At 38.7% G+C, this 71,428-nt stretch overlaps 5 protein-coding genes and 1 non-coding gene across 11 annotated transcripts in view; 4 read left to right on the top strand and 2 right to left on the bottom strand.

Moving 5' to 3' along the window:
* LOC104222028 (exocyst complex component EXO70A1-like) overlaps positions 1 to 12,515 on the bottom strand; it is a 13,794-nt gene extending 1,279 nt beyond the window's left edge. The window contains exons 1-9 of the mRNA XM_070165538.1: positions 12,293 to 12,515; positions 12,017 to 12,112; positions 6,140 to 6,345; positions 2,624 to 2,857; positions 1,964 to 2,102; positions 1,667 to 1,879; positions 1,171 to 1,376; positions 339 to 536; positions 160 to 259 (exon numbers count right to left, since the gene is read on the bottom strand). Of these exons, the coding sequence (XP_070021639.1) occupies positions 160 to 259; positions 339 to 536; positions 1,171 to 1,376; positions 1,667 to 1,879; positions 1,964 to 2,102; positions 2,624 to 2,857; positions 6,140 to 6,345; positions 12,017 to 12,112; positions 12,293 to 12,454 (1,554 nt within the window). The 5' untranslated portion in view covers positions 12,455 to 12,515. The remainder of the gene's footprint in view (positions 1 to 159; positions 260 to 338; positions 537 to 1,170; positions 1,377 to 1,666; positions 1,880 to 1,963; positions 2,103 to 2,623; positions 2,858 to 6,139; positions 6,346 to 12,016; positions 12,113 to 12,292) is intronic.
* Positions 616 to 718, top strand: LOC138884509 (U6 spliceosomal RNA). Its single transcript, XR_011404690.1, has one exon. It is a non-coding gene; the product is annotated as a U6 spliceosomal RNA (small nuclear RNA).
* A 5,277-nt stretch (positions 12,516 to 17,792) lies between the features above and the next one.
* On the bottom strand, positions 17,793 to 18,227 carry LOC138883508 (uncharacterized). Its single transcript, XM_070164198.1, has one exon. It carries the CDS (start codon positions 18,225 to 18,227, stop codon positions 17,793 to 17,795), a length of 435 nt encoding a protein of 144 aa, XP_070020299.1.
* Positions 18,228 to 23,629: 5,402 nt separating this feature from the next.
* On the top strand, positions 23,630 to 24,325 carry LOC138883507 (uncharacterized). The gene is made up of 2 exons (XM_070164197.1): positions 23,630 to 24,125; positions 24,198 to 24,325. Exons 1-2 carry the CDS (start codon positions 23,630 to 23,632, stop codon positions 24,323 to 24,325), a joined length of 624 nt encoding a protein of 207 aa, XP_070020298.1.
* Positions 24,326 to 48,559: 24,234 nt separating this feature from the next.
* On the top strand, positions 48,560 to 50,549 carry LOC138883506 (uncharacterized). The gene is made up of 3 exons (XM_070164196.1): positions 48,560 to 48,818; positions 48,998 to 49,557; positions 50,043 to 50,549. Exons 1-3 carry the CDS (start codon positions 48,560 to 48,562, stop codon positions 50,547 to 50,549), a joined length of 1,326 nt encoding a protein of 441 aa, XP_070020297.1.
* A 5,233-nt stretch (positions 50,550 to 55,782) lies between these two features.
* Positions 55,783 to 64,575, top strand: LOC104238214 (coatomer subunit beta-1-like). Of its 6 annotated transcripts, none has more exons than XM_070163175.1 (7): positions 55,783 to 56,021; positions 56,755 to 56,845; positions 57,487 to 59,550; positions 60,255 to 60,764; positions 61,173 to 61,258; positions 62,262 to 62,504; positions 64,299 to 64,575. In XM_070163175.1, the coding sequence occupies exons 3-6, from the start codon at positions 57,505 to 57,507 to the stop codon at positions 62,464 to 62,466; spliced, it is 2,847 nt and encodes a 948-aa protein (XP_070019276.1). In that variant the 5' UTR covers positions 55,783 to 56,021; positions 56,755 to 56,845; positions 57,487 to 57,504; the 3' UTR covers positions 62,467 to 62,504; positions 64,299 to 64,575. The 6 variants fall into 6 exon arrangements, with proteins under 6 accessions (XP_070019276.1, XP_009790812.2, XP_009790813.2 ...); XM_070163177.1 differs by lacking the exons at positions 55,783 to 56,021; positions 56,755 to 56,845 and adding exons at positions 56,855 to 57,003; positions 57,100 to 57,190; XM_070163174.1 differs by lacking the exons at positions 55,783 to 56,021; positions 56,755 to 56,845 and adding exons at positions 56,917 to 57,003; positions 57,103 to 57,190.
* The last annotated feature ends 6,853 nt before the right edge of the window (positions 64,576 to 71,428 follow it).

The raw sequence follows: 71,428 nt of genomic DNA, 5'->3' as shown, positions 1-71,428 counted from the left end.
TGTCTATTTTAGCCTACTAATACCATTACAGGATATTATTTCACAGAAAAGGAGAACTGTAACCTCACAAGCCAAACACTCAGGAGAAAATCTTCCGAAACACCAAAAGAAAGAATTTTGAAAATCGTACTTGTAAAACCACAGAGGTAAAAAGCAAACCTTAGACCAAGAGATCCTCTTGTACTGATTTGCATGCTGCTGGACTACCCTTCTATGTATTTGCACCCAATCATCACCAAGCACATCCTTTGCTTCTGACCTGGACATCACAGAAGGGTTTTTCTAGATTTTTCTAATAAACTAAACAGCTTATTCTCACAATTAATGCTGTAACATACCTGCGAACAGATCTTACAATATAGTGAATATTATTCATCAGAAATAGTTGAGTCAAAGCAGGATCTTTGTATTGCTTAGATTTCCCGTCCAGGTTACTCTGAAGAGCTTGCAGTATCCGTGTGGTTATAACTCCCAACTGGTCCTTGGAATTACCATCATCGGCGTCTCCAAAAAGTTGCTTGAGAGTTGACTGATAGCTGTTCACAGTCAATACATAATATTGAGATACTGCAACACTGTAAACACAATTTGAACTGAAAGAACAAAAAAAAAAGTGTCCTTTCAGGGACATCTGATAAAATTGGAACGATACATAGATGATTACCATGACCCTTGCACAAGGATGACACGCACGAATAGGGGAAAAAAAAGTGAACGTAGAATTACATTTGATCAGATAAACTCATTTTTTCTAAGAAAGGGAAAGTGATGTAATACAAAGAGGAAGGAAAACGAAGATGGAACACAAGACCAGACAGAAAGCAGTGAAGATAAATTTTCAATATAAATTAACTATAGAAGATTGTTCATGAAATGTAATATTGTCATGCTTTAGAAGTGTCCTGGAAAGAACAAGTTCAGAAGGATATGAAGGCACAGAAGATTCATAAGAATAGAAAGTATAAGTAGCTAGTGTTAAAATTCTCTACAATGCACTCTTAAAACATACTTTTAAAAACTATTTAAAGAATGAGATATACAAATCACTTTGAAAATCGATATAATGAATGATCAGCAACAACTACCAGAGTGCAACATATAAAACATTCCTATCTCCCCGATAAAAAATTGGTTATACGGAAAGGATTGGAAAGCATTGTGAAGACTTACTCAAATAAGAATTTAACATAATTGATCACATAGCTAGTTAAAGGATGGACAGTTCCATCAAGAACAGAAGTTTTTGTGGCATCCTTCTCTACGGCTTCTTCAAAATCTACAAAGGTCTCCTGTGCTGTCTCAGCCAAACGATCAGTCAACACTTTAGCAGCTTCTCGCATTTCACTGCAATATTTGCTTCCAAAAACAATATCCATCTGTCACACCAAAAAAATCCCCCTTCCACGGGAAGAAGAACAAAGGGAAATGCCAAAATTAGTATTTTATGTTAAGATACTGATGTAGAAGTCTGCATTAGACCTATTAGTTCCAAAAGCTAGTAAATACATGGTAACTGATAGTTTCTTCAATTTTCCAACTGGTCTAGTCATCACAAGAGTGCTGCTAAGTTAGCAGCAGAAACAATAGGAAGTGTACGTTAAAAGATATGATATTCCAAAAGCAAAAGTAAGGAGACATAGAGATATGAGAGGTCATTTCATCATACCTCTGACTGAAGTTCTCTCATTATCTCATACATATCTAGAAGGACAAATAGCTTTTCAGGCGATCGTTTGCTTTTGGCAATGGCTTCTCCAAAGCTAAGCAGCACTGCAACACTATTTGCAGTAACCTCCGCGAAACATTGATCTCTAAGACTATCCTGACCTTCAAAAATTTGGTCAGAGACTTTCTTCTCTGCAGCAAATAAAAGTTTTACCTGTGTCAAAAGTGATGAATGTTAATAAAAGGGGAAACAGAAAGCAAAGAACAGATCAAAATTGGATGATGACATATGGCTTACGGATATCCGCATGAAGTGAATCCAGTTTCCTATTTTTGCCTCTAAGACTTCCCACTGCATTTTTTGTACATCCTCTTTACCAAGTCTTTCCACACCGAGTTTTCTAAGACTCTGTTCCACGACTGAAGAACGAATTTCCCTGGATACAAACAGGATGTATGGGAAATGAAATTGACATGAGACAGAATGATCCAGGAAGAAAAGCTCTTTTGTCAGTAAAAGATTGTCATAGAGAAATTGATCGAGAAAAAACTCGGAAGTTATCAGTTCGTGAGTTCTCTCTCAAATAAAAAGCCATGGTAATTATTGACAGTACTAGATCACTAGACTAGATAATAGATAGAGCAAAACTAAACAGCATTACATCATAAGATATATTACAAATCAGATATCGCTGATCGGTCCACTAACAAGAAATCTTGGCAATGTACAGATCAGGATACGGCTCCTTTTTATAATCCTATAAATCCACATCAATTGTATGGCTAATCATACAGTAATTCAACCGTATCTGGAAGCAGGCAGGTCTCATGGAACAAAGTTGGCATAATAGTTGCTTTTCAATTCCATAAGCTATTAAACAGATCTCGGTAATTACAATCAACTTCACACATCAAAGTACTTCCTGTAAACATCCTATATTTAGAGGAGATAACTCACTTGTAAATAGTATACAATTGCTGTTGATGGCCGGCTTGAATCATTTGCTGAGCCAACTCATGTAGCAAAGGCAGTATTCTAGGGGGAATGAGTGCTGGAGGGTGGTAAACCACTGTTTCTAAACTTCTTTGGTGCTCTTTCATTCCAGTACCATCACCTTTACTAGGTGATCCTGTAGATGGTCTCAGAGATTGGGGGAGGCAATCAAAAAGACGATCAGGTTCCACAGGTTTACTGCGAACGATACAAGTTAAACTCAAGTTAGTTAACATTAATACTTATCACATAAAAGTTAACTTGAGTTAGTGAACTTAAAAGGTAATTAAAAGAGTTCTAATTGTACATTGATCAAACAAGGGTATATGGTGATTACACAATATGTGCAGGGAGTTTACACAATATAATAGAGGGGGTAACATGGTGATTAAACTAGACATGGAGAAGGCCTATGATAAAATGTCCTGGAAGTTCATCTATGCAGTTCTTAGAAAATTTGGTTTTTCTGAAATCTGGATAGACATCATCAGTAGACTCTTATCAAATGTATGGTATTCAATCATTGTAAATGGAAGTAGGAATGGCTTTTTTACTTCATCTCAAGGCCTCAAACAGGGGGATCCATTGTCACCTTCCTTGTTCATCATTGGATCTGAGGTGTTGTCAAGACTTCTTAACAACCTTAACCACAATGAAAACTTTACTTCCTTCTCCATGAATGTAAATGGCCCTCAAATTAACCATCTGGCTTATGCAGATGATGTGATTATTTTCACCGGGGGAAATACTAAGTCCATCAAACTAGTGATGAAGCAGATCAAGACATATGAGAGGGCCTCAGGCCAAAAGGTGAATGCCGACAAAAGTTTTTTCATCACTGCTCCAAAAACTAGAGCTGGGAGAATTAACAGAATGAGGAAGAAAACGGGTTTTATGGATAAGCAATTCCCCTTTGCATATTTGGGATGTCCTATATATGTAGGAAGGAAGAAACTTTGTTACTTTTGATGATATAGTAGCAAAAGTAATGAGGAAGCTGGCTGGATGGCAAGGTAAGATGTTGTCATATGGGGGTAGCATTACTCTGATCAAGAATGTTCTGCAATCGTTACCAATTTATATCTTATCTGCCATGTCTCCTCCAAAAGGAACTCTAACACTCATCGAAAAACATTTCTCTGGATTCCTATGGGGAACAACAAGAGACAAGAACAATTATCACTGGTGTTCCTGGAAAAACTTGTGTGTACCGAAGGATGAGGGGGGAATTGGTGTCAGAACTATGGAAGAAATCAATAAAGTGTGCAGCATGAAGAGATGGTGGAGGTTTAGGACCAAACCATCTCTATGGGCAGATTTCACCAAAGCCAAATTTTGTATCAGGGCTCATCCCGTGACCAAAAAGTGGGCAGCCGGAAATTCTCACTCATGGAAAAGTCTATTACAAAGTAGAGCGAAAGCTGAAAATAACATTAGGTGGAAGGTTAATTCAGGAGAATGCAGTTTCTGGTGGGACAATTGGACCTATAGAGGAGCTCTGGCAGCAAGGTATCCAAGCAATGGTGGATCATCAAAACTCATGGTAAAAGAGTTCTTCAGTGGGGAGGATTGGAATTGGGAAAAACTAAGAAGACTTCTACCTGAAGAGGAGGTCATTCATATTACAAGCATTAAAATAGGGAGACTCTGAAGATGGAATGTTTTCGAACAAATCAGCTTGGCAATTGATTAGAATGCAGAAACCAAAGAATTCTTTCATCAACAAAATTTGGCATAAGAATGTCCCTTTCAAGATTTCCTTTTTGAGCTGGAGGTTAATTAAGAGAAGGCTACCATTTGATGATATCATTAGCAGATTTGGAAACCAGATGGTTTCTAAGTGTGCATGTTGCACTTCACCCAAATGTGAAACATTACAACATGTTTTCTTTGAAGGGGAAGCTGCAAATCATATCTGGAAGTACTTTGGTACATCACTTGGGGTGCAATTGCAAACTGATTCTATCAATGGGGTTCTCAAGCAGTGGCGGCAAAGGAAACCAAGTAATTTGGTGCATAAATTGATATTGCAAATTACTCCTATAACTATATGTTGGGAGTTGTGGAAAATGAGTACTGCTTGCAAGTATGGTAACAAAAAAAAGTTCCATCACAGGAATATGGAATACCAGGTAGTGTGGAACATTAAGGTTGTAAATAGAACCTTCCCAAACATACAACTACCCACCACATTGGCATCAAATTTGTGACATTGTGGAGAGGTTGAGACCAATTCCGATTTGGAAACAAGTTAGTGGTGCACACCAGAGACTGGTAGAATTAAGATAAACACAGATGGGAGCTACATTAAGGCAACTAGTAATGCTGGTATTGGAGGAATTGCGAGGGACGTAAATGGTAATTTTATTATGGCCTTCCCGATTCCAATAAGGTGTAACAGTAACAACTTTGCTGAAGCCATAGCTGCTAAGTTTGGAGTAGAGTGGTGTATCCAAAATGGTTACAGAAATATTGACTTGGAGATGGATTCGTTGTTGATTGTTGAGATGCTAAGAAAAAGGTCCACCAAGAACAATAAATTGAAGATGGTGATTGAAGAGATTGTACAGAATCTTGAATTAATCAATGTATATGTCATGCACTGTTTAAGGGAAGCTAACCAGGTAGCGGACTCCTTGGCAAAAATGGCCACTTCACAGAATGATGATATTGTCTACCTCTCCTATCATCAATTGCCCAATATTGCAAAAGGCCCTTTTCTACTAGATAAGTGGCAAATGCCTAGTATTAGGATTAGGTATGACAAAGCTAATTTTTTTGTTAGTTAAGTTGTATTAGAAAGAGAAGGGAGATGTCCATACGATCCCTTCTCTACATATTGTTGTGATGGTGCAATAGCAGTCTATCTTGTTGTACTCTGAGGTAAGGCATAGCCCCCCTCATTTTGTAACGCAGCAATATATCACAGCCCAGATTCATGCTGGGAAAGCTTTATTTAAAAAAAAATCAAACAAGGGTATGAAAATATTAGGAAATTCAAACCACAAAGTAAAATGTATGAAAAGATTACAGCAACAACCCAGTGAATCCCACAAGTGGGTTTTGGGGAGGGTTGTGTGTACACAGACCTTACCCCTACTCCTACCCTGGAAAGGTAGAGAAGCCGTTTCCGATAAATCCTCGGCTCAAGAAAGATGAAAAGAAACAGTACAAACAAGCAATATCAACAAAGAGGGCTAGAAAGATAGTAACAACCATCCCAGAGTCAGAAAATGGATGGAAGGAAACACTAGTAACAAGCTATAACAACAGCAAAATACTAAAAAATCGAAGCGAAAGATAATAGGAAAACACTAGCAATTTAAGACAAGAAAAACTACCAGACTAACCCTAAAACCATCGGTACGGAACAAAAATACACTCGCCTACTTACTAACCTTCTATCCTAAATATGAAAAGATTTCAGAAACAAAGAAAAACTGTATGCCAGAAAGAGGAATAAAACATTAAATTACAGACCTATATGAGGTTAGAAGCTGACGAAACTCTTCTTCTAGCTTAAGAACAGACTTTGCCAGTAAATTGGAAGCATGGTTAATCATGCCAATACTACTTTTAAGGCCTTTGGTACTGCTGAAAAATTTGACAATACTCCTTAGCTGATTAACTGCTTCCAGATAACTTTCCAAATCCTCATGTGGTCCTCTCAATATTTTAGCCTCTGTCTGTAAAGTAAAAAAGGGTCATATAAGCTTCAGTATCCATGTCAAGGATTATCCAGGTACACAAAAATTAACAAAAAAATTACTACTAAACAGATGGATTTGTTGCGGAAGCCAAATGTATATAGTGTGAATGAGTCACAATTACTATACCAAAAATTATGTCAGCCACCAAATAATAAATAAGACAATAAAGCAACAATAAAAGGAACACCAGAATTTACGAGGTTCGGCTAATTTTGCCTACTTCCTCGGACACAACCAATATTTTATTTCACTCCAAAAATAAAAGTGAAATAATACTAAAGAGAGAAGAAGATAAGAAGGCAAATGAGAGGTGTGTTTAAATCCTAAACATTAGGCCTTCTTTTATGGGGAGAAATTCTTCCCAAATTAAGTCTCCCACCGATGTGGGAGTTTGCCATTTTCAACAAATCTCCACCTTGGCAAAATTCCACATCTTCAATTTTCTCTCGGTAACAAATTTTGGTTGTGTCTTCATCTTCAATCTTCAGTGTTCAACAATGTTGATCACATCCAAACAATGTTGAAACTTGACCGCAGTCACCACTTTTGTCAGCATATCAGCAGGATTCTTTGTAGTATGAATTTTCTTCACTGTGACTCCACCTTCTTCTATGATTTCTCGTACGAAATGATACCGAACATCAATGTGTTTCGTCCTTGCATGATAAACTTGGTTCTTCGCTAATTGAATAGCACTTTGACTGTCACAAAAAATTGTGATACTTTTTTGTTCAACGCCAAGCTCTTTTAGCAACCCCTGAAGTCAAATTGCCTCTTTCACAGCCTCTGTAATAGCCATGTACTCTGCCTCTGTTGTAGACAAAGCAACTGTTGACTGCAAAGTAGACTTCCAACTAACTGGTGCCTTTGCAAAAGTAAACACATAACCAGTAGTTGATCTTCGTTTGTCCAGATCACCCGCAAAATCTGAGTCACAATATCCAACTACAGACTGATTGTCTTCCTGCTCAAAAACTAACCCGACATCTACAGTATTATGAATATACCGTAGAATCCACTTCACAGCTTGCCAATGCTCCTTCCCTGGATTGTGCATATATCTGCTAATAACTCCAACAGCTTGTGAAATGTCAGGCCTTGTGCAAACCATTGCATACATCAAGCTACCAACAACATTTGCGTATGGTACCTTTGACATATACTCTCGTTCAGCTTCATCCATTGGCGACATAGTAGTACTTAGCTTAAAATGGGAAGCAAGTGGAGTACTAACTGGCTTAGTCTTGTCATCTATGCCAAAACGCTGCAGTACTCTCTTCAAATATTCTTTTTGAGATAAACAGAGTTTCTTTGAACGTCTATCTCTTATTATCTCCATGCCAAGAATTTTCTTTGCCTCACCTAGATCCTTCATCTCGAACTCCTTCTTCAGTTGAATCTTCAACTTATCAATTTCTTCCGAATTCTTGGAAGCTATCAACATATCATCAACATATAGGAGAAGATATACAAAGGAACCATCTTTAAGCTTGCGCAAATACACACAATGATCGTATTTGCTTCTCTTGTACCCTTGCCGCAACATAAACTCGTCAAATCGCTTGTACCATTGTCTAGAAGATTGTTTCAATCCGTACAATGATTTTTCAAGTTTGCACACCATATTTTCTTTTCCAGCAACTTTGAATCCTTCTGGCTGAGTCATGTAGATTTCCTCCTCCAAGTTTCCATGTAAAAACGCAGTTTTTACATCCATCTGAACTAGTTCCAAATCCAATTGTGCTACCAAAGCCAACATAATTCTAATGGAGGAATGTTTTACAACTGGAGAAAACACTTCATTGTAATCAATTCCCTCCTTTTGAGCATATCCTTTGGCCACCAATCTTGCTTTGTAGCGAACATCTTCTTGGTTAGGAAATCCTTCTTTCTTTGCAAATACCCATTTGCACCCAATTGCTTTCTTTCCCTTCGGGAGATTGGCCAATCTCCATGTATGATTCTGATGGAGGGATTGTATTTCATCATTCATGGCAATCCTCTACTTATCTTCTTTTGAACTTTGGACTACGTCTTTATAAGTGGTAGGAACATCATCAGCTACAATTGAGGCGGCACAAGCAACCGTCTCTATAAGACGAACAGATTTTGTTATTGTCCTTTTTGGCCTGCTAGTTACAATTGATTCAAGTTGTTGTTGAGGTTCCTGAGTTGGAATCTCCCTCTCTAATAGCTCTTCTTCCAGAGGATAATCTTCATTTGTTTCCTCTTCTACTTCTTGTGTACAAGTTGTTGTTGGTTCCTGAGTTGGAATCTCCCTCTCTACTAGCTCTTCTTCCAGAGGATAATCTTCATTTGTTTCCTCCTCTACTTCTTGTGTAGGAAAAATAAATTTTCCCTCAAACTCCACCTGCTTAGAAGCACCCTTATTTTGTTTGGTATCTTCTGTTACCTTATTTATCATAGCAGATTCATCAAAGGTAACATCTCTGCTGAATATTACTTTCTTTGTCATAGCCCATAGGACACCATAAGCGATATCCTTTGACTCCAGAAGTAATCCCCATGAAAATAGCCTTCTTTGCCCTTGGATCCAATTTTGACTCTGTCATATGATAATATGCAATTGAGCCAAACACGTGCAAAGAGTCATAATCTACAGCAGGCTTTCCATACCATTTTTCAAATAGTGTCTTGCCATCAATAGCAGCAGATGGTAAGCGATTAATAAGGTGACATGCATATGTAACTGCCTCAGCCCAAAATTCTTTTCCCAAGCCAGCATTGGACAACATACATCGTACCTTCTCCAGCAAGGTCCGGTTCATACGTTCTGCCACTCCATTCTGTTGTGGTGTATGTCTGACAGTGAAGTGTCGGACGATGCCATCATTTTCACAGACCTTATTAAAATGATCATTTTTGTATTCACCTCCATTGTCTGTGCGAATACACTTGATCCTCCTGCCCTGTTTGATTCTCCACCATCATTTTCCATTTGAGAAAAATTCCCAACACTTCATCTTTGCTCTTCATTGTATACACCCACACTCTTCGGAAAAAATCATCAACAAAGTTTACAAAATAGTGTTTCCCACCCAATGAAGGTGTTTTGGAAGGACTCCAAACATCAGAGTGTACATAATCCAAAATACCTTTAGTATTATGGATCGCTGTACCAAATTTAACCCTTATCTGTTTCCCTTTGACACAATGCTCGCAAAACTCCAAGTTGCAAGCCTTTACTCCTTTTAACAATCCTTGATCTGATAAAGTTTTCAAGGATTTTCCTCCAGCATGTCCCAAGCGCATGTGCCATAGCCTGGTTGCTTCTGCCTCTTTTTCGTCACTGGATGTTACTGTCGCTGTCCCAATAACTATACCACCGCGATAACGGTACATGTTATTGTTCTTCTGATTGGCCTTCATTACCACTAGTGCACCGGAGCATACTCTCATCACTCCATTTTCTGCAATGATTTTGAACCCTTTTGATTCTAGGGCTCCCACAGAAATGAGATTTTTCTTCAAACCCGGTACATATCGAACATCTGTTAATGTTCTGATCATTCTATCATGGTTCCTTAATCGTATTGAACCAATGCCATATGAGGTAAGAGGGTTGTTATCCGTTGTGTGGACGACTCCATATTCTACTTCTTGAAAATTCACGAACCAGTCCATGTTGGGACACATATGATAGCTACAAGCCGAGTCCATCAACCATATGTCTGATAATGTTGATGGCTCTGTTGTAACTAATGAGAAGCCTGAATCATCACCATCAGCTACATTTGAATCCATAATGGCCTTTCCATTGTTATGTTTGGCCTTATTCTTCAACTTCGGACAGTCTTTCTTCCAATGCCCCTTTTCTCGACAAAAGGCACATTCATCTTTGCTGGGTCTAGATTTTGACTTGGATATTCCTTTCTTTGTCCTCGTTTGATTTTGAGGACGATCCCTCACAACCAGTGCTTCTCCTTCTCCGCCCTTCTGTTTTTCTCCTTTTCTTTGTTCATAGCTTTACAAAGCCGAACAAACTTATCTAAGAGAAATTTCGTCATTTCCATGGAGTAGAGTAGTTTCAAGGTGCTCGTACTCATCAGCAAGTGACCCCAACAACATCAAGGCCAAGTTACCATCATCAAAAGTTGTATCCATATTTTGCAAATATGTGATCAACTTATTGAAATTGGTGATATGTTCATTCATCGTGGTACCAGGAACATAGGTGAAGCGAAACAGTCTCTTCTTCATGTACAATTTATTTTGACTGTTTTTCTTCAAAAATTTATCCTCCAGTGCTTTCCATAATTTACTTGCAGAAGTTTCCTTCGTGTATGGATATTTCTGCTCTCTAGCAAGGTAGGATCGAATGGTACCGCAAGCAACACGATTGATAATTCTCCAATTTTCTTCTCCAATAACATCTGGTCTCTTTTCTTCAATAGCAAGATCTAGCCCTTGTTAAAAAAGGACATCTAGAACCTCGCCTTGCTACATCCCAAAATGTCCTGACCCGTCAAAAATTTCTACCGCAAATTTCGCATTTGACACAATTCTTGTCATAAGCGAAGATGTCAATGATGACGTATTGTTGACACTTGATGTAGATTCTTCTTGTTTATTGTCTCCCATCTTTGACACAAATATTATTTAATAGCTGACGACACAAATCAAGATTATTTCCTTTCTGGTGTGGAAGATCAGACTAAGCTGCAACCACAGAGCATACTCAGACAGAACCTTGACTCAGTTACCAAGATAAATCTTTTCTGATGTGGAAGATCAGACTATGCTGCAACCACAGAGCATACTTAGACAGTACCTTGGCTCTGATACCAATTGTTGCGGAAGCCAAATGTATATAGTGTGAATAAGTCACAACTACTATACCAAAAATTATGACAGCCACCAAATAATAAATAAGACAATAAAGCAACAATAAAGGGAACACCAGAATTTACGAGGTTCGGCTAATTTTGCCTACTCCTCGGACACAACCAATATTTTATTCCACTCCAAAAATACAAGTGAAATAATACTAAAGAGAGAAGATACAAATGCCTTAAACAGATGAGAAGGCAAATGAGAGGTGTGTTTCAATCCTAAACATTAGGCCTTCTTTTATAGGGGAAAAATCCCCCCCAAACTTAACTCCCAACCAATGTGGGACTTTGGCATTTTGCCAAACTTCAACAAATCTCCACCTTGGCAAAATTCCACATTTTCAATTCTCTCTCAATAACAAATTTTGGTTGTGTCTTCATCTTCAATCTTCAGTGTTCAACAATGTTGATCAAATCCAAACAATGTTGAAACTTGTTTGCTTACTCATTTACTTGAATTTATATATTGACCCGCATCAACCAATAAACATAGTGTATTTCATAGGCAATCCAAATAAAATCATTTTGAGCATAGGGATGGAAGGCCTAGATGAAGTAATCAACCAATAGGGTAATGCCAAAAATTCAGTCTTTATAGTAAAAGAAGACTTACATTTTCTTGCTTACTCTTTCACTTGAATTGCAACTTTGCTGTCACATTTTTAAATTCAAGTGTATGTATATATACTATGAGTATTCATAGTGCAAGAAGCAAAATGCAAAGCAAATTATACACTAGCATACAAAAGCAAAGTGACAGAAAAAATAAATAAAATTAATCCAAAATGACGAACCTGGCGCGCAAGATCAAATTGAGCCAATATGGACTCAGCAACCTTCAATGTCTTGTCAATGTTCTCGTGTGCTTTCCGAATCGAATGCGTCCTTATCTTTTCCCATCAACAAAAATTTAGAAAACAAAAACAAAAAAATTGACCATTCAATAAATATATAATCAATCACACATGTATATGTAACATATCAAACATCACATGCAGATGAAGCACAAACATTCATTATGTAATGCAAAAATCATTAATCTACACACACACACAAACACACATATTTACCTGAGTGGGACGCATGGCGGTTTCGAGGGCGGAGAGGCGGTGATCAAAGGAGCCGAGAATGGAGATCATATTATCGGTAATGGTTTGGCTCTTGTGCATTGATTCTTTCATGAATTCTGCTCTTTCCTTTAGGTTTTCCATTACCACTGTGTAAGCCGCCATTCTTATCTGATCTGCCTTTAGCTTAATTCGGCGACGAAAATATATATGGAACGAACGTTAATTACATCTCTTTACGAGGAAGAATCACACACGAAAGGGAACTGCGTGGCTTTTTATGATATTTTTATAACTACCCCTAAGTTTTTAATAATTGAAAACGAAACACTCCTTCAGGTTTACAAAATTACAAAAGGTTCTCTTAACTTTTTCATTGAGCGTTTCCAAAGATTGAAAAGTGCAAAAGAATTACCAACTTTTAATTACCATATATTTAAGATATAAGTATAAAAATAGATTAAATATGCATGAAAGATTATATATATAAAAACATAATTAAAACTTATATGGAGGAGTCTTCCAACCAATTGGTCCGTTCCAGGACTATTTTTGGATCTGCTAATTTATACTAGGATTTACTTTGGTTAGAAGAAAGGTATAAAATTATTTCTACTCTTAATATTAGTTTGGGTATCTGCATCATTAACTCAAATGTATTGCATTTTCGATAACTAAAAACAAAAATAGCATATTTGTTAAGGATAGATTTTCTTTTTTCTTAACATCGAAGATCCAATTTAAAAAGTTTCAAGCATAGAGCATAAAATACACTATACATATACCAGGATTTAGTTAGCAGCGTGGTAGTAAACTAGTACTAATTTAGTTCTTTATAGCATACGTGAAAGAAAGAAAAAGTACTTTAATTGATATAAATTATCTTCAAATAAATAAATGAGTCATAGTTTTTAAAATAAACTAAAAAGAAAATAGAGCGAATATTAGTTTTCTCTTTTAACTTTTAAATTGAAATAATGTATTTATACTTAGTTATCTATGCATTCACAATTTTCAAATTTCAATCCAAGTGGAGTAACTAAACGGGACTTCAAAACTGCAAATAATGGGAAAAGTTTTAAAGTTGTGTCAAACCTCACCTATGGAAAATGGCATGTGGCCCTTATTCTTTTGTATTCGTTTTAATCAAATTAAACATAATTTGTTGAGTACATATTTAAAAGAGAAAGAAAAAAATGTGAATGAAACTTATGCGCACCAATGCAAATAAGCAAGAAAAAAAAAAGGAAATGCTCACACTAAGCATCTTTTTCACTTCATAACCAAAACTTGCTACCAAGTCTTTCAATTCCAACTTTTTACTATAAACCCAACTACCATAGGGGGGTGTTAGATTGAAGCTCAGATGAGCTATGGAGGATGAAAAAATGAGAAAACCCTAGAAGGGTCGAGAAGAAAAGAGAGAGACAGAGAAATATGTAAACAGAAAATAAACCATCTGATCTCTATTATTCAATTATGAGTACATATATTTACAACTATAAAATGTAATGGAATGTCAATTGGGCCCGGGTCCTATACAATTAACTATTGGGCCTGTTGTGTAGAAGTGCTACCAGATTGGGCTCTAACACCCCCCCCCTTCAAGCTTGAGGGTGAGAAAATACCAACCTTGCCAAGAATGCCATAATGAAGCTGAGGAGACAAAGCCTTGGTCATGATATCAGCCAATTGAGCAGAACTGAAAACAAAATGCAAAGAGAGAAGACCAACATGTAAACATTCACGCACATAGTGGCAATCAATCTCAATATGCTTTGTGCGTTCGTGGAAAACTGGATTATTAGCAATGTGTAGGGCAGCCTGACTATCACAATATACAGGAACTGGAGCAGTAATAGGCAGTCCAAGGTCACCCAGCAATCTAATCAACCAAGCATTTCAACAGCAACCTTCCTTAGAGTTATATACTCAGCCTCTGCTGAGGACAAGGAAATAGTAGGTTGTTTCTTGCTCTTCCAAGAGATAGGACTACCACCAAGTGTGACATAATAGCCACTGACAGACTTGCGAGAATTAGAGCAAGAACCCCAATCAGAATCAGAAAATCCCATAAGAGACATATCTGGAGAGTTGGAGAGTAAGATCCCCTGGGCAGGATCATTCATGAGATACCTTAAAACATGAAGTGCAGCCAACATATGTGGAACCTGAGGATGATGAAGAAATTGGCTGAGATGTTGAACAGAGAAGGAGATGTCAGGTCTGGTATGTTGTAGGAAATTCAACTTCCCAATGAGCCTCCTGTACAGACTAGTATCAGAAATAGGTGCTCCCATATCCAAAAGCAGCTTGCAGGAAGGATCCAGAGGTGTAGATACAGGAGAGAAATGCTGGCAGTTGAACTCAGCTAGGAGATTAGATGTGTACTTGGACTAAGACATAAGGTAATCCTGAGGAGTAGAAGAAATCTCCAGACCAAGGAAATAATGAACTGTGCCCAAATCCTTGATTTTAAACTGAGAATCCAAAAATGACTTCAAGGAATCCAATTCAGTAGTATCATCCCCAGCCAAGAGAATGTCATCAACATAGACAGCCAAGACATTAAGACTTCTTGTAGCCAAGAGAACCAGAAGAGGACTTGGTGAATAATGAATAGTCATTAAGACTAGAAATGTAGCCCCTAGAGTGTAGAGCTTCAGACAGTTTAGAAAACCACTGTCTGGAGGCCTGCCTGAGGCCATACAAAGATTTCTTGAGTCTACAAGCCAATGGAGGAGAAGCAGAAGTAGAAAAGACATCCAAACCAGGAGGAATCTTCATATAAACCTCTTCATGAAGGTCACCATGCAGAAAAACATTATTGACATCTAACTGATAGACAGTCCAACCCCTCTTAACAGCCAGAGTAAGAAGACACTTGATGGTGGTCAATTTAACAATAGGGGAGAAGGTTTCAGTGAAATCAATACCCTTTTTTTGAGTGTCACTCCTGATAACCAACCTGGCCTTGTATCTTTCAATGGAACCATCTGCCCTCTGTTTAATTTTATAAACCCACTTACAAGGAATGACCTTCTTGTGTGGGGGAAGAGGAACAATATCCCAAGTCAGGTTGGACTCAAGAGCTTAAAATTCCTTTAGTATGGCCTCCTGCCAAGCAGGATGTGAAGTTGCCTGCTGTAAAATTGAGGTTCATGCATATGCAACTCAGATTGGGACAACTTAGGGGCAGGAACATTGGGTAGGACAGAAGAACAAATGTAGTCTTTGAGGTAAGTAGGTTGAGTGACAGTCCTAGTGGATTTTCTGACAGCCTGGACAGGTGTAGAAAGGGTGGCAGAAGGAGAAATGGGAAGATTTGTAGAGGAGGGTGGTGAAGGAAAAGAAGAAACAAGAGGAGAAGTGGGAAGATTTGTAGAAGAGGGTGGTGAAGGAACATCCACAAAAGGTGTAGGAGGAGGAGAAATAGAATGGTTGGAAGAGTGAAAAGGAAAGATATGTTCATGGAACACAACATCCCTAGAGTGAAAAATAGAAGAAGTGGAGAGGTTAAGAAGCTTGTAGCTCTTTTTGCCACAAGGATAACCTAGGAAAAGGCTAGGAATGGCCCTAGATTGGAACTTGTCCCTGCCAAACCTGGGAGAATTGGTAAAACACAAACAACCAAAAGACCTTAAATGAGCATAAGGAGGTTGGTGACCATGCAGATTTTCAAAGGGAGAAACATTATTCAAAGTAGCTAAAAGCATTCTATTTATGAGGTATGTGGCAGTCAAGACATAGTCTCCCCAATACTTGATGGGTAGGTTGGACTGAAAGAGAAGAGCCCTAGATACTTCTAGGAGATGTTTATGTTTCCTTTCCACAACTCCATTTTGTTGGGGAGTGTGAGGAATGGTGGTTTGATACAGAATTCCTTGGTCAGCAAAGAAAGAAGTAGGTTCATGGGTGCTGCCAAGTTCATAAGCATTATCAGATCTGAAGGTTTGAATAGAGGAATGAAAATAGACTTTAACCATAGAAGTAAAAGCTTTGAAGACAGAGAGGGCATTGCTTTTACATGATAATAGGTTAGTCCAGGTGGCTCTACTGAAATCATCAACTAAAGTTAGGAAATATTTGAAACCATTGTAAGTTTTAGAGTTGTAAGGCCCCCAAATATCAATGTGTACCAATTGAAATGGGGCAGTAGAGTGAATCTGGCCATCAGGGAAGGGTAATCTCTGTTGTCTTACCATTGGACATACTGAGCAAATAAAAGATTGTGTAGAAGAAATTTTATCAGATATAAAAGAAATAGACTTCATTCTATGAAAAGGCATATGCCCCAACCTTTGATGCCAAAAAAGATCCATTTTATTTACATTGGGTGTCTGATTACATGGAAAAGTATTTACAGAAGAAATAGTGGAGTCAGACTTATTACATGACACAGAACTGGAAAAAGAAAAAGGGTTTGAAGCAGGAAACAAATCAGCATCAGGATGAAGGTAGTACAACCTTCCAGCATCCTTACCAATTACCAGTGGCCTCTTCAAAGAAGGACCCTGTAAAGAAAAGTTGAACTTGGTAAGGATAGCTATACAATCCAATTGAGAAATCAGTTGATGTATAGAAATCAAATTGAAATGGAAAGATGGTACAAGAAGGACATTAAGTAAGATCATGTCATGTCTAAGGTGGAGAGAACCAGTGGACACTACCTTAACTTTATATCCATTAGGTAAAGTAACTAAAAAAGGTTTAGGTAAGGGAACAAGATTGTGAAGTAAGTGTTTGTGTGAAGTCATGTGGTTAGTTGCCCCTGAGTCTAATATACAAGGGTATATGAGAATTGTCAGAATTAACAGTATAAGCAGTAAACAAACCTGCAAAATGGGTAAATCCAGAATTTTCAGCAGAAAAAGCTTCATAATTAGGACCAGGAGATACTTGAACTTGTTGAAATAAGGACATCGGATGTTGATATTGTTCTTTTGTGAACCCATGAGGAGAGTTGTCAGAAAGCTAGGAGGCAGAAATACTTGGTAAACCATGGGAAATGTCACTTTGAACACAAGAGGCTGACTTCTTGTTCTTGGTGAATTTGAATTCTGCAGGGAACCCATGTAGCCTGTAGCACAGTGTGACCAGGTTTCTTGCAATACTTGCAAGAAACAGAAGACATATTCTTTCTTGAATCAAAATTCACCTTTTGTGTGAAAGATCTATTTGTAGTGTGAGGGGTTGAAGATACAGAGAAAGAAGCAGAATCAGTGGAGAAGCTTGGAGTAGTTGATGGAGTTTCCCTCTGACTTTCATCCTGTTGTAGAAGAGAGTAAGCCTTGCTGATAGGTGGTAGGGGGCTCATGATCATTATTGCACTCTTTATAGTAGAGTAGGAGTCATTGAGGCCATTTAAGAATTGAAAAAGCTGTTGATCCTCTATGAACTTAGGAAGGGCTCCACAGGAACATATAGGTCCTACATATGAGGAGTTTAACTCATCCCAAAGGCTTCTAAGTTTGGTGAAATATGTGGCAATGTCTGAAGATCCCTAAACAGTTCCACTTATGTCTCTCTGAATTTGGAGATATTTGGATCCATTTGATTGGCCAAATCTCTCATTGATATCAGTCCAAACTTCTTTGGCAGTTCTGAAACACATAACACTAACAACAATATCTCGAGATACATAATTGGTGATCCAAGCTTTCACCATATCGTTCCATCTCTCCCAGTATGGGTAATAAGGTGAATCAGTGTTGGGTTGATTAATCCTACCATCTAAAATCCCTAACTTATTTTTGGCTGAAAGAGAAGTAAGCATATTGCTCCTCCAAAGCATGAAACCATGGCCATCAAATGGCACAGGTACCAATTGGTTACTAGGACTATCAGATAGATGGACATAGAGTGGATGAGAGGGATCAAGGGTAAAAGCCGTAAATCCTTCAGTTGTGGAAACTGAACTATCACCATTGTTGCCCATAGCATGTACTAATTAGAGCTAACTAACAGAAGAAATCCTTATTCATACAATTTCCAGAACTTGAACAATGTTGACATGCAAACGGCTAACTCATACGATTTAAACTCTAAAGCATATCAAAGTAATCCTGAAATATGTGAATTAAAGTGATGTTACCCATCTTCTTCTGAAAACTCGAAGAAGTAAAGTCCTGTGTATACCGCAGAAACCCTAGCTTGAAAATCGATCCGGATTTAAGTTGAATTTCTTCGTAAATCGTAACTTCTCTTCTAAACGAGTGTGCTAGATGGAGATTTGAAGTGAAACCCTAAGCTTTTCAGACCAGAAATGAAGAACTTGGACAGAATCCCCGATTTGGTCACAACCTGACTTCATTGTGATTTCTGAGTAAATCTCCATTAGAAATGAAGCTTATAATGCGGAGAATCAAAATTCTCGCTCTGATACCATGTTAGATCGAAGCTCAGATGATCTATGGAGGATGAAGAAATGAGAAAACGCTAGAAGGGTCGAGAAGAAAAGAGAGAGACAGAGAAATATGGAAACAGAAAATAAACCATCTGATTCCTATTATTCAATTATGAGTACATATATTTACAACTATAAAATGTAATGGAATGTAAATTGGGCCCGGGTCCTATACAATTAACTATTGGGCTTGTTATGTAGAAGTGCTACCAGATTGGGCTCTAACCGGGGGGGAGGGGGAATTATAGTGCCAAACTATCGACCACTCAAATGTATTTATGTAATTGACATTTTTCACGTTATTAATTTCTATTACTTTTTGCTAATCATTTCTAGTCTTCCTAAATCTTAGCCTATCTATTTACCCAACCTTTCGGGCTAACATATGGTACGTGTTCCTTACCATGTACCCACAAAGTAACTGATTTTACCCCTTCTGCGTCTGAACACGAAAAAGCCGAATCGATCTCACAGAAATTGTTTCAGCGGCCGATTAACCGGTCCAGACCGGCTCCTGAACGAAAAAAATTAGTATGGCATCATTCTTGCAGTGATGGAACGTCGTCATTTCATTTTCGCCGTTGGTACTCGTATTTGCACATTCATTGCAAAGTGCTTTCTTCTTCGTCGGAAAAGTATCTTGGATCTTTGGAAATGAATTTGGACTATCCAAATGCATCACATTCGGATCCAATTTGCTCATCACTAGGTTGAAATTGTCCCTCTGAATCTGTAAATTTTGCACTCGTTCATTCATGCTCGCCAATTCCATCTGCGAAATTCGATCATAAAACGGATTCACTTCCGGTTGATTTCGCCGCAGGGGAAACACATTTTCCTTCAAAAACTTCCCGAAATCTACGCTGTTCGGCTTCGTTTTTCGGTATCGTGATTTTTTAGAACGCTTCAAGATCACGAGGAAGAAACAATTTTTTCACGTGAAATCAAGGTGAAATTCGATTTTCCGGTGAAAAGAATCCGGCGATCGTCGAACTTGGAGCCCCCGGCCTTGTGCTCACATAGGAAAATAGAAATCTGATTAGGTGAAATTCCGATTCTCTCACTGAGCACCAACTGAAATGCCTTGAACACAAGCATCGGTTGAATTCTGATATTGCCTACGTTAATCTCCCGCTCCCCGTCGAAAAATATTACCGGAAACACCGATCCTCTACCGCCTTCCATCATTTTTCAGTAAAGCCACACCGGAAAATATGTCGATATAGTACACACACCTTACAATACGTAAAAAGTGAATAGTTCCAGACAGAGAAAAATATGGGGTTTTAGGGGTTTAATACAGTAAAGAAGATAAAGCGGTGACAGAGTGGTTTTCAGAAGCATTTTATAGTGAAATGAAAGGGATGGAAGAGAGAGGAAAAAGAGTAGTTGCTTGAGGATCAAGTCATAAAACGTGAAGTGTGTCAGCGTCCAAATTCTATAGAATTTTTCTTTCAATTTAAATTTTACCTTGATTTAGAAATTGAAACGACAAAAATAAACAATGATTTATTTAAGATCATTCAAGTGGGTTCAGATAATTAGAGTAATTGAATAAAGGAATAAGTGTTAGAACACTTTTTCGAAAATTTTCGAAGAGTAAAAACTCAGCATGTTTTAAACGCAATAATTTGTTAAATAGCGATATTGACAACGAGTTCGCCAAAATGGGGATCGAAGAGCTAATTAAGCATTCATATTTACTGCGATAAATATTAAGAGAATTATGGGTGCTGGTACTCCGAAACTGATTTTATCTACCTCTAGAGTAAATTCTTTTAATTGCATTTGGGCATAGGTTCTGAAATTTAGGCCCTGTTTGGCCATGAGTTTTGCCAAAATAAATTTAGGATTTATTCTCAAAACTCATGTTTGGCCATAAATGTTGCCCACATTTTGGCAAAATCCCAAAATCACCCCAATTGCTGATTTTGGGCCAAAATTCCAAAATTTGGGAATTATATACATGTTTTTCCAAAATAAAATTGGAAATTTGAAAATGTATGTCCAAACACATTTTCATCTTCAAACCAAACTTCACCAAAATCAGATTTTTCAAAACAAATTTGGAATCTATGGCCAAACGCTAGCTTATTTTCAGGATTAATACAACATATCAAATATTACCAAAATAACTAATCTCAACATAGCTAATCAAGTACAACTGATTTCAGTATAACTAATCTAAGCATAACTTGTCTTCAAACCAAACGAGCCCCAAGTATAAAGATCGATATAAATTTTATATCAAAATTTTAGCATTAAATAGTTCTCGAGATTATAATACGGGGCTAATTTGTATCCCTGATACAAATTTATAATCTCAAGATTATAATACGGGGCTAATTTATAATCTCAAGATTATAATACGGGGCTAATTTGTATCCCTTTAAGAGGTTTGTTCTTTCACATTTTCAATTAAAATCCATAAATACCCCGACGAAGTTCATGTTGGGGGTTTAAGCATTAACCTCTTAAAATAGGGTGAATGAGAAATGGAGGGAAATAAAAATTTTAAGTGAAATTTTAAGTCCCCCCCCCGGCAAAGGGACATTGTCCCATATTGGAAGAGGAAGAGGTTTTTAATGGGTATATAAGCAATTGCTCTTCTTCTAGCTCTTAAAGAGTTGAGAAGAAGGCAAGCCTTGCGACGTCGTCATCGTCACTCGACTCGGCTTCCGCTTCGATCAATTGATTGATTAATTTTTTGGACCAAATTTGTTTGTTAATAGTAAATATTAACAGAAATGTTATTAAATATAATATTAATATTAAAATCCAACTGTTTTCATTTTTCCGTTTTCTGTTTTGATAACAGAAAATTGACTACCCTCTTCAATTTTTCCTCTTTGTTTTCCCTCTTTATTATTGAGTAAATAGCCATTTATTTTATGGCATTTATGTTGTGGCCGTTTTGCATAAACAGCCATTCTGAAGAGTTGCACCTCTTCAGATTTCAGCCCAACATTAGCTATAAATACAAGTTGATTCTCTCATATTTTTCATACGATTTTCTAAATTTCTCCTCCATCTTCTGCATTGTTTTAACTTCAAAGAAAGAAACAGTAAGTGTGATTCGCTACCGAACATTGTGCTCGCTGAAACACTGGGGTTTGGAGTACCACTACACCAGTGTGTAATTCGTTTTATCTTGGGAGGAAATAATCTATAATCTTGGGTACTATGAGGGGATTAAATTCCTTAAGAAAACACTCTGAAGTCAGTGGGCTCGGATTAACTTTTTGTTTCGTTTATATTTTTGTTTATGTTATTTTATTTTCTCCAGAATTATTTTACAAATACAGTTTACTAATGTCACGACCCAGACTGATGGGCCGTGACGGGTGCCTGAGTCCTACCTGTCAAACACCCCTAAGTATGCGTCTAAGATATGAACCTGAATAACATATGCTGAATTACGAAAATAACATACATGAAGGAAACCCGCCAATAAGGCATATGTACGTATACATGCAGAATACAATGGGCGAGCTGACAAGGCTGCTATAGACAACTATACATGTCGTGCACGTGCGTATAAATGTCGTGTCATGCATAAGTATGGGTGTACATTATATCATCAAGCCACTGAGGGCATTCCATCATATCGTCTCGGCCACTGTGGGCAACATCATCAACATATACCAGCTGATCAGGTGGTGATGCATATATAATGTCGTAACCTTTTCTCATATCCCATATACATATATTTACATATATACACGTATATAACACCATCTGGTCATGGGTCAATGCATATGTATAAATGGGTGAAATGCATGAAAAATTCATAAAAATCTCAATATTCCTTCTGGATAAACTTTTTCAACTGTGTATTATTCTGAGACCCACGAACAGAAGATAATAATAATTCTCATAGGGAATCAAGAATATAGACACCCCTAGTATCTCTATGAATAGAGTAATTTATGAAAACTATCTGTTTGCTCGTTTATTCAGTATAATTTGGACCATGCCAGAAGAAAGAAGGGATGGCCTTAACATACCTGGGGGTAGGGAAAACTCTGTATAATATTCTTGGAGAAGATTTCACCGTACTCCTTTAGAACCGCAAAATTTTACGTTGCTACGATTCTAACAAATTCGCATTAGAATTGCGTTGTTGCAAGATTTCGTTGGAACCTTTTCTTTTCGGATGCTTAGCGTTCTGCTATTGTTATTAAGAATGAAATGAGGAGGCAAGACTTGGTTTTGTTGTTCTCTAAAGTTTTATCCATCTCTTAAAGGAGATGTAATTAAAAGAGATCAAACTTGATACATATCTTTAGTCATTTAAGAGTTATACACGTAAATGCCACTGATCCTATATGACTAATTAGTCATATGCTTTGAGCTTCCTTGCTGCCACGTATCATTTTATAATTTAATAATTAACTAGGTAATGTTCCGCTACCCGGTAATTAATCAATTGCCCGCATAATCTAAAAATTCCCCCAAATTATTTAAAATTTTACTTATTTTTAATATACTTTATATATATACTTTATACATTATACTACCGTGGTCATATGGTACCCTGCATGATACTAGTTTATAATTATTGGGTATTATTGCTCGAAATACTGCTCGACCCGTATTTTATCCCAAATTGCCCATTTTCAACTAAACTCATTTTCTTTACTTCATATACCATTTATCCTTCATGACACTTACTTCTCGCTTGTTATAAATAGCGTAAATACGTTAACCTCAAGATAATCTTATCCCCGAGTCTACGTCGACTAACTGAAGACGAAACTTTTAACGTACGAAAACGCGAGATGTAACAACTAACAAGCTTAAGGAATTTAATTTGTATTCTGTATTTGTGTTATATTCACTGTTTTGGAGTTTAAAACTTTGTGGTTTTTTACTCCGTTGGAGATTAAAATCTACGTGATTTTAACATTTGCTTGTGTCGTTCTTTTACAGAAATGACTAATGATAATGGGAACCAGGCTGTTCCAATGATGATTGCCAATGCATCAACAAGCCGAACACTGACGTTGGCACCGGCGGAGAAACCCGAAAAATTTTTTGGGTTAGATTTCAAGTGGTGGCAGCAGAAGATGTTCTTCTACTTGACTACTTTAAGTCTGCAGAAGTTCATCAAGGAAGATGTTCCTGTTCTTCCCGATGAAACTCCAGAGAATGAACGCTTTCTCGTGATTGAGGTGTGGAAGCATTCTGATTTTCTGTGCAAGAATTATGTTCTTAGCGGACTGGAGGACGATTTGTATAATGTCTACAGTGGCGTGGAAACGTCAAAAGAATTGTGGACTGCACTTGAAAAGAAATACAAAATTGAAGATGTCGGGTTGAAGAAATTCGTTGCCGCCAAGTTCTTGGACTACAAAGTGGTAGATAATAAGTCTGTTATTACCCAAGTCCAGGAATTGCTAGTGATTATTCACGATCTCCTTGTTGAAGGTATAAATCAAATTAATACTGATGTTGAAAGTAGTAATCTTAGTATTTTTACTAACAGAATTTTCATTGAAGGTCTTGTCATCAATGAAGCATTCCAAGTAGCACCGATGATTGAGAAGTCGCCTCCTTTCTGGAAGGACTTCAAAAACTACTTGAAATACAAACGCAAAGAGATGTCTTTTGAAGATCTCATTGTTTGATTGAGAATCGAATAGGACAACAAAGCTGCTGAAAAGAGAGGTTTTGGAAACTAAATAATAATGGGAGCCAACATTATTGAGGATATTTCTCAAAATAAGAGAAAGAGGAAGCAGGCTTCTGGACCGAAGAGCTACCCAAGCAAAAAGCGGTTCAACGGAAATTGCTACAACTGTGGGAAAGTTGGGCACAAATCTACGGAGTACCGCGCTCCGGAGAAAGACAAGAAGAAGGGTCAAGCAAACATGGTTGAAAAACATGAAGATGTTGATGACTTGTGTGCTATGCTTTCTGAATGCAACTTGGTGGGAAATCCTAAGGAGTGGTGGATTGATTCTGGAGCCACTCACCATGTTTATGTTATTAGGGAAGCCTTTACAACATATGCTCCTATTGGACCCGAAGAAACGCTTCTATGGGAAATGCTGCAACCGCCAAGATTAAAGGATGTGGGAAGATCTTTCTGAAGATGACTTCTGGCAAGGTGGTGACTTTGAACAACGTCCTTCATGTTCCCGAGATTAGGAAGAATTTAGTCTCTGCTGAACTTCTTGTTAAGAATGGTTTTAAATATGTTTTTGTATCCGATAAGGTTGTAATAAGTAAGAACGGAATTTTTGTAGGAAAAGGTCACCTCACTGAGGGCCTTTTCAAGCTGAATGTAATGGTTGTTGAGAATAATAATAAAATTTCAGCTTCGTTTTACTTACTTGAGTAAAATGAATTATGGCATATATGTTTGGGTCATGTCAATTATAAAACCTTGCAGAAAATGATTAACTTGGAAGTATTGCCTAAGTTTGAATGCGACAAATCTAAATGTTAAATATGTGTGGAATCTAAGTTTGTTAAACATCCTTATAAGTCAGTTGAAAGGAATTCAAATCGTTTAGACTTAATTCATACAGATATTTGCGATATGAAGTCAATACCATCTCGCGGTGGAAAGAAGTATTTCATAACTTTTATTGACGATAGTACTCGATATTGCTATGAAGCAATAGACGCATTCAAGCAATACAAAAATGAAGTTGAAACGCAACTTAACAAGAAAGTCAAAATGATAAGAAGTGATAGGGGTGGTGAATATGAATCTCCTTTTGAACAAATATGTTTAGAATATGGAATTATTCATCAAACAACGGCCCCTTACACGCCCCAATCCAATGGGATTGCTGAAAGAAAGAATCGTCCGTTAAAGGAGATGATGAACGTATTGTTGATAAGTTCTGGGTTGCCACAAAACTTGTGGGGGAAGCCGTTCTTACGGCTAACCGGATACTAAATCGAGTACCCCATAGAAAAACACAATCCATTCCATATGAAAAATGAAAAAGAAGGAAACTCAAATTGAATTATTTTTAAAGTGTGGGGGTATTTGGCAAAAGTGCAAGTTCCTAAAAAAAGGATAAAAATAGGACCGAAAACCGTTGATTATGTTTTCATAGGATATGCGACCAATAGTAAAGCATATCGATTTCTGGTTCATAAATCAGAAAATCCCGACATTCATAATAATACTGTTATAGAATCAGATAATGCTGAGTTCTTTGAAAATATATATCCATATAAAAAGGAATGTGAGTCGATTGGTGAAGGATCTAAACGACCTCGGGAAGAAACAAAAGAAAGTACATTTAATCAGGAGGATCCAAGACGTAGTAAACGTTAAAGAACGTCTACTTCATTTGGACCAGATTTTGTGACTTTCTTATTGAAAAATGAGCCTCGAACATTTAAAGAAGCTATGTCTTCTTCGGAATCATTATTTTGGAAAGAGGCAGTCAATAGTGAAATAGAATCCATATTGAACAACCATACATGAAAATTGGTTGATCTTCCTCCTAGAAATAAACCTTTGGGTTCTAAATGGATCTTTAAGAGGAAAATGAAAGATGATGGCACTATTGATAAATTTAAGGCAAGACTTGTAGTCAAAGGGTATAGACAATGAGAAGGTCTTGACTACTTTGATACATACTCTCCAGTTACAAGAATTACATCCATACGGATGTTAGTAGCATTAGCTGCAGTGTATGGTCTTGAAATTCATCAAATGGACGTGAAGATGACCTTCTTAAATGGAGATTTGGAGGAAGAAATCTACATGGAACAACCTAAAGGGTTTGTGGTTCCACGTAAAGAAAAGAAGGTCTGTAGACTTGTTAAGTCCCTTTACAGACTAAAATAAGCACACAAACAATGGCATGCGAAATTTGACCAAACAATGTTGTCAAATGGTTTTAAGATAAATGAATGTGATAAATGTATGTACATTAAAAATGTTCCAAATCACATAATCATTGTTTGCTTATATGTGGACGATATGCTGATAATGAGTAATGACATTGCCAACATAAATGCTACTAAGCGTATGCTAACTAGCAAGTTTGATATGAAAGACTTGGGAGTTGCTGATTTAATTCTGGAAATTAAGATCCATAAGACTTTTCAAGGTCTGCCGTTGTCACAATCTCATTATATTAAGACAGTACTTGAAAAATTCAAGCACTTGGGCTTTAAAGTTGCAAAGACTCCAATTGACGTAAATCTTGCATTAGCAAAGAATAAAGGCCAAAGCATATCACAATTGGATTATGCTCGTGTGTTGGGATGCTTAATGTACATCATGAATTGTACACGACCAGATATAGCTTGTACTATAAGTAAATTAAGTTTATACATGAGCAATCCAGGTCAATCTCATTGGATGGCAATGAAATGAGTTTTGGGATATTTAGAACATACTCAGGACTTTGCTTTGCACTGCAGTAAATATCCTACGGTCATTGAGGGATACTGTGATGCAAATTGGATTACTGGATCAACTGATTTCAAGTCCACAAGTGGATACGTATTCACTATTGGTGGAGGAGCGGTATCTTGGAAGTCGTCCAAACAAACTTGTATTGCCTACTCTACAATGGAGGCTGAGTTCATAGCCTTAGATAAAGTCGGTGAAGAAGTTGAATGGCTCCAGAATTTCTTGGAAGCATTCCATTTTGGCCCAAACCGTTGGCACCAATGTACATACATTGTGATAGTCAAGCGGCAATTGGAAGGGCTGGGAGCGTTATGTATAACGGTAAATCTCGTCATATACAACGAAGACATACAACCGTTAGACAATTACTCTCTAGAGGAATTATCATGATTGACTATGTAAAGTCAAGCGATAATGTGTCGGATCCACTTACAAAAGGCCTAACTAGAGAGGTAGTTGAGAAAGCATCAAGAGGAATGGGACTATGGCTGAGAACAAGTCATTGTGGTAGTAACTCTACCTAGAAGACTGGAGATCCCAAGATCTAGGTTCAAGGAGATCAACCAAAGTCATAATGACGGTTCAACATTGTCAACTAAAATTTTGGTCAATTCTCGTGATGAGACAATGTTTAGTACCAAGGATAAAGCATTAAGGTTTTTAATGATTTCTAAAATTTGATACGGGGCATATCAAATAGTGTATCTACGAGATGGCACGTTTAGGAATCACCTATGTAAGTGTGAAGTGTTAGCCGCTTCAAGGAGAATTTTGTAAGGTCAGTTCTCCATGCACTCATGAAACCAGGCAGTGTTCATGGCTGAAATGAATACAACAATGAGAACCAAAGACGGTTAAGGTTTGGTGTGTGACTTATGGTTGTCTAAGTATATACCAAAGTTCGACGGTTCAAAGATATCAAATCTACCGATTTACCGAGTATATTCGACATAAGTTCACTACGAAAAGTTCAAAGGGAAACCTACTTATCCAAATGCAATTAATCCTTACTTGCGAATGCACACAGTTTTTTCATGCATATTTCCGTGATATAGCCATTCTCATTCATGTGGGGGATTGTTGGGTTTTTAAGCATTAATGAGGCTTAAAATAGGGTGAATGGGAAATGGAGGGAAATAAAAATTTTAAGTGAAATTTTAAGTTTTCTCCCCTTGGCAAAGGGCCATTGTCCCATATTGGAAGAGGAATAGGTTTTTAATGGGTATATAAGCAATTGCTCTTCTTCTAGCTCTTAAAGAGTTGGGAAGAAGGCAAGCCTCGCGCTGCCGTCGTCGTCGCTCGCTCGGCTTGACTTTGGCTTCGACTTCGGATGATCGATTGATTGATTAGTTTTTTGGACCAAATTTGTTTGTTAATAGTAGATATTAGCATAAATGTTATTAAATATCCATTTTAATAACAAAATATTAATATTAAATCCCAAGAATATTAATATTAAAATCCAACCGTTTTTATTTTTTCGTTTTCTATTTTGGTAACAGAAAATTGACTACCCTCTTCAATTTTTCCTCTTTATTTTCCCTCTTTATTGTTGAGTAAATAGCCATTTATGTTATGACATTTATGATGTGGCCATTTTGCATAAACAGCCATTCTGAAGAGTTGCAAATCTTCAGATTTCAGCCCAACATTGGTTATAAATACAAGTCGATTCTCTCATATTTTCCATACGATTTTCTGAATTTCTCCTCCTTCTTCTGCATTGTTTTAATTTCCAAGAAAGAAACAGTAAGTGTATTTTGCTACTGAACTTTGTGTTCGCTGAAATACTGGGGTTTGAAGTACCACTACACCAGTGTGTAATTCTTTCTATCCTGGGAGTAAATAATTCATAACCTTGGGTACTAGGAGGGGATTAAATTTCTTAAGGAAACACTGTGAATTCAGTGGGCTCGGATTAACTTTTTGTTTCGTTTATATTTCAGTTTATGTTATTTTATTTTCTCCAAAATTATTTTACAAATACAGTTTACTAACAGTTCATGTTTCCAAATTTTGGATTCCTCAAGATGTGAGTCACATTCTTTTGTATAGTGTTGGTCAATCATTTCATGAGTTCTTGTGTTCTAATGTAGGTGTAGGCATATAAATTTTATTAAAATTAAATCTATAAAATAATTTGGACTATATTTTAAATTCAAGATATATTGGTCCAAATATATATTATGGGCTAATATAATTGAATTAATTATATAAGTCCAATATAAATGGATTAAATAAATAAGTCTTAATCTATTGGACTAGCCCATTTAATTGGGCTAAATTGATGAGCCCGCTTCATTAAACCCAAGATGTCATCTTCCTAGAGGCCCAATTTGGTGCCACATGTCAAATGACATGGCGTGCCAAGTCAAACGGAAGAGCCTACAGGACCATGCCACGTGTCAAAATGACAAGGCATGCCAAGTCACATTAAAAGGCTAATGAAATTGCGCCACGTGTGCAAGTGATATGTTATGGCCAATCAAATGCGGCCATGTCACACTTCAATTTGATTGGTCGGAAAGAGTTTGTTCTTATCATGACTCCTCCCTTCCACAACTATAAATATGGGTTTTTATAACCTAGAAAAGACACCAGAAGTTATAACATAAGCAATAAAGAGCTCGTGGATCAAACGCTGCAAATTCCTCCACAAGTTTCAAGCTTCAAGCAATTAAGCTCAAGTTCAAGCAGTCAAGTTCAAGCTCAATAACGAAGAACAAATCAATTTCAAGCTCAATAACGAAGACCAAATCAAGTTCAAGTCCAAGCAATCAAGCTTAAGCTCAAGAACAAGATCATCATTCATGGCAACAACTACATATGAGATCAAGCTCAAAGGCCCTTAAATTTATTTACTATCGAAAAGTAGAATAAGAGGAATCATAGAGATTGTACACTCATATTATTTAAAATCAAATACTACGATTGTTGCAATATTTTCGGTCTTGATTTTATTTTCTCGACACAAATTTATTGTCTACAAATTCTGGCACGCCCAATGGGACAATCTCTACCTCCCATCTCAACTTTCGAATCACCAAAGTTTAAGAACATTGAAATGGCTTCAAAGAAAATCAACTCCGGTTCAACTTCCACCAAGGCTGCTAACTCCAGGTTCTATGTTGATGTGGAAAGCATCCTCGATTTTACCTTTGGAAGCTTCGGACCAGTTACGTGGAGCAAAGCGAGCTCTTTAGGACAACAAGCACCCCAAGCGCCATCCGCATCAACACCTATTTTCGGATCTTCAACCTCAAGAGGAGCAAGATCTTCCACAAATGCACCTGAAGGAGGAAGCGATGTTGCTGAAAAAATCAAGAAAACTCTTGCTCTGCTTGACCTCTCCGGATCCAAGCACTCTACTGTGAAGGAAGATGATGATACTTCAAGTGATGTATCCTCCCCACTTACACCATATAGCGTGAGCCAGTCAAGGATCAATCTGTGTGAAAATCCATGCTACTCTCTGTCGTCCACGACAATCATGCAAGCCATGGTGGCAATTACTTCATCTGTGGAGGAGCAGTTGGCAAACTTGACGGAAGCAATCGCTGGCTTGACCAAATGCATGCAAAATTAAGAGGCTAGAATTGACAAGCTAACAGACAGGGTGGGGATCTTGATGGAAGAAGAATCTACCCATTCACCTGGCAAGCTCCCAGAAGTTCTAGAGAGTGACTCTCCCCCAAGACAAGTAGAGTCCATTAAGGCTATCCCTGTCTCATCTGAAGGGATAATTCTAATCGATCAACTGAAGAAGTTCATTGAAGGAACCATTAAGAACAAATATGAAGTTGCTGCCAAATCCTCCCTTACATATGCAAAGTCATACACTATAATGGTCGATATGTTGAAGATTCCTGCTGGCTATCAACCTCCAAATTTTCAACAATTTGATGGTAAAGGTAACCCAAAGCAACATGTGGCGCCCTTCGTGGAGACGTGCAACAATGCTGGGACTTATAGAGATTACCTCATCAAGTAGTTTGTGCGCTCGCTAAAAGGAAATGCTTTTGACTGGTACACAGACCTCGAGGCTAGATCTATCGATAGTTGGGATCAACTAGAGCAAGAGTTCCTCAATCGCTTTTATAGTACGAGACGTACTGTGAGTATGATAGAACTTACAAATACTCGTAAACGAAAGGGGGAACCAGTTATCGACTTTATCAATCGTTGGAGGAATGCAAGCCTCAACTGCAAAGACAAGCTTAGTGAAGCTTCAGGCATAGAGATATACATCCAAGGCATGCATTGAACCTCGCAAAGGGAATGACAAGCATGAAGTCAGGAAGTGGGGCAAGTTCGTACCCAAGTCTAAAAGCAAATAAGCTATGAATGTCAACACGTCACCTGTGAACTTCACGACGAAGGTGAGCAAGAAGCAGAGTATGACATCCACTTCTTTTCAAGATAAGCCAAGTGGAAAGTTGACTCTAAAAGAAATGCAAGAGAAAGAGTACCCCTTTCTGGATTCTGATGTGCTAACCATTTTTGAAGAACTCCTCGAGTTAAATCTCATTGAGCTTCCGGAGATGAAGCGACCAAATGAAGCTAGGAAAATAAATGACCCAAATTACTGCAAATATCACCAACTTGTAAGCCACCCTCTAGAGAAGTTCTTTGTCTTTAAGGACAAAGTATAGACTTGGCCCGTGAAAATAAGATCGTGCTTGACGATGAGAAAGCAAGTTCAAACCAAGTCTCTATCACCTCTGGCGCATTCAGTCTAGATGAGTTATGCAGTTTAAAAGGAATCAAAAATGAAGAATTACTAGAGAACAACAAAGTTGAAGACAATCAACCTGATGATGATGAAGGTTGGACGGTGGTGACTCGTCGTAGGCCCCACAAAAAGAGTCTACGAAAAGAATCAATAGAACAACTAACAAGGAAGATGATGGTAAAAAGACCAATGAAAAAGAATTAGGCGTTTGAAGAAAGCAAAAGTGGAGATGCACCACCCTCAAAAGCCACGACATACAATAACCTTGGAGGATTTCTTGCCATCATGGTTCCTGATAAGTTAGGATTTTAAAGTGTTTATGTCCCTACTTGCCTATGCTTTGAGTATAAATTGATACAAAAACAGTCCCAAAATGCTCACAAGTTGTGCTTGATTGCAGGGTTGATTGACAAAGTGATGAAATGTCAAAGATCGGCTCAAAAAGGAGTGAAACCTGCTCAAGTATCAAAGACCAAGAGAAGTGAAGAAAAAGGGGCCTAGTGCGGACCGCGTAACAATGACCGCGGTCGCACTAGGAGGTTCAGAGACTGGACATTTTCAAGCTTAAGGTCACGCGGCCGCAATAGGATTCACGCGGCCCGCAGAGAAGCTTTGCGGCCGCACTCCTGCTCTGTGCGGTCCGCGTTCATAGGGTTCAGTAAAGGGCATTTGTCCTCACGCGATCCGCGGTTACGTCTGCGCGGACCGTGCCAGTTGCCTTCGCGACCGCGATACACTCCCATGCGGTCCGCATCCCCCAGTTCAAGTCATCAAACAACTGAAGCCCAAGAGCCAGTGCGGCCGCGGTCCATTTTATGTGGCCCGCACTGACCCCACAGGGGTATTTTTGTCCAGTTTTTCCAACCTAGTATAAATAGAATATTTTACTATTTTTCTAAGGGAGCGGTCAGATCTGAGAACAGAAGAATAGCTGCGCTTGGTGTTGTAGCCATTTTTGGCATATTTGCTTCCCATTAACAATAGATTATTGTAGTTTCTTCTTAGTAATTAATTAATATGTGTAGTTCTTCATCTATTTCTTCAGTTTCTTCTTTAATTATGTGTAGCTAAACCCATTAGCTAGGGTTGTGGCTCAACCCTAGTGTGGGTAATTGATGGGTGTTGCCATCTAGGGTTAGATTGACTATGAGTGTTTGTTATTTGGGTTGATTTTATGATTTAATTTAGAATTAGTGGTAGCAAACACTGATTCAAGCTTTGTGGGTTTCTCTTCTTGAGAAAGAGAGTCTATGACCTCAAAATTGACCCAACAAGGAATTGGGATGAACTCATGAGAAATGATAGTCCCAGTTAACGGGTTAAATCTCGAGAGAGTAATCACCCTACTTGAACCCTAATTGCTTGGTCTAATTTGCCAACCCAATTGGTCTCGAGAGAGTCAATTGGGCAAAATCAGTCTCTCTACCGAGAGGTGTGAGAGTGGGTAAAATTGTGCAACAGTTATAGCATAAGCCCCAAATAAGTCAATCGAACCTAAGTAACATCTACCCGTCAATTAGCCACCAAGGTAATGCCACGACCCTAGTGCTTTTCCTTCCCATTAATTACAACTTAGCAATATTCTCCTAGCATAATCTAGCTTTAATCTGTAGTTTTATAATAGTAGTTATAAATACAAAAACTCAAAAGATGCTTAAAGTGACATTAGAAGCACAACCGCAACTCTAGGCTAGACAGAAAATACAACTCCACTACTAGCTCCCTGTGGAAATTCGATCCCGGACCTCTATTCGGGTAAAAACTATTGCGATCCGCTCTACCTACCATAGTGTAGTGTCGAGTCGGCAGCGATCACTTTTTGGCGCCGTTGCCGGGGAGCTTAAGGTGTTGACTATCTGTTTAGTTAGTTTTGTGTTTTGCTTCTCTTTCCTTCTTGTTTACTAATTTTGTTTGTGTCGATCAATGAGGTACAATGACTCTTAATGCAAATAACCCTCTCGGCAATGTGATAGTCGGGGAGGAGGTAGAGGATCTAGAACCAGATGAGGTCTTACCTCGAGTTCCACGGAGAGGCCGACATGTCAATGTAAATGCAAATGAGAACAACAATATTCCAGACCCTCCTCCGGCACCACTGAGAGTGGCTCCCAGAGTTTTACCAAATCAAGGATACGCCAGTGCTATTGTTCCTCCCCGAATCAGAGCGGGGAACTTTCAAATCACAAATGTTATGCTGACCTTGCTCGAGCAAAGAGGGTATTTCACGGGTGCCTCCGATCAAAATGCCTACAAGCACTTGAAGGGGTTCGTAGGGGGTAGCAAGCAGACAAACGTGTCCAAGGATGCGTTGAGATTAAGGCTTTTTCCGTTCTCTCTTCGGGGTAAAGCATTGGATTGGTTAGAAAGGCTCCCCAGTCATTATACTACAACATGGGATGAATTGGCGGACAAATTTATTGCCAAATTCTTTTCTCCAAGTCATATGGCAGCTCTTCGGGATGAAATTCTAGCTTTCAAGCAAGAGCCAATGGAACCTTTGCACGAGATATGGGAAAGATATAGAACAATGGTGAAAGAATGCCCTAATAACGACATGACCGAGGCTATGATTCAACAAACATTTTATCGGGGCATCAACACCACAAATCAATGCACTGTGAACCAATTGGCCGGAGGGAACTTTATGAAACTTTCTTACCAAGAGGCATGTGATGTACTTGATGAAATGGCCGACATCTCTTCGGCATGGCAAAGCCGAGCAAATGTGCCCCAAGGTGGCCCCACGATCATCCATTTGCATAAGGAATTGCACGATCATGACCAAGCCATTGCCGAGCTTACAACAACTATGAATCAATTGGCAAAGGCGCAATTGAAACAAGTCCAAAACTCGCGCCAAGTCAATGCAATGGAAGGTGTTTCTATGTTCAAAAATAGGCAAAGAGGACAACAACCTCAAGGTAATTGTGAACAATATGACAACAACAATGATGGTGGTGGTTATTCAAATGAGTGCTATGATGATCAAAGCGAAGAGGTCCAATATGTCAACAACTACCAAGGGAATAGAGGTAACTCTTCAAATCAACAATGGCGTCCTCAAGGAAATTGGGGCAATCAACAACAAGGCGGAGGTAATTGGAATAACAACAACCAAAACAACAATTGGGGTAATCAAAGCAACCAAGGAAATTGGAATGGTAGTAACAATAATTGGGCAATAACAACAATCAAGGAGGGTGGAACAATAGCGGGAACCAAGGTAATCGGGGGCATGTACCAACAACCGAACAACCCACCCCCCTTTCCTTCTCAAGGTCTGAGTTCGTCCGGAAGTGATATGGGGAGAATTGAAAGCATGTTCGAGCAAATGATGAAAAAGAACCAAGATTTCGAGGCCCAACTAGCTTCGCATAACACATCTATCCGGAACTTGGAAGTGCAATTAGGCCAAATCTCTCAAGCATTGAATACTCGTCTCAAGGGTGCGCTACCAAGTGATACAATGGTGAATCCGAAGGGTGGGAATAATAATCATGTGATGGCGGTTACAACAAGAAGTGGGAGAGGCGGTGATGTGAATGCCTCAATGTAAAAGCAAGTTATGGATGAAGATGTTGAGTTGCGGGATGATGATGTACCTTTGATTGTTGATGATGTGGTTAATCAAAATGCGAACAATGATGTGCGGATTGATATTAATAATGAGGCCGAGGTAGAGACTCAAGATGTTGTGAACCCGTCTAGGGAACACGTGATTGACATGCCCGAGCCGGTTGTACAAAAAGCCAAGGCACCTTTGCCTAGGCCACCTCCACCTTATCCTCAACGGTTAGCAAAGCAAAAGAGTGACAATCAATTCAAAAAATTCATTGACATGATGAAGAGCCTCACAATCAATGTCCCTTTGGTTGAGGCACTTGAGCAAATGCCGGGATATGCAAAGTTCATGAAAGATTTGGTTACAAAGAAGAGGTCGATGGAGTGTGAAACAATTAAGATGACTCATCAAGTGAGTGCCATAGTGCATTTAATGGCACCCAAGCTTGAGGATCCCGGAGCTTTTACTATCCCATGTACTATCGGAAGTGCAGATTTTGCTAAAGCCCTTTGTGACTTGGGGGCTAGTATTAATTTGATGCCTTACTCTGTTTTCAAGACTTTGGGAATTGGGCAACCTCGACCTACCTCAATGAGACTTCAAATGGCGGATCGATCGATGAAGCGACCCTTGGGCATAATCGATGATGTTCTTGTCCGTGTTGATAAATTCATATTGTCAGCCGACTTTGTCATATTAGATTGTGAGGTGAATTTTGAAGTGCCGATTATTCTTGGAAGACCTTTCCTAGCTATGGGGAAGACATTAGTTGATGTTGAAACGGGTGAGTTGACATTCCGAGTGGGAGATGAGAAGGTGGTATTCCATGTTTGCAAATCAATGAGACAACCAAATAGCACGGAGGTGTGTTCTTTTGTGGACATGGTCACAGCCGTGATAGTGGATGAAACAAGTTCCATGATCAATGTTGAAGATCCTCTTGAGGTCGTGCTTCTTAACATGGATGTCAATGATGATGCTAGTAGAGTGGAGTGCGTGAATGCATTGCATGGTATGGGTTCATATTCTTATGAGCCTAGAAGGCTATCTTTAGATCTTGAAAACCGCAAAACTCCACCAACGAAGCCATCGATTGAGGAGCCACCGGTGTTGGAGTTGAACACACTTCCTCCACACCTCAGGTATGAATTCTTGGGTTCAAATTCTACTTTACCTGTCATTTTTTCTTCTTGCCTTACTAACATGCAGGTTAAGGCCACCTTGGCGGTTCTTCAAAAGCAAAAAAGGGCAATCGGATGGACTCTAGCTGATACTCGGGGTATAAGCCCCGCCTTTTGCATGCATAAAATCATATTGGAGGAGGATGCAAGGTATTCACTTGAGCATCAAATAAGACTAAATGAGGCTATGCAAGAAGTTGTAAAAAAAGAGATTATCAAGTGGCTTGACGCAGGTGTGGTTTATCCCATTTCTGACAGTTCATGGACTTTTCCGGTGCAATGCGTACCAAAAAAGGTGGAATGACTGTAGTGACCAATGACAACAATGAGCTTATTCCGACTCGGACAGTGACGGGTTGGAGAGTTTGCATGGATTACCGGAAACTGAACAAGGTGACTAGAAAAGATCATTTCACATTGCCATTCCTTGACCAAATGATTGATCGTCTTGCGGGCCGGGCTTTCTATTGTTTTTTGGATGGTTACTCGGGGTACAATCAAATTCTCAATGCCCTGGAGGACCAAGAGAAGACGACTTTCACATGTCCTTATGGCACATTCGCTTTCTCCAGAATGCCATTTGGATTATGTAATGCTCCGACGACCTTCCAACATTGCATGATGGCTATTTTCACCGACATGGTAGAGGATATCTTGGAGGTCTTAATGGATGATTTTAGCGTGGTTGGGGATTCTTTTGTGGAGTGCTTGGTAAACTTGGATAGAGTGTTGGCCCGGTATGAAGATACCAACCTTGTTCTAAACTGGGAAAAGTGCCATTTTATGGTAGAAGAGGGTATAGTGTTGGGTCACAAGATCTCGAAGCGAAGAATTGAAGTTGATAAGGCCAAGATCGAGGTTATTTCAAGGCTTCTTCCCCCTACTTTTGTCAAAGGGGTGAGGAGTTTTCTTGGGCACATGGGTTTCTACCAGAGGTTCATCAAAGATTTTTCAAAGGTAGTTAACCCGTTGTGCAAATTGCTAGAGAAAGATGCCAAGTTTGTTTTTGACGAGAAATGCATGGAGGCTTTTGAGCTCCTTAAACAAAAGTTGACAACTACCCCCATCATCACCGCACCAAATTGGAGCTTACCATTCGAGCTCATGTGCGACACGAGTGACGTTGCGGTGGGGGCGGTTTTAGGCCAAAGGATCAACAAGATGTTCCATCCGGTGTACTACTCAAGCAAGACCATGAATGAGGCTCAAAGGAACTACACAGTCACCGAAAAAGAGTTGTTGGCTATTGTTTTTGCTATGGAAAAGTTCCGTCCTTACCTTATGGGGGCTAAAGTTATTGTGCACACCGACCATGCCGCCCTTAGGTATTTGATGACCAAGAAAGATTCAAAGGCAAGATTGATGAGATGGGTTCTGCTCCTTCAAGAGTTTGATTTAGAAATTGTTGACCGGAAGGGTAGCGAGAATCAAGTGGCGGACCACGTATCCCGTTTGGAGGAGGAGGGGAGGCCTTGTGATGGCCTTGAGATCAATGATACATTTCCCGACGAGCAACTCCTTGCGGTGTCAATGAGTAGAATACCGTGGTTTGCCGATATTGCAAACTATCTTGTTACCGGAATCATCTCGTGTGAGCTCTCTTCTAACCAAAGGAAGAAGCTCAAACGAGATAGCTTGGATTATTATTGGGATGAGCCCTATTTGTTTAAGATTTACACCGATGGTGTGATTCGACGATGTGTCCCGGAAGAGGAGCAATTGGGTATTTTGGAAGCTTGCCATTCCTCACCCTATGGTGGCCATCATGGCGGGACGAGAACGGCTTCTAAAGTGCTTAGTTGCGGATTTTATTGGCCTACTTTGTTTAAAGATGCCGGTGATGTGGTCAAAAGATGTGATGAATGCCAATGAGCCGGTGGAATTTCAAAAAGGGATGAAATGCCCCTCAATACAATTCTTGAGGTAGACATTTTTGATGTTTGGGGCATCGACTTCATGGGTCCTTTCGTGAGCTCTTGTGGAAACACTTACATTTTGGTGGCGGTAGATTATCTCTCCAAGTGGGTTGAAGTCGTGGCTTTGCCCAACAATGAAGCCTGGAGTGTTGTAGCATTTCTTAAAAAGAGTATCTTCACGAGGTTTGGCATCCCCGTGCTATCATTAGTGACGGGAGATCTCACTTTTGCAACAAAGCTTTTGATTCATTGCTAGCCAAATATGGAGTTAATCACAAAGTAACCACCCCCTATCATCCTCAAGCTAGCGGTCAAGTGGAAGTCTCCAACTGAGAAATTAAGAGTATCTTGTCTAAAACTGTAAATGCAAATAGGACCGATTGGTCGAAAAAATTGGATGATGCTCTTTGTGCCTATCGGACAGCTTACAAGACTCCGATTGGTATGTCCCCGTACCGGTTGGTGTTTGGGAAAGCTTTCCATCTTCCGGTGGAATTGGAGCACAAGGCTATGTGGGCCTTGAGGAAGTTGAACTTAGAATGGGAGGTTGCTGCAAATCTGAGGGTTGAACAACTTAATGAGCTCGATGAGTTTAGATTCCATGCATACTCCAGCTAGTCCTTGTATAAGGACAAAATGAAGTACCTTCACAACAAATATGCTCGAGGCAAGGAGTTCAAAGTTGGGGATATGGTTCTCTTGTTTAATTCCCGGTTAGGTTTGTTTCAGGATAAGCTCAAGTCAAAGTGGAGTGGGCCATTTGAAGTTGTGTTCGTGACCCCATTTGGTGCTCTTGATCTAAAAAACAAAAATGGTGAAATCTTTAGATTCAATGGTCACCGGGTCAAGCATTATCTCGAAAAGTTCGATGGCAGTAACGTAGTGGCGCTTCTTCATCTAAAGTGATGTGGTGGTAACATGCATCGTGCCGTGATGTTAAATCAGGCGCTTCTTGGGAGACAACCCATGTGTAGCTTAGGATTTTTGAGCTAACTGTTTATGAGATGTTGCAGGGATTGTATTGAAGCAGTGCAAAACAAAGTTTGAAAATGGCATAGTCTCTAAAGATTGCCAGCGCGGCCGCAGTGCATTTTGTGCAGTCCACGCTGGTATGAGTCAAAAGGGGGACTCTCTGAAGTTCTTCACCGTGGCCGCGGTCAAGTTAGTGCGGTCCGCGGTGGGCTGACGTGGCCGCGTTACACGTTTTTATGGTCCGCGTAGGTTTCATCAACCAGCGCGGTCCGCGGTCACTTTTGTGCGGCCGCGCTGGTAGGTAAGTACGGGTCCTACTAGGGCTCTATAAATAGAGACCAAGGGTCTCATTTTACCCTTTTCGCAAATTGGAAACCCAGAACCCTAATTCTACTGTTCATCCCCGTCCAAGACTGAGATTCTTGCTTGTGTGGATATATTGCATTCATTCTTCATAATCCTGGTAACATTTCATGCATTTTTTATTATTACTCTTTTATTTATTTTAATTGATTGCCAGTAGTTTGTAACTTCTTTGCCTTCACAATTGTCTTTGAATTGTTAGTCTAGGGTAGCTTCCATGTTAGTTTGAAATAACTAAGGATTGGGTACATGAGAAGGGACAAGTAGGGGTAAAAAGTTGAACAAAAATAGAACAAAAGCATGCAATCTCTAGCTTACTCACTGAACCTAACCCAATGCGGCCCGCGGTCACCTTAGCGTGGTCCGCGGTGCCCTAACGCGGTCCGCATTACGCTTCCACGCGGTCCGCGATGCTTGAATGACTGAACAACTTGTGTCCAGTGCGGCCGTGGTAACTTTTGTGCGGTTCGCGTTGGCCCACCGCGGCCGCGACCCCATTTTGTGCGGACCGCGGTGTGAGATTCAGAGAAGACCCTTCCTGGGGTTTTGTTCAGTACGGCCCGCGGTTGCCTTAGCACGGTCCGCAGTGCCTCCAACGCGGACGCATTCCTGATGGTGCGGTCCGCGGTGCCTGGTTCTGCAGCAGTGTCTGCAACTTTCATTTTGCTTCTACAATTTTAATTCAGTCACATGTTTCACTGCATGTGCTTCAACTAACAATGTTAGATGTGTTTGTTTGCAGACAATGATAAAACAACGAGGAAAAAGTGCTAAACAACCCGGCCGAGGTGACTCCTCCCGTGGAGGAAAAAGGGAAACAAGTTAAACTCACTTCCCGACCTAAAATGAAAACAAGCAAACAAATTGTTATAGACGACCAATTGGGGAGTGAGTACGTACCCTCTCAGGACCTCTCTTCTAATTCAGGGCCAGCTACTGTAGTCCCGGCTTCACATACTGCCCAAGCTCCACAGCGTATACCTTCTGAGTCGTCTGATGGCTCAGCAGCAGGCAGTGGTGAATACTCCACCTCCCCCACAACTTCAGTATCTGGGGAGAGTGCAGAAGGCGGGACTAATAGTGATAATGAGGTACCGGACAGTGGGGAGCCCCAGGTTGGGGGTGTTGAGAGAACTAAAAAACCTGAAGTTTAGGAAGATCGATTTATCAACCAGGTGGCATTCCACAAATTTAGAGAATGGTGGCCGTCACGGAAGTTGATACTTGAGCAGAGCTTTATTGACAAAGACCTTCTACCCATAAACCCCAATGTGCATAGACAGTTCCAGGCTTGAGTGGGTTGGGAGTTCTTTAAAGACAATTGTTTGAAGGCAAATGAGCATATGGTCAAGGAGTTTTACAGCAATGTGGCTCATATCTTGAAAGGAACTAAAGTGACGAAAGTGAGAAACAAAAATATGGTTTTCACCGGGAAGGCGTTGAATGAGTATTTGGGGTTCATTGACGAAGATGAGTCCCTGTACAATGAAAAGTTAGCAATGGGCGAGGAGGTTCGTCCGTGGTTAGCTTCGTACCTAGCAATCCCGGGTACGGTTCCAGAATGGTTACAAGCAGGGACCAAAATACTTCGGCGAACTTTCAACTTCGAGGCTAGAGGGTGGTTGACCTTTGTATGCAGTCGGCTCGACCCGACTACTCATGATCAGACTATTCCACTTGCTCGGGCGGTTCTTATTCCTTCTATTATGGCATGTTATCCTATCAATATGGGCAATGTGATGTCCCACACCATTTCTGCAGTAGGGGTTGAGCATGACCGGAACTACCCTTTTCCCAGCACCCTTACTATGTATTTCCGGGACTTGGAGGCGAAGAAGAGACTGTTTGACGTCAAGGTAAAACCTGTGGCTCCATTCTCCTGGTACAGTTTGAAGGGGCCAGACAACCCCAAAGACAAAAGTTACAAGCCGCCTTCCTCTACTATAGCTGGCCAGTCTGAGGAGCCAGTGGCGGTAGTGTCTTCGGTTGAGCCCCCCACAGAGCCTTCCACCATGCCTACTGTCACCACTGATGATGATTTGCCTCCAGGATCCTCCTCCTCTGCTGGCCCCAGTACTTCAGTTGACACGGGGGTCCCTTCTTCCCGGACTCATCCTTTCACAGCCCAGCAGTTGAGCCGGACACTAGCCAGTTTGAACAACTGGATGTCAGTTGCGACATCCAAGTTGTCTACATTGTCTGCTACAGTTGAGGCCCATTCAGCACCTTCCACTACTCAGTTTCCTCAGTCTATTGAGGACACAGTGAAGAAGTTCCTAGAAAATCAGGAGAAGATTATGAGGACTCAGGATGCCTTGACTATGGCGGTGGATTCACATGGCAAGGCTTTGAAGAAGCTTGCCAAGGAGCACAAGAAGATGAGGAAGTCAAGGGCATCCAAGGAGTCAGTGAGAGTGCTACGGACTGATGTGGACAGGCTATTCGCAGGCCAAATGCCTTTAGACTTGTTATTCGGGGATCCAGCCCCAGCAACAGCACCGGTGCCATAGCCATAACAGGAGCAGGAGCAGGCACCCAAGCCCCCAAGAAAGAAGAGGAAGCTCCCCAGTTCAGTTGGTGCAGTTATTGAGCTACCAAACCCACAGGAGACCCCCTCCAGTGATGCACCTATCAGTCAGCCGGTTCAGGAGCAGTCCCCAGTCCCAGCAGCTAAGCAGCAGGAGATCGGGAACTAGTCTGAGGTTCCCGTACATACAGAGGACTTGGGGACCACTGATGATCCCATGCAGACGGACCAGGCCTAGGGAGATCCTATATCCTTTCTTTTGTTTTGAAATTTATCTGATAGTTGGCATTGAGGACAATGCCATCTTTTATTCGTGGGGGTGCGCCCTACTTTTTTCTGGATGACTGTATATATATAGATTCTTAGTTTATTTTTATTGATTTTGTGTTTTTTTACTTTGGGCTGTATATAACTTTACATTTCTGTATATATTCATCCCCCGTTGTATATTCTACTCCCCTATTGTATATATTCATTCTATTTTCTATTTTTTGCAAAATTTTTGTTTTTAGCTTTGTAGTTAGGCTCGTAGCCGCTTGTTTTGATTTTGGCGTTTCCAATAAGCCCTTGGTTTTCTTAATTCCACGGTTCTTTCCAAGGGTGGAGTATTGTGCGAACCGGGTGGCTCTTCCCAATGATAGATGGTGTGACAACCTTCTTAAGGGTTTGAGTCCGTTTCTTTGATTTTTATTTTGTTTTTGATAGCGTAGTTAAAGGCACCTCAAGCAAAGCTTCACTTGAGCCTAGCACATTTTCCTTTGATCCCATGGTCAAAGACATAATGTTGTGTTTAGGATGGTGAAAGTCGTGGCTTTGAGACTCTTGCGTTGACCAAATGATCATCATGTGGTCTTTTTGGACCATTGTGTGTTTAAATCATAACTAAGGTCGTTGTGAGCCATTGACTAGATGTCTTTAGCAAATCCCTAGCGTGTGAGGTGAGGAATTGAAATTTGAGTCCAAGTCCCGAGCAAATGATCTAGAACTTGCCCTGAATGTCTGTTGAGGCGAAATCCTAGGTGAAATTTGACTTGAGAAATGATTATAGGCTCTCCTTGATCCAAATGCTAAGTTGAACAATTTCATAGCCTTCCAATGAAATAATCCCTAGTTAACCTTTTTGAGCCTTAAACCTTTTTCTTTCAAGAACCAATGCTACAAGCCTATACCCGTTCTAAACGATTACCCTCTCTCGGCACCCAAATCTTCCCTTGAGTAATGGCAAAAATCTAAGTTTGGGGGGAGAGACAAGAAAGGAAGCAAAGCAGTAAGGTACAAAAGAAAGAAAAGAAGGCAATGAAAAAGCAAGAAAAGAAAAAGGACAAAAAGAAAGTCCCATGTGAACAAGAATAAAAAGGGATTCAAGGAAAACAAAAGTGAAAAAGGTGTGGAGAAAGTAGAAAAAGGAGAAATGTTTTGAATTGTATAAGAAAGAGTGACAATGTGTCTCTCTAACCCCTTGTGAAGAAGTTAAATCCTCAAAAAAAGCCAAGAAAGTTGCGCCGAAATGAATCAAAATAAGTGCTTAAGGGAAGATTGAACCCATGTGAATAAAAATATGTCCTACCCTTGCCTAAAAGCCTTCACAATGACCCACAAAAGCCCTATTTGATCTCAAGTTGAATGGAGATTACATTAGTGGATACATAAGGGGCAAGCATATGGTACTTAGAGCCGGACTTGTGACCTTCCTTTTTTAGAGAGATGAGTGAAATTTCATTTGCTTCGATTTATGTGTCAATATTTAAAATGTGAGGTTCGCTTAGGGAGAGTTGAGGATGTGAGAGTTTGGGTTCCACAATGACCAAAGTAAGTGAGAAAAGCTCTTTGATGAAATGTGTCAACTCTTGATGCTCTTGTGTCACACTTGATCCATAGCTTTCAAAGTTTTAAATGTGTTAATGATGCATTCGTATTGAGGGCAATTGTTAGTCCCAATTGATGTTTGTTGAGGTTATTTTAGGATAGCTGGAATTACTTGGATGTTCCTTTAAGGGGTGGGTCTTATTTTGTTTGCTCAAGGACAAGCAAAGGTTTAAGTTTGGGGGAGTTGATAAGTTAGGATTTTAAAGTGTTTATGTCCCTACTTGCCTATGCTTTGAGTATAAATTGATACAAAAACAGTCCCAAAATGCTCACAAGTTGTGCTTGATTGCAGGGTTGATTGACAAAGTGACGAAATGTCAAAGATCGGCTCAAAAAGGAGTGAAACCTGCTCAAGTATCAAAGACCAAGAGAAGTGAAGAAAAAGGGGCCTAGTGCGGACCGCGTGACAATGACTGCGGCCGCACTAGGAGGTTCAGAGACTGGACATTTTCAAGCTTAAGGTCACGCGGCCGCAGTAGGATTCACGCGGCCTGCGGAGAAGCTTCGCGGCCGCACTCCTGCTCTGTGCGGTCTGTGTTCATAGGGTTCAGCAAAGGACATTTGTCCTCACGCGGTCCGCGGTCATGTCTACGCAGACTGCGCCAGTTGCCTTTGCGGTCGCGGTACACTCCCACGCAGTCCGCATCCCCCAGTTCAAGTCATCAAACAACTGAAGCCCAAGAGCCAGTGCGGCCGCGGTCCGTTTTGTGCGGCCCGCACTGACCCCACAGGGGTATTTTTGTTCAGTTTTTCCAGCCTAGTATAAATAGAACATTTTACTATTTTTTCAATTGGGCGGTCAGATCTGAGAACAGAAGAACAGCTGCGCTTGGTGTTGTAGCCATTTTTGGCATATTTGCTTCCCATTAACAATAAATTATTGTAGTTTCTTCTTAGTAATTAATTAATATGTGTAGTTCTTCATCTATTTCTTCAGTTTCTTCTTTAATTATGTGTAGCTAAACCCATTAGCTAGGGTTGTAGCTCAACCCTATTATGAGTAATTGATGGGTGTTGCCATCTAGGGTTAGATTGACTATGAGTGTTTGTTATTTGGGTTGATTTTATGATTTAATTTAGAATTGGTGGTTGCAAACACTGATTCAAGCTTTGTGGGTTTCTCTTCTTGAGAAAAAGAGTCTATGACCTCAAAATTGACCCAACAAGGAATTGGGATAGACTCATGAGAAATGATAGTCCCAATTAACGGGTTAAATCTCGAGAGAGTAATCACCCTACTTGAACCCTAGTTGCTTGGTCTAGTTTGCCAACCCAATTGGTCTCGAGAGAGTCAATTGGGCAAAATCACTCTCTCTACCGAGAGGTGTGAGAGTGGGTAAAATTGTGCAATGGTTATAGCATAAGCCCCAAATAAGTCAATCGAACCTAAGTAACATCTACCCGTCAATTAGCCACCAAGGTAATGCCACGACCCTAATGCTCTTCCTTCCCATTAATTACAACTTAGCAATATTCTCCTAGCATAATCTAGCTTTAATCCGTAGTTTTATAATAGTAGTTATAAATACAAAAACTCAAAAGATGCTTGAAGTGACATTAGAAGCACAACCGCAACTCTAGGCTAGACAGAAAATACAACTCCACTACTAGCTCCCTGTGGAAATTCGATCCCGGACCTCTATTCGGGTAAAAGCTATTGCGATCCGCTCTTCTTACCATAGTGTAGTGTCGAGTCGGCATCGATCAGTTCCACACGAAGATTTCTCGTGATGGTATTGAGGCTTTTTGTTGCAATGCTAATAAAGGGGAAGAAAAGAGTGATGACCTATCACTGACACCATCTCCGAAAAAGCTCATTGAGCCCACTTCTCAAGAAGTTAATGCTTGCGAGGAAAAAGTTACATTCACAAATGATAATCTTTTGCTAGGTGACACTCTTCATAACCGCCCATTGTACCTGGTTGGATATATGCGTGATGAAAAGGTAAATCAAATTTTGGTTGATGGAGGATCCTCAGTGAACATTTTGCCAATTCGCACCGTGAAAGAACTTGGTATTCCCATGAACGAACTCTCAGAAAGTCGTGTGATGATCCAAGGATTCAATCAAGGGGGGCAAAGAGCCATAGGTGCAATCAGGTTGGAAATCACCATCGAAGATATGCAATCAAGTGCATGGATATATGTGATCGATGCAAAGACTTCATACAACATCTTGCTTGGAAGGCCTTGGATACATGAGAACAAAGTGGTTCCATCTACCTACCATCAATGTTTGAAATACTATGAGGGTGAAGTCGAGAAGAAGATAGTTATTGATGATGAGCCATTCACCGAGGATGAGTCACACTTCGCCGATGCAAAGTTCTACTTGAAGAACCGCATTATGAAGGAGCTAAAAGCCGGTGATGTCATAAAAAGTAAAAATGACGAGCCCACAACTAAAAGAGGCGAAGTGACTAATGTAGAGTCAAAGATGTTATCGAGGTTCAACCCAATGCAAATAAATCTTATAGAGGGGGTATTGCGTCTTATGGCAAGAAAGTGAGTCATGCACTCCAATATGTCCCTAAAAGGAAGAAAGACGATGGTGAATCATCTAATCTCCAAACTAACACGCTAAAGGAGCTAACTCTTCCGGTAAAACGAATTGAGGCAGTAAAGTTATCCTCGAAGCCGCTTGTAGGGTTTGTAGCCCAAAAATATTTACAGAATGGGGCACTCCCTACAAAACGAACAGATGAAGGTTTTGACCCTAACGCTTACAAGCTATTTGCAAAAGCTGGATACAATCCCAATGAGCCGTCAAAGTTAGGGAAGCTCCCATCAGAAGCTTCAACGAGGCAACCACGTGAAGGTTTGGGATACAAGCAACCGTCACCAGTGCGCATCTCTATAAGAAGGGCGAGCGGCAATTATATCACTGTAGAAGATGAATCGGCCGCTTCTAACAAGCCTTCTGTCTTTGACCGACTTGGAAAATCACTTGTGAGGACCTTAGTGTTTGAAAGATTGGGTCCATTAAAGAAGGGGAACAAGTTTCGGAGAAATTCTCAAAGCATAAGAACACCGGCTTCACCCAAAATCCAGGAATCTCTAAGGATTTCCAAAGTTTGGTTCCTTCTAGAATGAGGCAACGAACAAAACTTGTGGTTTCATGTAAAGAAATACTAAAGGTAAAGCCATATATTGTGGTCTACAATAAGGAACGTGACGAAGATGAAGAAAGTGTGGGTTCTTCGTATCATGTTATTGTACAAGTCGAGAATGTCGTTCCATCTTCAATGGAGGATAATGTGGAATTGGAGGATATTTCACTGTGTTATCACATATCCTTAAACAATGGGGACCCTCAAGAAGATAAAGATGCGAAGTATGCTCCACCTGAACTTGAAGAAAGAGTGAAAACGACAGTTAATGCCTTAAAAAAAGTTAACCTTAGTACCGATGAAAAACCAAGACCCACCTACCTAAGTGCTTGACTAGAAGTTGATGAAGAGAGCACTTATATTGAGTTACTCAAGGAGTTCAGGGATTTCTTTGTTTGGAATTACAAAGAGATGCCTGGCTTGGACCCGAAGTAGCAGTCCATCACCCTGCAGTCAAAAATGGTGCTCGCCCTGTTAAACAAGCTCAAAGGCGTTTTAGGCCGGACTTGGTTCCCTTGATTGAAACCGAAATTAACAAGCTCATCGAAGCTGGCTTTATTCGTGAAGTTAAATACCCAACATGGGTTTCAAGTATTGTCCCTGTAAGGAAGAAAAATGGCCAGATTCGAGTGTGCGTTGACTTTAGAGATCTTAACAATGTGTGTCCGAAAGATGAGTTCTCGCTTCCCATTCCAGAACTGATGACTGATGCTACTACTGGGTACAAGGCAATGTCATTTATGGACGGTTCATCAGGATATAACCAAATTTGCATGGCACCAAAAGATGAAGAGCTCACTACATTCTGTACCCCCAAGGGTATTTATTGCTACAAGGTAATGCCTTTTGGCTTGAACAATGCTAGCTACTTACCAAAGAGCTATGCGGAATATCTTTGATGACCTTCTCCACAATAATGCTGAATGCTATGTTGATGACTTGGTGGTAAAATCAAGAAAGAAAAGCGACTACTTGAAAGACTTGAGAATGGTGTTTGAGCTGCTCCAGAGATACCAACTTAGGATGAATCCATTAAAATGCGCCTTTGGAGTTACCTCTAGAAAGTTCCTGGGTTTCATTGTCCGACATCGAAGGATTGAAATAGATCAAGCTAAAGTACATGCAATCTTGAAAATGCCTGAGCCCTGTAATTCATGAATTGAAAAGTCTGCAAGGAAAGCTAACATACCTTAGGAGATTCATCTGAAACCTAGCTGGGAGGTGCCAACCATTCAATCGTCTTATGAAGAAAGGTGTACCTTTCAAATGGGACCAAGCATGTAGCAATGCCTTTGAGAGCATTAAATCCTACTTGATGAAGCCTCCGGTTTTGGCAGCCCCTATACTTGGAAAGCCACGAATACTATACATTTCAGCACAAGAAAGGTCTGTTGGAGCGTTGTTGGCCCAAGAAAATAATAAAGGGAAAGAAAACTCCCTTTACTACTTAAGCAGGATGATGACACCGAATGAGCTAAATTATTCGCCAATTGAAAAGTTAGGTTTGGCGCTAGTCTTCTCAATCCAAAAGTTGAAGCACTACTTTCAAGCTCATGTCGTTCGTGTTGTTTCTATAGCAAATCCCATCAAGTTCGTGATGTCAAAACTTGTCCTTAGTGATCGACTAGCAAGGTGGTACCTCCAGTTTCAACAATTTGAAATCGTGTAAATCCCACAAAAGGCTATAAAGGAAAAGCATTAGCGTACTTCTTGGCAGATCACCCTATACTTGATGATTGGGAGCTAACTAACGAACTACCTGATAAGGATGCCATGGTCATTGAAGTTCAGCCTCCATGGAAGATATACTTTGATGGTGCTGCACATCGCGGAAGAATTGGTACTGGTGTAGTGTTTGTCACTTCTCAAGGTGAAGTTCTGCCCTACTCTTTTACGTTGATGCAACTCTGCTCTAACAACGTTGTTGAGTATCAAGCATTAATACTTGGGCTCGAAATGGATGTCGAATTGAAGCGGTTACAATTGCAAGTCTTTGGTGACTCTAAGTTAGTGGTCAATCAGCTTTTAGGTAGTTACGAGGTTAAGAAACCTGAACTACGCCCATATCATGATTACGCTAAAAAATTAATGGGGTGGCTTGGTGATGTGACTATTCAGCATGTGCGAAGGAAAGAAAATAAGAAGGCTGATGATTTAGCTGCCCTAGCTTCATCGTTAATCCTTCTTGATCAAGCGCAAGTTACTGCCTGCCAAAAATGGGTAGTACCGCCGCCAAATGAGGCAAATGTGAAGAAAATGAACTCAAGCATCTTGTCGTTGTTTCTGAAGTTGAGAAAGAAGAATGGTGACAGCCCATTATCGACTACTTATGCTATGGGATACTTCCAGAAAATCCGCGGAGAAGGACTAAAATCTGTCATTGTGCACCTCGCTTCCTTTACTACAAAGATACTCTATACATAAGGTCATTCGAAGGAGTACTCTTACGATGCTTAGGGGAAGAAGAAACACTCCAAGCTTTGCAAGAGGCACATTCTGGGGTATGTGGGTCACACCAGTCTGGATCAAAGCTCCACTTCCATATAAAAAGGATGGGATATTATTGGCCAACGATGGTAAAAGATTGCTTGGACTACACTCGAAGATGCAAGGCTTGTCACTTCCATGCGAATTTTATTCATCAACCTCCTGAAGTGTTGCACCCGACTGTTGCATCCTGGCCACTTGACGCTTGGGGATTAGATGTTGTTGGACCATTGCCAAAGTCCTCTGGTGGGCACCTATACATCTTGGTTGCAACTGACTACTTCTCAAAATGGGCTGAAACTGTTACTCTTAAGGAAGTAAAGAAGGAAAATGTTGCAAGTTTCATCCGAGTAAACATTATTTATCGCTTTGGCATTCCTCGTTACATAATAACGGATAACGTAGAGCCATTCGATAATAGGTTGATGAACAATTTTTGTGAACTCTTTGGCTTCAAGCAACATAACTCTTCGACGTACAATGCTGTCGCCAATGGTCTAGCTGAGGCATTCAACAAAACTCTATGCAACTTGTTAAAGAAAGTCGTCTCCAAATTCAAACGAGATTGGACTGACTGTATGGAAAAAGCTCTATGGGCATATAGGACGACTCACCGCACGCCACCACAGGCGACTCCTTATTCACTCATTTATGGAGTCGAAGCCGTCTTACTTGAGCGTCAAATACCTTCGTTACGACTGGCTATTCAAGTAGGGATCACTGATGAAGAAAATGCTCGACTTTGATTAGCAGAGTTAGAGGCTTTTGATGAGAAGAGGTTGGAAGCTCAACAGAGTCTTGAATGTTATCAAGCTCGATTGTCTCGCGCCTTCAATAAAAGAGTTCGCCCGAGATCCTTTCAAGTAGGAGATCAAGTCCTTGTCGTACGAAGACCCATAATTACTTCCCATAAACCTGTATGGAAGTTCACTTCAAAATGGGATGGGCCATATGTCGTACAAGTATCTTACTCAAGTGGGGCTTACAAGCTGGTTGATGCAGATGGCATGAGAATCGGCCCTATCAATGGTAAGTTTTTGAAGAAGTATTATCCTTGAAGTCGCAACGCTCCTTGACGCATGAGCCTAAAATGCATGTTGCTACACTCATGGCCCGCATGAGTCTAAACTGTGTATGCCCCCCCCCACACAAAAAAAGAGTCCGCTAGGTTGAAAACTTTGAAAGAGGCGGCCTAGGAAAAAGTTAGGACATAAAAAAATCACCTAGTTTGAACTATGGTATGACTTGATCCCCTTCACCAAGGTACGTAGGCAGCTTAGAGTTTCATTCTAAGTTCAGTCGCATAATTTCAAAAGATACATATTGCCCAATTGTCGTTCGAATGAAGTATGGGTGAATGTAAGATCAAGCTGAAATGCCATCCTCCTGTTGAACTTTGATCTCATTTGATTTAAAGGGGGAAACCCTCCATGGTAAATTGATATCTTCAGTGGGAGGTCAAGTATTTGCATTAAAGTCTAGGGATTCTCTATGTCTTCTGGTTCGCCAAACCTTCAAGTTTGTTGGTCTCCAAGTCCGCCCTCTGCCTTAAAAAAAGGAAAGAGAAGAGAGACGTCAAAAGGAAACACAAGTATAAGGAAAAGATTACTTGGCACAACGTTTCAAATTCAATGAGACTTGAACTCAAGATATTTGTGAGAATATAGCTCTTAAATTTTGATTGATGGCAAGTAAGTAATCTTCCGATCTCGAGGCTTCCATACCAAGATATGAATTTTTTTGGTGAGACTGCGCAAATCTGGAATTGATAGCATGGTGCAATATAAAGTTGGTTTCAAAATATTATCTGGGACGATTCTGAAGTTGTTTGATTAAGAATTTTGGATATGTCCTAGATCTTGAAGTCTAGTTTTCAAGAAGTCAACCAGTTTGTAATTTCGACGTTCCTACACCATGATATGAATTTTTTGGTGAGACTGCGCAAATATGAAATTTTCAACGTAGTGCAATCTAAAGTTGATTTCAAAATATTATTTGGGGCGATTCTGAAGGTGTTTGATTCTAATTTTTGGATATATTTTAGATATTGAAGTCTAGTTTTCGAGAAATTAAATGGTTCATTATTTGGACTCTCCCACGATAAAATATGAATCTTTTGTTTCAAGCGCTTAAAGCTGAAAATTATGCGACTAAGATAAAAGTCGGACAATGTAAAGCAAAAGAGAAGCTGAAACAGTTAAGCCATCGAAGTCTCCAAGTTGAAATCTTCAAGTTCGTCGGTCTTTAAGTTGAAATCTTCATGTTCGCCACCATTCAAGTTGAGATATCTAAGCCCTCCAGGTCAAGTTGAAGTCTTCAAGTTGAGGTCCTCAAACTCGTCGGTCTTCAAGTGGAAGTATTTGAGCCCTCAAATTTTTCACATTGAAACATCAAAGTCCGCTGAATCTCCAAGTTTGTCGGTCTTCAAGTTGAATTCTGCAAAGTCCGCCGAATCTTCAAAGTTTTCCAAGTGTTCAAGTCGACGTCATCAAGTCCATGAAGTCTTTGAGTTGAAGCTTTATAACTTTCTAATCTTAAGGTGGACATATAAGTCCTTTTGCACCTTAAGTCGTTCTCTTTGTGGGTTTGTTCTTAAAAGGAACTATAACTTTTCAATCTTACGGTGGACATATGAGTCCCTTTGCACCTTATGTTGGCCTCTTCGTAGGGTTGTCCTTAAAAGGAACTATAATTTTTCAATCTTTAGGTGTACATTTAAGTCCCTTTGCACCTTAAGTTGGCCTCTTCGTGGGTTTGTCCTTAAAAGGAACTATAACTTTCCAATCTTAAGGTGGACATATGAGTCCCTTTGCACCTTAAGTTGGTCTCTCTGATAGTCGGGTCATTTTGAGAGTAATCTCTCTGATAGTCGGATCGTTTTAAGAGTAATCTCTCTGATAGTCGGGTCGTTTTGAGAGTAATCTCTCCGATAGTCGGGTCGTTTTGAGAGAAATCTCTCCGATAGTCGGGTCGTTTTGAGAGTAATCTCTCCGATAGTCGGGTCATGAGAGTAATCTCTCCGATATTCGGGCAAGGATGAGTACCCATCCCTCACATCCTATGATGGTCTTCTTCACGCATGGATCATCTCATTAAACAAGGACACATCCTTCTTGTTTGACCTACAAAAAATGACAAAAGAAGAAAAGCAAAAGAAAAGAAGAAGAAATTACCTTCGCGTCAATGCTTTCGAGTCCACAAAACTAGACTCAAATGGCTAATGGCTTCAAAATACTGCGATTGATGCCTATTGAATGGATATGCAGCTATTTATAGAAGTGGTGAAACGATACTGGAAGTTTAATGGCGATGTGGGATTGGAAATTTGTTAGAGTCCAACAAGGATTTGATATCCTAATTCAACTAGAAGAAAAGGTTACGGTGGTGGAATTTGCTTACATATGCAAATTGAAAAGAGGACAATGTTAGTTCTATTTTTAGTGAACTACGGAAAAAATATCCTAAGAATATGATGATGGCATCAATGTGGTTTAGCTTAATTCCATTATTCAAGTCAAATATATTGAAAATGGACATTGCTAGAAGCTGCATGGGATGTTTTCCATCATAGTTCTTTTACTTCAAGCCTAGTCTTTTAAATTCACACAACAAGTTTGAAGTAGGGGCATTTGTAGGTATATAAATTTTATTAAAATTAAATCCATAAAATAATTTGGACTATATTTTAAATTCAAGATATATTGGTCCAAATATATATTATGGGCTAATATAATTGAATTAATTATATACGTCCAATATAAATGGATTAAATAAATAAGTCTTAATCCATTGGACTAGCCCATTTAATTGGGCTAAATTGATGAGCCCACTTCATTAAGCCCAAAATGTTATTTTCCTAGAGGCCCAGTTTGGTGCCAAATGTCAAATGACATGGCGTGCCAAGTTAAGCGGAAGAGCCAACAGGATCATGCCACGTGTCAAAATGACAAGGCATGCCAAGTCACATTAAAAGGCTAATGAAATCGCGCCACGTGTGCAAGTGACATGTTATGGCCAATCAAATGCGGCCATGTCACACTTCAATTTGATTGGTTGGAAAAAGTTTGTTCTTATCATGACTCCTCCCTTCCACAACTATAAATAGGGGTTTTCATAACCCAGAAAAGATACCAGAAGTTGTAACATAAGCAAGAAAGAGCTCGTAGATCAAACGCTGCAAATTCCTCCACAAGTTTCAAGCTTCAAGCAATCAAGTTCAAGTTCAAGCAATCAAATTCAAGCTCAAGAACAAAGAACAAATCAATTTCAAGCTCAAGAACGAAGATCAAATTAAGTTCAAGTCCAAGCTCAAGCTCAAGAACAAGATCATCGTTCGTGGCAACAACTACATATTCATCAAGCTCAAAGGCCCTTGAATTTATTTACTATCGAAAATAGAATTATAGGAATCATAGAGATTGTATACTCATATTATTTGAAATCAAATACTACAATTGTTGCGATATTTTCGGTCTTAATTTTATTTTCTCAACGCAAATTTATTGTCTACAGTAGGTATCAAGAAAATATGCCTCCAAAACAAGAAGCCAAAAAGTTAATGACATAAATAAAATAAAGAGTTTTCTCTCTTACAATGCACTTATGCATTATCTCATATATATATTATTTGCATATATATATAATGGTAGTGATGTGAGGAAGCTCAACTGTGTATTATAAATTAAACTATTATCCGAAAGAAATTGGTTCACATCTACTTTATATGCACTGACTTAAAATTCCAAATCTAACCCCTTATACACGTATATCTAGAAGAAAAAACGGATTTTTTTGTGCGTCTTCCTGAAGATTGAGGTGTGTATTTAAGCTGTACTTTTAAATGGCGAAGCTTATTTTATACAAACAAGCAATCCTCCCAAATAGTAAGACCTAATTCTATTTAAGTCAATATTTTGGAGTTATAAGGAATTTGATCTAACATACTTAAAATGACTTACATTCATATAAGAACGGATCGAAATAGACCAAATAGACAAGGTTAAAGATATTATATATTTTACCGAAAAACTATAAAAATATTAAAGTACCAGACATAAATTCGAAAAATATATTATATTGCAATTACAAATTAGGTTTGTGAAAAGATTGTTGAACATAAATAAGTAAAGATTCGGTTGGGGAATGAAGGAAACCTTGTAAAAGAGATTTGAAATCAAGATGCTCAACTAGTATTTGATAAAATTCTCAAATGAGCTAAAACCATGAATACCTACCTAATTTGTGTTCAATTTTCTTATGTCTCAAAGTAGATTGGAATTGCTAGAATTTTCGGAACGTTGTAGTAACTTAAGGAAAGCTTAAACAAGGTATGTACGGCTAAAATCCCGTGTTTTAGAAATTGAGCTATATTGATGCTTGTGTAAATGTGGTAAGACTGAATTTTGGATTCTTGCTTTGATTGATACTTTACATGAATTGGTGTTGTGACCCTATATTTGTGAAAGATGCATTCCAATATGATCAATGCGCTATTCTTGATAACTTAAAAATGGTGCAAGGAATATGAATCATGTATTGAAATGCTAAGACCATAAATTGAGATTGGAGCTGCATATATTATGTCAAACTATGTAAAACTCTCTATGTATAGAGATGTTTAATCTAATTAATTTGGGAAATAGAGTGTGACCAATGTGCCGATAACTTGAATTATAATTGTACCTAGTAATGTCTATGACATTAGAAAATATGAAACAAATTATGAAATGGTGAAACATTGATAAAAATATACAAACATTAATGTAAATATCTAATGCGACAGTTCAATTGCCAAGAATTCACAATCTCATCCTCATTACAAATTCGAATACTTAGACTCTATATTTCAAAGTGTAAATTATGAGGGGTGATCCATATTTTTGTATTTTATGTGAGGCTAATCAAACAATAATATTTCTCCTCTTTTTCTTGTTCTTAATAAGCTAACTTTTTATTTTATTTTATGTTTTTTCTTACAGTAGTTTTTAAGCTTTGCTCCAGACTCGTTACAAATACAAAATACCAGACTCACTCTGCGGATCTCGCAGATCTGAGTAAAGACACCAAACTTTCTCCCTCCTTAAAACCACCCACCCTCCGATCACCATTTCTCCCGACTCCCCTTTTCCAACCTTACCCTCAAATACCCACAAATTCCTCATTACCAAATTCTCTTCAAAAGATTCACTTCGATTCAACCATTTCTGCATTTCTATCCGGTAAGTCATTTTTTTCTCATTCTAGATTTGTTTCTCTGTTTTATTTTACGGAATTTGATTGTTAGGGCTATTTGTCTTGTTGAATTATGCCGCCGAACTGCACTGTTTAGTTTACAATTCGGAGTCGGTAGATTCGGAAGTAGTATACTAGTATTATGTTTGCACATTTATTTATATATGTTTTTATTTAAAATGTAATCCGAGTTGAAAGCAGAGGGCTCAGAACCAAACTTGTTGGGAAGGGTTAGATCCGCCTATGCTGAGCTGAGCATTAATGATATTGATTAATTTTTGGATTAAAAGTGTTGGGTGATTCACTTGTATCATTTAGCTTGATGCCCGATGCATAGAGCTCGCTGTATGCCTGATTCAAATAGCGTTACTCCATCTAATTTGGAATTGCGCATTGTTGATTGATTGATTGGTTGACATTTTCACATTTGATTGATTGGTTGACATTTTAATCCACATTTGATTGATTGGTTGACAAATATGCCTGAACCAAACTTGTTGGGAAGGGTTAGATCCGCCTATGCTGAGCTGAGCATTAATGATTTTGATTAATTTTTGGATTAAAAGTGTTGGGTGATTCACTTGTATCATTTAGCTTGATGCCCGATGCATAGAGCTCGCTGTATGCCTGATTCAAATAGCGTTACTCCATCTAATTTGGAATTGCACATTGTTGATTGATTGATTGGTTGACATTTTCCATGCGTTTCCGCCCCTGCAGTGTGATTTGAGTATTGATGTGACTTGTGGAAGAGTAAAATCTGGTACTAGGCTGTGGTGATCTAATACCGCTGTACCTCCTCATTCTGCTGGTAACATTTATTATAAATCTAACAAACTTTGTTAAAAGTTTAATTTTTAATGACGGTGGTGTCTGAGCCAGCTTCCCTGCACCTCGACTAGTCCACCGGGTGCCTGCTACCTCCCACTAGCACAGGGATCGTGTAACTCTGTCCACCAAGGCATACTGGTACTTTTTTATTTTAATTTGACTCTATAGGTAGGTATCGACGGGGCTTGCGTAATGTAGTTGTAGTTAAGGCTGAAGTAGCGCTTTTTATTTTAGAAGATCTACTGAAGTACCAAAGGCGAACGGGGCTCCCAGGCCGGGACGTCTGGCAGAATGCTTGGCCTCCTGCGTTGGAAGCGAGGCATAGGTAGTATTTTTTTTTTCCTTCGCTGAGATTTGAACCTGAGGCATCATGGTTTTCCTCCCACTTCATTGACACTGGATGACACCCCATGGGAAAAAATTGACTTTTCTGAATGGCTTTGTTCATTTATAATCAAAGAATCATTGTTGAGTAGTTCTTTATATTGAACTGCCTTAGAGTAATTTAAATGTTTTGACTAAACTAAAGTTGGACTCTTTTCTGACCTTTGCAACTTTATTCTCTCTTGTAAAAAGTTATAATATGTTATCTTGAAGCTTATGGGAAACTTTAAGTTTCAGGTAAGCAACTAGAATAAAATGGAGAAGTCCTGTTCTTTGCTGATACACTTTGATAAGGGGACACCAGCTCTTGTCAATGAGATCAAGGAAGCCCTCGAAGGGAATGATGTTCCTGCCAAGGTTGATGCCATGAAGAAGGCCGTCATGCTTTTGTTGAATGGTGAAACACTACCCCAGCTATTTATTACTATTATTAGATATGTCTTGCCCTCTGAGGATCACACGATTCAAAAGCTGCTGCTTCTGTATCTGGAGACTATTGAGAAGACCGATTCTAAGGGGAGCATGCTGCCTGAAATGGTCCTAATTTGTCAGAACTTGAGGAATAACTTGCAGCATCCAAATGAGTACATTCGTGGAGTTACTTTGAGATTCCTTTGTCGGCTGAATGAGGTTGATATAATTGAACCTTTGTTTCCATCTATTATGAGCAACTTGGAGCACCGGCATCCGTATGTGCGGAGAAATGCAATTCTTGCTGTCATGGCTGTTTACAAGCTTCCACAGGGTGAGCAGCTCCTGGCAGATGCACCAGAGAAGATTGAGAACGTCCTTACCACGGAGCAGGATCCATCAGCTAAAAGGAACGCATTTCTGATGCTTTTCCAATGTGCTCAGGAACGTGCTGTCAATTATCTCTTGACCCATGTTGATAGAGTATCTGATTGGGGTGAGTTACTCCAGATGGTTGTCTTGGATTTGGTCCGAAGAGTTTGCAGGACAAACAAAGGGGAGAAAGGGAAGTACATCAAGATAATTATATCACTACTTATTGTCCCTTCTGCTGCTGTTGTGTATGAATGTGCTGGGACTCTAGTTTCTTTGTCTTCTGCCCCAACTGCTATAAGAGCTGCAGCTAATACCTATTGTCAACTTCTACAATCTCAGAGTGACAACAATGTGAAGCTTATTGTGCTTGATAGACTGAATGAATTGAAATTTTCTCATAGGGAGATCATGGTTGATATGATTATGGATGTCCTCAGAGCGCTTTCAAGTCCGAACCTTGACATCAGGAGAAAAACACTTGACATTGTTCTTGAGTTGATCACCCCCCGTAATATCAATGAGGTTGTTCTCACGTTGAAGAAAGAAGTTATGAAAACCCAGAGTGGTGAACTTGAGAAGAATGGTGAGTACCGTCAAATGCTTATCCAAGCCATTCATTCCTGTGCTGTTAAGTTTCCGGAAGTCGCAAGTACAGTTGTCCATCTGTTGATGGATTTCTTGGGTGATAACAATGTTGCTTCTGCAATTGATGTGGCTGTTTTTGTCCGTGAGATTATTGAAACAAACCCAAAATTAAGGGTTTCCATTGTGACAAGGCTACTGGATACTTTCTACCAAATTCGAGCTGCACGTGTTTGTTCATGTGCCCTTTGGATCATTGGAGAGTATTGTCTATCTCTTTCTGAAGTTGAGAGTGGCATTGCAACTATCAAGCAGTGCCTTGGTGATCTACCATTTTATTCAGTTTCTGAGGAAGGTGAAGCTAATGATTCTTCGAAAAAGTCTCAGCAAATAAACTCCACTACTGTTTCATCTAGAAGACCTGCTGTCCTTGCTGATGGGACATATGCTACTCAAAGTGCTGCCTCTGAAACTGTTTTTTCACCCGCGACAGTAATTCAAGGATCTTTGACCACTGGAAATCTGAGATCCCTTCTGCTAACTGGTGATTTCTTCCTTGGGGCAGTTGTTGCTTGCACCGTGACTAAGTTCATTTTGAGATTGGAAGAAGTTCAGCCATCTAAAGTTGAAGTGAACAAAGCAACAACTAATGCATTACTGATCATGGTCTCAATGATACAGCTAGGGCAGTCTTCAGTTCTTCCACACCCAATTGATAACGATTCCTATGATAGGATAATTCTGTGCATAAGATTGCTCTGTAACACTGAGAATGAGGTCAGGAAGATCTGGTTGAACTCTTGCCATGAGAGTTTTGTTACAATGCTGTCTGATAAGCAGCTGCGAGAGACAGAAGAGATAAAAGCAAAGGCTCAAATTTCTCACTCTCAGCCAGATGACCTCATTGATTTCTACCATTTGAAGAGTAGGAGGGTAAGAATCTTCTATTTGAACATTATATGTTTGATTAACAAGGAGGTTCCTGTAGCTCTTTTCTCATACTTCAGTTAATATATTTGTGAGAACTATCTTAACTGACCACTAAATCGTATTATGAGGGTTTTATCTGTAATCCCTACGGTGTATTCGTTATGCTTTGTAGACCTTGCGTGGATGTAGGTTTCTTTGCTATTTTATCTCAATTTTTCACCTTCCTGTCACAACCTTCTAAGAAAGGTGCTTTAAGTGTTATTTCACCATCCAAAGACAGACTTAGCTTATTTCAGCTTTTCCAGAGCTTTCAAATTTTGCCTTTTGTTTCTTGGACTACTGTTTCAATCACATTAAGAAAATCATGCATATCACATTGCATAAGTTTCTTTAAGCATCAAGTCTCAAAAGTTTAATTGAATATGAATACCAGCTGCGACTTCAATTTTAGAGTGCAGGTCACTCAAAAACTAAAATAGCTCCTTTTTTTTGATTTTTTTTTTTTGGGGGGGGGGGGGATGATGATGTACCAACAGCTCAAATGTTTGCATTTGAATTGTTTCTTTTTCTTTCTTTAATATATGTATCTTGAGTCGTTTCTACATAATGGCAGAGCTAATCTAGTTAAAGGTGGTGTTTCGTTTTTTGGTGCTTCAATGCAGTTGAAATTTATTCCTCCATGTCATAAATACATTTCTGTTTGCCAGGGCATGAGCCAGCTGGAGTTGGAAGATGCAGTCCACGATGATTTGAAACGTGCCACTGGAGAATTTGTCAAGGATGAGAATGATGCTAATAGACTAAATCGGGTTCTGCAACTCACGGGATTTAGTGATCCTGTTTATGCTGAAGCATACGTGACAGTTCATCATTATGATATTGTCCTGGATGTGACAGTTATTAATAGAACTAAAGAGACCCTCCAGAATTTATGTTTGGAATTGGCAACAATGGGTGATCTCAAACTTGTTGAGCGTCCACAGAATTATACTCTTGCTCCTGAGTTAAGCAAACAGATAAAAGCAAACATCAAGGTGTCTTCAACTGAGACGGGCGTAATTTTTGGGAACATTGTTTATGAGAGTTCTAATGTGCTTGAGCGGACAGTGGTTGTGCTAAACGATATCCATATTGACATCATGGATTACATCTCTCCTGCAGTGTGCAGTGATGCTGCTTTTAGAACCATGTGGGCAGAATTTGAGTGGGAAAACAAGGTAAGATGCTGTTCCTTGCTATTTTACCATCATTGAATTGTTCTTTCCTGGTATTCAACTCATTTTTTGTTGGAGAAATGAAAATGAATATTTGGTATGGTCGTTCTTTGTTGTTTTTGATGATTTACAATCTTATGGTTTGGTTTATGTGGGATCAAAATTTAGGTTATGCATGGGTTTACTAAAAACTTCTATAGATTATTAATGGCTTGAAAGTGATCTAGTCCTCAAGCTAATTTTGTGAATGTTGATCTCTTTATGGAGTTTATTGATTAATCAATGCACTGTTTAGTCTCTAAACTTTGAAATAATCTCTTGTTTGTCCTACCATCAACGTTGCGGAGCAATGTCCGCATGAATAATATGTATAAGCACTTGAGAATGAGCCACTAACTGTCTGCATTGCAGGTTGCTGTCAACACTGTCATTCAGGAGGAAAAAGAATTCCTTGACCATATAATCAAATCAACCAACATGAAATGCCTTACTGCACTGTAAGTTATCCGCTTGCCTCCTCTAAATATGGACGGTTGGTGCTTGGTTTTTATGTCTGTGTTTTCTAATTTTTGATTTTGTCATGATTGATACCCATACCATCTAATTCTGGATTATTGCATTTCCCATTTTTCATAGTCCAAAGCTGTGATACAGAGAACTTGTTTTGGAGACAATTAGTAAAAAGAAAAGGTAAGGTATTATCTATCGTAACAAGACCTGTAGCCCTAGGGTTATTCTGCTGTATAAACTTAGAAGTTCATTATTGATGAGAAACGTGTTGTGTTTAACTAAGTGTTTATTATTTTCCATTACGGATACGAAGAATGTGTGCACATAAACAAGTGTCTGGGTTTCATTTTCTTTTTAAGTCTACTTGTGTGAAAATCTGGAAGTACTTAAATGACTCTTCATGTCTATCATGGTGTTTGCGTATGGCTGGGATTAGATTTGTTTAGGAGTACTCTTCTAACCTCCTTTAGGATATTAGGACCATTGGTTTCATAGTTGCTAAAACAGTTACTGTTAAGACCTCGGAGCTTTCCAAATGATAGGTAGTCTCAGAAGTCGTGAGAACAGAGTATCAGGGGGGATCTGTCTATTCCAATTACAGGTTTTACATTGCGCACCCAGAAAAGTTTTGGTATTGGTATATTCAGAAATTGTGAAAGAATCTTGAGTTGGATAGCACATGTTACTTTATCAAGGGAAAAGTGGTAAACTTGACCAGATTGGGATCATACTAGTTATGCATCTAGGGTAAATAGGTAGTTGTTATTGGAGTTTAGCTTCTTCTTTGTACCATTGTTTTCTTTCTCTGTTGGATGTAATTTAACCGCTTAAAATGAGTTTGTTAAATTAATGGCTTCAAACTCCACAATGGCCTTCGGGTTCATTTTTTTCTGTTACTCATCTGGTTATACTGAGTAATGTCATTTTTTCTTGTGATGCATGGCTTTATTGACACTATATCTCCGGATGTGCTTTCATGCAAAATTTCAGGTCTGCTTTGGAAGGGCAATGCGGGTTCCTTGCTGCTAACTTGTATGCAAAGAGTGTGTTTGGTGAGGATGCTTTGGTGAATGTAAGCATTGAGAAACAAGCAGATGGTAAGCTGAGTGGTTATATTAGGATAAGGAGCAAAACGCAAGGAATTGCACTTAGCTTGGGGGACAAGATAACAGTCAAGCAGAAGGGAGGCAGTTGATCAGGTCAACCGGAATTTAGTATGACCTGGATATGCCGGTATCTTATATTCCCCATCTTTAAAGAGATTTTACAACGTTATTTGGTTTTACCTTATGTTTTCCCGTGATGGTTAAATTAGGTGGCCTTTTCTTATGTAGTTTTTGTTCAGAAACTAATTCTATGGGTACCTATTATATGGCATGGCTTCAGCAAGGCATAGAGACTGAAGTAGAAATGAATTGTCTATTATATTTGTTATAGAAGAAAATATCGAACTGTTGTTTGAAAAAGTTGATATAAAGGTAAAAATATCCCATTACCGTTAAATATCCAACGAATGGGCTTGATGTCTGTGAGAGTTGTATAGACAACAACAAACCCAGTATATTCGCACAAGTGGGGCCTGGGAGAGTTGTATAGAACACTTTTTAAAGGGCAATACTTGGAAGGTTTGATCCTTATCAATAAAATAACAATATACTTGGAAGCAGTGATAGCTAAAATACCTATGTGTGCATTTTTTGTCTAAACCCTTTTCGGGGTGGTGGTGAATTCTGCAGATCATGATCGTTCTATTAGCAGTGACAGCTAACATACCTATGCATGGGTGTCATTTTTGCAGAAACCCTTATTGGTAGTGGGTTCTCTGTCTTTTTAGCATGTGCTATCTAAAGGATATTTGAGGTTGAATTCGTCGTTTTGCTGCTTGGCTGTGGGAAGGCAAATGGTATTTGGAGGAATAGACAAGGCATGATTTTCTTCTTGATGAAGTGTAGAACGGGGTTGTCTTTCCATTGAGCCGGGGAGACAATCCAAATCGTAATCAGTGTTCATTATTTGATTGAGCACGATGTGGTCTGCTAGTCGCGTTAAACCATTCAAAAGAGTTTTGTCAGCCCCCAAAAGTGCTTTCCTTCTCGCGGAAAGAAGATGTTTAGTTTTTTTGTCTATCTCCTTTACCTATCATATGGTGAGTGTCTAAATTAGAAAGTTTTAAGAATTCAACTTTGGTCCCTTCTTTAAGTCTTCTGAAGTCCAATTCGGAAAGCGTTGGAATATGTTTATATCTGAACATGGGTATATCAGTATTAATCATCTAGAAATATTGCAGCTCTATACTGCAAACTGTTTGCCTCCCCCGTTCTTTCCCAACTCCTTAGTGTAGATAGGAAAATCTTTTTGGATTCTGATACTCTTAAGGTAAAATTGCTCTGTTTCCTTATGGTGTTCCATGGATTAGGTTTACAGATACTTACGTGTGGATGTAGCTCTGTGACAGAACATGCGGGTGCAGCCACTACTTTTGGCTTCAATTTATATGTTTATATCTATCGTTACCAAAGAATAGTGGAAACAGTGATATCACTAGTTTAAACTAAACTCGCCTGTAACTTGGATGCGATGGAAACTTATGGATCGTTTTGTTCAGACTAATTTAGATTATATTACATGGATCTTATGGTGAATAACAATACATAGATTGTTATGCGGTGGATAATAATACGGGATTGTTATGATATTAAAGCCAAGAATTATCTTATTATTACACATTCTCATTTCACCATTTTTTCCTTCTATAAAATAATACAATGATTCTCACTTAAGTTATACAGGTACTAGTAATCGGAGATTAACATTGAGGAGTTGTATGCCGGAAACCAAACGATATACTTATAAAGCGAAGTTTAATTAATGCCTTGATTGTTTTATTATATGAACAGACTAGCCCTTATGGTTTTAAGCCTTTTTCTAATCAAATTTTTAACTACCTGCTAGGCCTCAGTTTCCATCTCTTTTATATCTTGACGTCTGCTTTAGATACAACCTCATTAATTTCCTCATAAATTGCAGATTGTTATAAATTGCAGATTGTTACACTTGAATTTGAGGCTCCTCCAAATCCCCCATTTTGCAGCTTGGTGGAGTGCTGGGGTTATTGAGAGAACATGTAGAGAATATAATACTGCACTTATTCTTAGGTTCGGATATAAGAGATTCAAATATTTTATTTTCTGTGAGGACGGTTTTTGTAGAGAAAGATTTGAAGAAATATTGCATTATTTTGACATGTTTTCAAGCAGAAGTTTCTGCTGAAGTTAATTCAATTTCTCTGTTAAACTGATTCAAAGGTCTGTTTGTCCTGTTCATTCTTTGTCCATCTCTTTATTATATGTTGTTTACCTACTCTATCGGCTTAAGTACCTCGTCATTTAGACATTTATGACATGAAAACTGAAATAGATTCGTCAATTTCAATGAATATTCCATTTACCTACTCTATTGGCTTGATTGTGCTTGCACACAACCTTAAAGCTCAAATTCCTGCAGTGGTAAAAAATACTAAGTGCTTCCTTCCTATTTGTTTAAGTTTTGGTGGATAGAGTTCCAGATACATGTATGATGGTGAAAGGTAACCGATACCTAGTACAATTAGTTGTGGTGCATACCAACGGGCTCAGTCAACATGGTTATAAAAAGACAAAAGGCATGTCAATGGCTGATGATCACTACAAGGTTGGGAGGAAAATGTCTAGACAAGCTTTAGTAGTGAAAGCAGAAAAGGAAAAAAGAAAAATTAATATACGAGTTTGAATACACCACATCTGGGGGGGGGGGGGGGAACTACTATTACTATCCTCAAATACCAAGCACAAATGTTGATACCTTTGTCGGCCTTTTGGGTAAGAAATCAGTTTAATTCCAACTACCTGTAAGATGTTCATAGTGCTACGAGATGTTCAGACTTGGTCTAGTAGCACTCTCTTAGCAACACAATGGCTATACGCCCTTCAAAACCAAGTACAACAAGAATCTTGTTGCTTCATATTCAATGATGAAGCTAGCAATGGAGCCATGAATTCTGATACGAGAATTCAGAAAATAGTACGAATGTCACATCTAAAATGTGTTTGGACATGAATTTTGGATGAAGTTTTGACTTTTGACATGTTAAAAAGTACTCTCTTTTTTTCCAACTAAAAAGGGGGCATTTGCATCTATACCCGCTTTTTGGATCACGTTTTAACTTGTACCCGCTTGGCAAAAAAATTTGCAAGCGTACCCACTTTTTTGCGTAACTTCAGCATCTGGGCCTGAAGTAGCAAAAGCAATCACGCAAATTTCAGCATTTTAGTAGACGGGCCTGAAGTAGCAAAAATTGCTGAACCAAGTGTGCTAAAGTTTTTGTTTGTAATTGCTGAACTTAAGCATTCTAGTGTTGAAATTTTGTTCTCTATTTGCAGAAGTTTTTATTTGTAATTGCTGAACTTAAGCATTCTAGTAGCTGAAGTTTTGTGATGCTGAAGTTATTTAGTTCATTTGTAAAAACTTCAGCACTAAATAAGCTGAAGTTATTTTGTCCTGGATTCATTAGTTTTGTCATTAAGCTTTTTCAAAAACTTCAGCAGAAGATGCTGAAGTTATTTAGTTCATTTGTTTTACTTCAGCACTAAATAAGCTGAAGTTTTTTTGTCCTAGATTCATTAGTTTTGTCATTAAGTTTTTTCAAAAACTTCAGCATAAGATGCTGAAGTTATTTAGTTCATTTGTAAAAACTTTAGCACTAAATAAGCTGAAGTGTTTTTGTCCTGGATTCATTAGTTTTGTCATTAAGCTTTTTCAAAGACTTCAGTAGATGATGCTGAAGTTATTTAGTTCATTTGTAAAAACTTCAGCACTAAATAAGCTGAAGTTTTTTTGTCCCGGATTCATTAGTTTTTTCATAAAGCTTTTTCAAAAACTTCAGCACTATATAAGCTGAAGTTATTTAGTTCATTTGTAAAAACTTCAGCACTATATAAACTGAAGTTTTTGAAAAAGATTTCTAACATACTAGATAAATAATCACCTTATTCTTTCATAGTGTATTACTACTATAAAATAATTAGATTGCCAACAATATCTAAATCATAAATTTTTGAAACAATAAACGTGAAAAGAACAGAATTATCATGAAAAGAATCACTAAGTGTGACCTTAAACTTCCCGTACGTTAAAATATTCACAAATTATTGTCTACTAACTTACGTAATTATTTATAACTTATTTTTAAATAATCTGATAAACATACTTATGACAATCATCCCATGAACTGAAATTTTATAGCAGCACCAACAACAGCAGAAGAAAGAAGAAGAAGAAAACGAAGGAGGAGAAATGGGGCTGAAATTATTTAAAAAGTGGGTACAAATTAAAACTTTTTAAAAAATGGGTATAAGTTAAATGATAGCGACCAAATAAGGCGCCCCCCCGTGCAATTTTTACGCTAAAAAGTCCCAAATTGTCATGATTTGGCCCAAAAAGAGGTCTCAAGCTATATAGCTGACGTTTGGCCATAAATTGCCAAATTTGTTTTGAAAAATTCAATTTGGGTGAAGTTTGGTTTGAAGATGAAAATGTGTTTGGATATCAGTTTTCAAAACATATTTCACTTTTTTTTTTTGAAAAAAACATGGAACGTGACTTAACCCACAAGTTCTAAAAACAATCACAAATACCCAACAATACATTAATCAATAATATTCATTATCATTATCACAAACCATAATCCTGAACATAAATAAATTTGATACAAAATTATCATTTTTATAATAAACTACATAATACACTATCAAATGATCGAGAAGACGAAACAACATTGTTACAAAATAATAAATGGTAGGCTCTTTTATAAAATACGAAAGTTTATGACAATTTTTAAAAAATGTAATAGTAATATTTTGGGCCAAATGGTTTTGGGATTTGGGTTTTGAGTTTTGAAAATTTACCAAAATATGGATAAAATTTATAAACAAACATTTCTTTGCCAATTTTTTTTTAGCAAAATCTATGGCCGAACGGGTCATATATTTGGGATTTGAAGTTTTGGTTTTCAAATCTTCCAAAAACTAAATAATTCTATAAACAAACACATATTTGAAATTTTTGTTTGGAAGAAAACTTCCAAAATTTATGGCCAAACGCCTAGTTAGATTCGAACAAATGGTATAAAACAACTTCTTTGTCACCTTTGTCATTAAATTCCAAACTTTTCTTACGTCAACGGAAATCAATTTTTTTATATATACATGAAATGTATTTCACCCTATTTGGATGATATAATTTTCCAACAAGAAATTTCAATTGGTCTCTTTCATGCAATCCACTATTTACCCTCCAAAATACATCCCAAATGTTTACATCTTGTTCATAATTCAAGTTAACCAAAAGTAGAGCAATTGTAAAACACTATATGAAGTGCAGTGTGTTCCATATGTCTGAGGTTCCCTTCCCAGTTGTAACAGCAAAACCTGCAAAATGTTCCGCATCTCTCGTGGCACCCCAAACAAATGCAAATGTGCAGTGCAATATAACATCATTTGCATTTTTACTACAGCATTTTCATCTCCTTTTATCTAAGAAGATACACAGCCAGCAGCGGAGCTAGAGTGCTAGCAGCAAGTTCGGCCAAACCTAGTAGTTTTAGTTTGAATTATGTAGTATTTGTCTTTAAATTTTTGTTGAAAGTATACAAATAATAACTTAAAAAGGATTAAGAATTTTGAACCCATAAACTAAAAATCCTAGCTCTGCCGTTGAGGCGAAGGAGCACATAGAATCATATGGAAATGGTAATGTGGAGTCAGCTATGTTTTCAATTGAACACAGGTATACACAATAATTCACCTTTTACCATGAAAGTAGAAGCCAGAGTCCAGAAAAGTACAAGCTGATAAAAAGAATAGGTTACTGCATACTATTATACTAGACTTACCTGATGCTGAAAACAAACATTTTAATAATATAGTGGCGGTTCCAGAGATCAAACAGAAAACAAAAACAGAAAATGAAGCAAATCACTAGAGGTCGAACCAATACATGGTTGGACTTAGCAAGATAATGCAAATAAATATGGGCATACCCAAAATTTTGGCAATTACCTAAAGCCATGCTTGATTTATTTTGCTCAACTTGAGAACAAGATAATTCAAGTCCCAACATTATCACGGTTATGGAACAATGAAGTGTTTTCATCCATAAATTCAGAAGTTGTCACAAACACAAACATACTCCAAAAAGGCAGTTGGACCTTCGTTTCTCCACAGTGATACTAAACATTCTTCGTAGTATTTGTAAAATGAATCTACTCACAACCATGTAAAATGACGAGAAAATAAAGCAAGCATGTTCTGGATAATATACTAACATAAAAATAAAGGTAACAATGTACTCAAACCAATATTGATAATGGGCAATTTAGCTGATATCAAATTAATGTTTTGGCCTTCTTCTCTCCACAAAGACTTCTATAGATTCATTGCATTTCACCTCTTTGTTTTTATGTTAATCCCTCGGCGACCCACAACCATTCAAAATTATGAAAAAAAATAAAGAAAGCATGTTCCAGAAAAATTTGCTTAAATCAAAATAAACATAACTTTACACAAAAATGAAGAAGAAAAAAGATCTATTTTACTATGAGATGGCGGCTGAGGGAAAGAACCCTAGCTTTAGAAGATGCAAGATTGAGGGATAAATAGATAGAGCTTTTATCAAAATTGCACTAGAGCCCCTTACACTTCTAAAGATTTAGAAATTTGTATCCTTGATTACTTCTTGTGTCAATTAACCCCAGCCTCACTGCCCCCAGCATTTGGTTCTAGGCCCATTTTGTTGGTTTCTGGTTATGTTAACTATGATAAAATTTAACTTAGACTTGATGCATACATCAAATTATATTAATTTATTTTAATTAAGTGTGTAGACAATAAATTTGGTTCGAGAAAATAAAATCAAGACCGAAAAATATTACAACAATCGTAGTATTTATTTCGAATATTTGAATGTTACAATCTCTATGAATCCTCTGATTCTACTTTTCAATAGTAAATAAATTCAAGGGCCTTTGAGCTTGATCTTGAATATGTATTTGTTGCCTTGAACGATGATCTTGTTCTTGAGCTTGAACTTGATTGCTTGAACTTGACCTTGAATTGTTCTTCGTTTTTGAACTTGCACTTGATTTCTTGAACTGGAACTTGAAGCCTGAAACTTGTAGAGAAATTTGCAGCGTTTGATCCACGAGCTCTTTCTTGCTTCTTGTTATAACTTCTGGTGTCTTTTCTGAGTTATGAAGACCCCTATTTATAGTTGTGGAAGGGAGGAGTCATGATAAGAACAAACTCTTTCCGACCAATCAAATTGAAGTGTGACATGGCCACATTTGATTGGCCAGAACATGTCACTTGCACACGTGACATGATTTCATTAGCCTTTCAGTGTGACTGGGCATGCCTTGTCATTTTGACACGTGGCATGATCCTATTGGCTCTTCCGCTTGACTTGGCGTGCCACATCATTTGACACGTGACATCAAATTGGGCCTCCAGGAAGATGACATCTTGGGCTTAATGAAGTGGGCTCATCACTTTTAGCCCAATTAAATGGGCCAGTCCAATGGATTAAGACTTATTTATTTAATCCATATATATTGGACTTATATAATTAATTCACTTATATTAGCCCATAATATTTATTTGGACTAGCATATTAAAATATAGTCCATATTATTTTATCGATTTAAATTCGATAAAATTTTAATGCTTACAAATGCCCCATACTTCAAGACTTGTGTAGACATAACCTTTAAGACTAGGCTTGAAGTATTATGAAGCATCATCCTTTCTTCTCTTTCTTTTTCACGTAAGATTTGGCCAATTTACTTTAAAAGTAATAATGATAACTCCAAAGCTTGAAAAACCAAACTTTCAAATTCCAGTCACGTTGAACATTGTAATTGCTTGCTTATGTTCTATTTTGAGTTTGATAGAACAAATCTCTCTTTTAATTGTGAATCACTATATACGTCGAGTGCATGAGTTTGCCACGTAACTTAATCCCAAACCTCCTGTATCACTGCACCATCACTATCCAAATCTTTTTAGGAGGGAAACTATGAATATAAGACTACACTTCGAGTCCTTGTCCATGACAACTTATTTCTGCCGTATTTACACCTATCCGAGTCCTTTTCGAAGACATATTGTTGCAACGTCCCACATCGGGAATTAATTTCCAACAGCCACTTTGAGAATTCTATATAAATCCCATGCGCTCATCTTTGTTCAGTATCAATTCGCATATTTGCAATCTATTTGAGTCTAGTTTTGTGCACTCGGAAGCATTGACGCGAAGGTAATTTCTTCTTCTTTTCTTGTGCTTTCCTTGTTTTGTTGTCCTTCCCCCCCCCCCCCCCTTTTTTTTTGTAGGTCAAACGAGAAGGATTTGTTCTTGTCATTTTGTTCTTGTTTAACAAGATGATCCACACATGAAGAAGACAATCTTGGGGTGTGAGGGGACGGGTACTCATCCCTGCCCAAATATCAGAGGGATTACTTCCATGGCCCGACTACCGGAGAGATTACTCTCAAAGTGGCCCGATTCTTGGAGAGATTACTCTCAATGTGGCCCAATTCTTGGAGAGATTACTCTCAAAATGACCCGATTCTTGGAGAGATTACTCTCAATGTGGCCCAATTCTTGGAGAGATTACTCTCAAAATGGCCCGATTCTTGGAGAGATTACTCTCAATATGGCCCAATTCTTGGAGAGATTACTCTCAAAGTGGCCCGACTACTGGAGAGATTACTCTCAATGTGGCTCGACTATCGGTGAGGTCAACTTAAGGTGCAAAGGGACTTATATGTCCACCTTAAGATTGGAAAGTTATAAAGCTTCAACTCGAAGACGACATCGACTTGAACACTTGGAAAACTTTGAAGATTTGGCGAACTTTGCAGACTTCAACTCGAAGATTCGGAGGGCTTGAACAATTCAACTTTAAGACCGATGAATTTGAAGGCTGAAACTTGAAGACCGACGAACTTGAAGACTTCAACTTTGAGACTTGGAAGGCCTAAATATTTCAACTTGAATACCGACGGACTTGAAGACTTCAACTTTGAGACTTGGAGGGCCTAAATATTTCAACTTGAAGATCAATG

Source organism: Nicotiana sylvestris, chromosome 12 (assembly GCF_000393655.2).
Source record: "Nicotiana sylvestris chromosome 12, ASM39365v2, whole genome shotgun sequence".
Lineage (NCBI taxonomy): Eukaryota > Viridiplantae > Streptophyta > Magnoliopsida > Solanales > Solanaceae > Nicotiana > Nicotiana sylvestris.
Note: the sequence above shows the minus strand (reverse complement) of the source record. Positions and strands in the feature narration are given on the sequence as shown.

Excerpts from the sequence above, each read along its gene's own strand:
- LOC138883507 (XM_070164197.1), top strand. The coding sequence starts at position 23,630 with ATGACTAATGATAATGGGAACCAGGCTGTTCCAATGATGATTGCCAAT. Across the intron at positions 24,126-24,197 it reads TCACGATCTCCTTGTTGAAG|GTCTTGTCATCAATGAAGCA; the intron begins GTATAAATCAAA and ends TTTTCATTGAAG.
- LOC104238214 (XM_070163175.1), top strand. The coding sequence starts at position 57,505 with ATGGAGAAGTCCTGTTCTTTGCTGATACACTTTGATAAGGGGACACCA. Across the intron at positions 60,765-61,172 it reads AATTTGAGTGGGAAAACAAG|GTTGCTGTCAACACTGTCAT; the intron begins GTAAGATGCTGT and ends TCTGCATTGCAG. Across the intron at positions 61,259-62,261 it reads ATGAAATGCCTTACTGCACT|GTCTGCTTTGGAAGGGCAAT; the intron begins GTAAGTTATCCG and ends GCAAAATTTCAG.
- LOC138883506 (XM_070164196.1), top strand. The coding sequence starts at position 48,560 with ATGAAGAAAGGTGTACCTTTCAAATGGGACCAAGCATGTAGCAATGCC. Across the intron at positions 48,819-48,997 it reads TTCGCCAATTGAAAAGTTAG|GCTATAAAGGAAAAGCATTA; the intron begins GTTTGGCGCTAG and ends ATCCCACAAAAG. Across the intron at positions 49,558-50,042 it reads TAGTACCGCCGCCAAATGAG|TCCTCTGGTGGGCACCTATA; the intron begins GCAAATGTGAAG and ends CCATTGCCAAAG.
- LOC138883508 (XM_070164198.1), bottom strand. The coding sequence starts at position 18,227 with ATGGGCAACAATGGTGATAGTTCAGTTTCCACAACTGAAGGATTTACG.